At 38.2% G+C, this 72,089-nt stretch overlaps 1 pseudogene; it reads right to left on the minus strand.

The window, feature by feature from the left end:
* Positions 1-5,323: 5,323 nt before the first annotated feature.
* On the minus strand, positions 5,324-17,999 carry LOC143220194 (cytochrome c oxidase subunit 1 pseudogene; annotated as a pseudogene).
* Between the last annotated feature and the right edge of the window lie 54,090 nt (positions 18,000-72,089).

The raw sequence follows: 72,089 nt of genomic DNA on the forward strand, positions 1-72,089 counted from the left end.
AAAAAAATAATAAATATGTTAAAGTGGAATAAAAATTATTAATTTCTAATATTAAATTTATAATTAAAAATGATATAATTAATGACGACAAATCTGTTAATATTATATTTATTATTATTGTAAATTATATTGACATATGTATGTATATGTATATTATAATGTCTAATTTAATTTTCAAAGAATTGTTTATTAAAAACAATAGTTTTGAATACTATTATAATTTTATTTAAAAAATTTTTGGAATTTTATTAATATAAAAATATAATTTTACTTTAAACATTTAATTATAATTATTAATATACAAAATTAATGTTTTTATTAAACTTTAATAATTGTTGAAATTATAATTACTACTTTATTATTTAAATTTATTATATTATTTTATTTTAATTATTATTTACTAATATTTTTAATTTTAATTGAATATATTTCTTTTACTATTTTAATATATTTAATTTGTAATAATAATAGATGAATATACTTAATATATTTAACTTATTCAGTAAGAGAAGCAATTTTAGCATTATCATTAATGGTAAGATTAAATTACATATATGGTCATCAAAAAATTAAATTAATTAGATTAATTAATTAAAATTTTGAAATGAATGTATTAGCAATTTTATTATTAAGATTTTTTTTATTTAAAATTAATTTAATTTTAGATTCTATTTTATTATTTTTAATAACTTTTTTATAATGATAAAATTAAATTGATTAGATGAAAGGTATATTATTATAAATTTAAGATTAAGATTTTGTTCTTACAATTTATCAATTTGAACTTCATGAATTCTTTCTATAATTTTTTAAAATTTAAATAAAGAATATAAATTATGTTTATTAATAAATAATACAATAATGAGATTTATATACATTTTTTTTTATTTCTGTAAATTATTTATTTTTTTATTTAGTATTTGTAGCTGGATTATTAATTATTTTTTTATTATTAATAAATTGAGGTAATTCTATAAATATCATTTTAGCAAGATTTTATTTAACATTTTGTACTGTATTTTTTTCATTGCCTTTATAATTTATTCCAATATATTTATATATTTAAAATAATAATTTCAATTTCAATTTAATAGAATTGACTAGTAATTATATTTCAATATTTATATTTATTTATATATTATTATAGTTTTTAGTTAAAATTCCTATATATATGATACGTTCTTGATTATTAGAAGCTCATGTAGAAGCTCCCTTTTATGGTTCAATAATTTTAGAATCAATTATATTAAAATTAAGAAGTTATGGATTATTACGGATATTTATTTTTAAATATTATTTTTTAAAAATAAATAATTATATTTTACTAATTAAAATTTGAGGTATATTAATTTTAAGAATTATATGTTTACGTCAATTAGACGTGAAATTAATTGTTGCTATTTCATCTAATATTCATATGGGAATAATATTAATAGGAATAATAACTTTTACTAAATCAGGTATTTATGGTATATGTATAATAATAATTTCTGATGGATTAAGATCATCTGGGTTATTTTATTTAATTGGAATAATTTGTAAACAAACAAATAGACGTTTATTTATAATTAATAATGGTATAATTAATTTAATACCTTCAGTATCTTTAATGTGATTCATATTATGTTCTTCAAATAGATCTGCTCCTTTTTGAATAAATGTAATTATAGAAATCTTTTTATTATTAAGTTTAATTTATAAATATAAAGTTTTAATATTAATATTATTTTTATATTATTTATTAAGATTTATTTATTCAATTTATTTATTTTGATTAATTAGTCATGGTAATTATTCGTTTAAGTTTAACTTATTAAACGGTAGGTTAATTAATTATTTTACTATAATAATACATTGAATTCCTTCAAATATTATTGTATTTAATTAACTTTAAATTTAAATTTAAATAATTACAATATATTAATTTTAAGTATTAGTTTTATTAATAAAATATTAATTTTAAATTATAAATAAATTTTGTGACTATAGAATTTATTTATTTTTTTCAAGTTTATTTTGTTTAATTTTAAATTTTTATTATTTATTAATTAGTTATAATATTGTAGAATGAATTATTTTTAGATTGAATTCTCTATAAATTTATTTTTATAATTTATTTAGATTCAAGAAGAATAATATTTTTATTTTTAGTATCATTAATTAGATCAATAATTTTATTTTATATAATTATTTGTATAAATTTAGAAAATTTTTTAATTAAACGATTTTTTTAATAATATTATTCCTAGTCTCTTTATATCGTTTAATTATTAGTTTTAATATATTAGCTATTATAATTGGTTGAGATGCATTAGGATTAATCTCTTATTGCTTAATTATTTAGTATCAAAAAAATAAATCTTTCAATTCCGGAATATTAACAATTATTTTAAATCGTTTAGGTGATTGTTCTTCATCAATATTAATTTCTATAATAATAATATTTGGTAGATGAAATTTATTATTTTATAAATTTAATAACTTAATAATAATTTTATTTATTATAATAATTTTTACTAAAATAGCACAAATTCCTATTTGTACATGATTACCAATAGCTATAATAGCTCCAGCACCAGTTTCATCATTAGTTCATTCTTCAACATTCGTAACAACAGGTGTATATTTATTATTTCGATATTTAGAATTATTGGAAATAAATTATAAAAATTTTATTTTATTAATTTCTAGATTAGCATTATTATATTCAGGTATTTCTGCAAATTTTGAATTAGATATTAAAAAAATTGTTGCATATTCAACTTTAAGTCAATTAGGTTTTATAATACGAATTTTATCTTTAAACTTAAAGGATTTAGTTTTTTTACATATATTTACTTGTGCAATATTTAAATCTCTAATATTTATACGTGTAGGAAGTTATATTCATTATTTAAATAATAATCAAAATTTAAAATTTCATTATGGAATATTTTATATCTATCCAATAAAAAGATTAATTTTTATATTTTCATTATTTAGTTTAATAGGTTTTCCTTCTTTAGTTGGATTTTATTGTAAGGATTTAATAATTAAAAATAATATTAATTCAAAAATAAATTTATTTAGAAATTTAAACTTAATTATTAGAACAATATTAAATTTTTAATATATTCTTTTCGAATTATAATAATTTTATTAAATAGAAATTTAAATTTAAATTTAATTTACATTAAATAACATAATGTAATAAATTTTTGCATATTAATTACAATAATTTTTTGAATTTTATAAAGTAAAATTATATTTAATTTAATATTTATATTAGAAATTATAATTTAAAACTTTCTTATAAAAATATTAATTTTTAAAATATTTATATTAAGATTTTATTAAAATAGAATTCTAAATAAATTAATATTTTTAAAAAATATAATATTTTACTGTAAGTTTATAAATTTAAATTTAATTTATAAAAAATCTTACTTAAAATCATTACAATATATTTATTTATATGAAATTATATTTGGGAAAATTATTATAGAATTAGTTACAAGTAAATTTATATTATTATTAAATGAAATCAATATTTATCTTAATTTTAAAGTTTATAGTATTATTAATTTTTATATTTTTATATTTTCATTATTTTTTTTTTTAATTAAATTATTTATTTATTAATTATTATTATATATAAACATATTATATATAATATTTTTTATGTATGAAATTTTAACTTTTATATATTTAATTTGTATAATTTAATATTTAAATATCTTTACATAGAAAATATAAAATTTTATATAAACTACATAAAAATTGAAATTATTATTCATTAAATTTATTAATAATAAATTACCTCTAATTTGGTTTCAATTAAACATATATATAAATATATATAAAATGTATAAAGTATATTCTAAGATATACATATTAGAAACAATAGTATATTTGATATTAATTATAAAGTTAGAGGCTTCATTTATTTTTAATTCTTTAAACATGTAAATAGCTTAAGAAGAGAGTATAATATTCAAAATATTAAGGAAAATTTTTGATTTTTCAAATATTTTTTTCACATTTAAAATAACTCTAAATTTCAAATAATTTTTTATATCTTTAATTTCACAAATCAAAATTTTCTTTAAACTGTTTATATTTTATTGATATAATCAATTAAAATATTCATTTATTCATTCAAATAATGAAATAATGAATAATGAAAATAGAAAAAAAGAAATTAATAACTCTATATAATTATCAACTATATTATTTAAATTAAAAATAATTGGTATTAATTAAATAATTTCGGCATCAGAAATTAAAAATATTAAGGGTATTATACGAGAAGGAAAAGAAAATGGTGCAATAGCTATAGACTTTATATTGAATCCACATTCAAAAGATAACCTTTTTCAAATTTATTTTTAAATATTATAGAAAATAACAAATTAAGAAAAAATAAAATTAATGAAACTAACATTAATAATAAATATAAATAAATAAAATTTATTATAACATGTATTTTACATATATTAATTTTATAATAATTATTTAAGTGGAAATTAAATGTATTTATTTATACTATACATAATAAATTAAAACTAATAAATAAAAATTAAAATATGAAAATAATCATATTAAATCTACAAAATGTCTATATCAAATTGAAAATTCAAAAATAATATGATGAGATTTTGAAAAATGATTAAATTTTATTTGTAAAAATATGTAAAATAATATAATAAAAAGGACGCAAGCAGAATAAATTAAATTGCTTAATTCGTCTTGGTATTGCATCAATTTTAAGACCTAAAGATGGTACAGTTCAAGAATAAATTACATCAGTTGATGTAACTAATAAACGTAAAGGTAATTTTATGCGAATAACTATTCCATTATCTGTATCCAATAATCGAAATTTATTTATTGATTCATATATTAATATTATTAAAATCAGAATATTAGTAAGATCAATATCAGTGATGACCAATTGATTTAATTGTGATAAAGGATTTACTAATTCATCAATATAATATAAAATTTTTAAAGATGGAAAACAAATGAATTATAAAATAATTATTGGAACATTTGTTCAAATTACTTCAATGAAATGATTTTTTAATAAATACAAATTAATTAATTTATAATTTAAAATATCAGCAATTAAATATGAAGTAAGAACTATAATTATTAATATAAATATTATAATAGAATTCTGTAAATAAATTAAATGATGATAATAAAAAGGATTTGAATTTTGAAAAAAAAATATATTTCATGTTGCTATTTTTAATAAACGAAATTAAATTTTATATAATTGAATTTTAAATTCATTGCACATTTCTGCCATATTACAATTTTTTAATTATTAAAATTCTACACTCATTAAGTGAATGATTTAATGCAGAATAATTTATTAATCATTCTAAAGAAGATGGAAAAAATTTAAATCAGAATAAACGTTTGTAAATTAAACTTTCTAAAATTAAAAATTATAAAAAAATTATTGTATTTAATGGAATAATAGAACCAGTTGAAGATAATAGATTTCAACAATAATAAGTATCAGGGTAATCAGAATAACGTCGAGGTATTGCTGCAAACCCTAAAAAATGTTGAAGAAAAAATGATAAATTTACTCCAATAAATATTATTAAAAATTGATAAACTAATCATTTCTTATTTAATATTAAACCACTAATTAAAGGATATCAGTGAATAAATCTTGAAATAATCGAAAAAACAGCTCCTTTTGATAAAACGTAATGAAAATGAACAACAACATAATATGTATCATGTAAAATAATATCAAAATATGAATTACATAATATAATTCCTGTATAATCCTCCGATTGCAAATAGTAAAATAAAACCTAAAGATCATATAATAGAATTATTTATTTTAAATGTTGAACCATAATAAGTTGCTAATCAGCTAAAAACTTTAATTCCAGTAGGAACAGCAATAACTATAGTTGCTGAAGTAAAATAAGCACGAGCACCTACATCTAATCCAATAGTAAATATATGATGAGCTCAAACAGTAAAACCTAAAAATTCAATCCCTAATATTGCATAAATTATTCCTAAATTACCATATACTGCTTTTTTACCACATTCATTTATAATAATATGAGAAATTAATCCAAAACCAGGTAAAATAAGAACATAAACTTCTGGATGACCAAAAAATCAAAATAAATGTTGATATAATGCAGGGTCTCCTCCTCCTATAGGATCAAAGAAAGACGTATTAAAATTACGTTCTAATAATAATATTGCAATAGCTCCTGCTACTACAGGTAAAGATAATAATAATAAAATTAATGTAATAAAAACAGATCAAGGAAATAAAGGTATTTATATAAATCTAAACTAAAATTTTTTATTAATATAATTGTAGTTAATAAATTTGTAGCACGTAAAAGTGATGAAATACCAGATATATGTAAATAAAAAATTGTAAAATCTGCAGACGGGGATGAAACAAAAATATTATTAGATAAAGGTGGATATACTGTTCAATCAGTTCCATTAAAAATTCTTCTAGATAATCATAATAATAATGATGGAGGTAGTAATCACAATCTAATATTATTGATTCGAGGAAATGATATATAAGGTGATCTTAATATTAAAGGAATTAATCAATTACAAAATCCGCCAATTTAAAAAGGTATAACTATAAAAAATTATTTAAATTGCATGAATTGTAATTAAAGAATTATATAATTGCTCATTATTTAAAAATATTCCAGGCACCCTTAATCCTACACGAATTATAAATCTTAAGGAAAAATCAATTATTCCTGATCATATAGCTAATATAGAATAAAGAATGCCAATATCTTTATGATTTGTTGATATTAATCATTTAATTAAGACTTAAATTAAAATTTATTTTTAATTTTCAAAATTAATTATTTTTATTTAAATAAAAATTTTAATAACATTAAAAATTTTTAAATATTCATAGTATAAAAAAATTTTAAATTTTTGTTAATAAATTTACAATTTCTTTCTTTTATTAGACAAAATACTCCTCATATCTATTAATTTTTAATTATATCTTATAAGAAATTAAATTGCAAATTCAAAATTATATAAATAAAATATATTAATTACTTAATTTTTATAATATATAAAATATAAATATTTCTAATATTTTAAGTATTGCAAAAAGTAATATTAAAAAATTCAACTTAAAATTAAAATTAATAACAAATTAAGAAGAAATTTATATATACAAGTAAAAATATAATAATGTTCATATAGCAATAGAAATAAATATCTCTGATTAATAAAATTATAAGTCTAATAAATATATTCTATTCAATAATATATATAGAGCTTTAATTAGTAATCATTTAATAATAAAAGAAAAAAAAATTGGTAATATTGAATAAATTAATAAAATTAATATAAATAAAATAATTAAATTATTTTAATAATTTAATATAAAATTATTTAAATTACTATTTATAAATTTATATTTATGTAATATAAATAATAATATATAAATAATTACTATATAAAATAATATTAATAAATAAAAATATTTTTCATTAATATAATAAACAATAATTAATATGTAATTTAATATTATAGGTGAACATCCAATTATTTTTTTTATATTAATTAATTTTAGTATATAAATGGATAAATATATAATTCTAAAAATACCAAATAAAATTATTTTATAATCTAATTGTAAAATTAAACAATAAAAATTTAAAGTAATTATTTTTATTAAAGTTGAAGATAAAAAAATACTATTCCAATTTATTAACTCATAAGATTTAATTATTAACGAATGAAAAGGAAGTAATCCTGATTTTATTATCAATGAAATAAATAAGAAATAATTAAATAAATTTTTCAAATAAATTATTTCAACCGAATTTATAAAATTTATTATAAAAATTAGCGTTAAAATTCTAGAAATAATTGACATATAAAAAATCAATAAACTCGATAATTTATTATTAGAATTTAAATTAATCATTATAATAATATTAAATATTACAATCTCAAAAATAAATCAATTTGAAATAATATTAAACAATAATAAAAAAAATAAATGTAAAATAAAAATAAAATATATACAATTTACAGATTTATATTTTAATATTAATATATGTAATTTATTTAAAATTGAATTAAACTCTAATTTTTAAAGTTATTTTAAAATTTTTATAACTAATAATAGTAAATAAATTTACATAAATATCTTATCAAAATATTCCTTTGATCAGGAATATTATTATTATTATTATATATATATATATATATATATATATATATATATATATATATATAATTATTATATATATAATTATAATTATATAATTGTATAATTATTATACATAATTATTGTAATATATATATAAATTATTTTAAATAATTAATAAACCTATAAAATATTAAAATAAATTACCACCCGAGTTGTACAACCCGCAGTAGGGAGTGCCTCACATATTATTCACGGAAACACATTGGTAAACATTATAGCAGAAGAACACCATATATTCACGTACGAACAGAATTATCGAGAGTCAAACCGTTACGGAACGATCCCACCTTCTTTGGGAGTAGATCGGCCAAGTCAATAGCTTCACCTACACTGCGATTGCGAAAGTCAAACAAGGTGTGGGGGAAAGTCCGCAGAACAGAATGGGTAATATACACCTTCATTCACGGCTTGCATATTAAAATAAGCGTCGAACCGTTTGTGAACGTTTTAAATTGTTGTAAGGTCAAAAGTTTTACCGAAGGCTGTAGTACCATCCGCGCACCTCACTCGCTTCATCGAGAGTATAACTTCGTGTTTAGAGGATCATACTAGTATATGATTTTGTAACGCCACCTTTAATTCGTGTATGAATTAGACGATCGAGGGTCAAACCGTTCGAAAACGTTATCATATTTTTTGACCAAAACACAGCAGAGTCAACTGCTTCACCTATCCTGTGTTTTCGAGATTCTATCCAGGTATTCCAGGAGCAAATGCGCTGTGCAGTATTGGCAATAGATATCTAATTTGCGGAATGAATACTGAAGTAGAAGGTCACACCGTGTGAGAACGTACCTAATTGCTGCACAGTCAAACGCTTTACCGAAAGCGCCACCGTCCGAGAAACTAACCCGCCGAAACGAGAGTATTACTACGTGTTTAGGGAAACACATTTGTAAACATTTTAGTGACGGAGACCTGAATTTCATAGTAAGTAAGAAGATCAAGTGTAAAAACGTACGAGAAATTTACCAGGTTCTCGGAGACACGAACGGCTATGTCAATAGCTTCACCCATACTTCGATTCTGAGCTTCAAACCAGGTATTCAGGGACAAATCCGCTGGATAGTATTGGCAATGAACATCTTAATTCACGGTATGAATATTGTAGTAGAGTGTCAACCCGTCGGAGAACATTAATGATTGTTATAGACTCCTTCCCTTATACGAATACATTACATCACAGAACATAACCCGCTGTATCGAGTGTATATCTTCGTGTTCAGGGAAAGAAATTAATATTCATTTCAGTGACGGGTACCTTAACTTCATGTATGAAGACGAAGATCGATCGTCAAACTGCTCTGGAACGTTACCGCCTGCTACGAGTGTCGTACGTCTGAGACAATAGCTTCATCTACCCTGTGATTCATTAGTTAAACCTGGTATTCCGGGAGTAAATCCCCTGTATAATAAAGTCTATTTACAACCTATTTCGCGGTATACATACCAAGGTACAGATCCAAACCGTTGTAGAATGTTACTTATTCATATAGAGTCAAACTTTTTACAGATGGACTTTCCTTGGAGAAGCTATCCCGCTGTATCGGGAGTATAACATCGTGTTCATTGGAACAATTTATTATGCATTTTAATGTCGGGCACCATAATTTTATGTATGAATTATATAATCTAGCATCAAACTGTGCGAGAACGCTATCACCCACTTTGAGGATAGGAAGGATAAGTCAATACCTCCACCTATACTGTGATTCCTAGAGCCCAAGCAGGTATTCCGGGAGTAAATTGGCTAAACAGTATTGGCAATATACACCTGAGACCTCTGCTTGAATATTAATATAGAGCCTCACACCGGATGTCATCGTTACCAATTGCCATGAAGTCAAACGTTTTAGCGAAGGCGATACCTTCCGTGCACTTCACTCGCGTAATCGAGAATATAACTTCGTATCAGAGAAAGAAGTTTATATTCATTTCAGTGACGGGCACTTTATCCTCATGTATGAATTAGAAGATAGAGGGTCAAGCAGGTCTAGAACGATACCACAATCTTTGAGATTCGAATGGCAATGTCAAAAGCTGCACCCATCCTATGATTCCGAGAGTCAAACCACGTCCTCTTGGAGCAAATCCGCTTTATAGCATTTGCATTTATAGCACAACATCCCGTAATGCCGTAGGTTCCGTGAAGCTAACCTGCTGTGTCGGGTGTACGTCTTCGTGCTCACTGAAGCAAAATTGCATAAATGTTACAGACGGGCACCATAATTTCACCTATCAATCAGTAGATTGGGGGCCAAACAGATCGAGAACGTTAGCACCTCCTTTGGGAGACGAACAGCTAAGTTAACAGCTGCGCCTATCTTGTGATTCCGAGAGACAAACCAGGTATTCCGGGAGTAGGTCCGCTGCACAGTATTGACATTATACACCCAATTTCACGGTATATATACTGCAGTGCAGAGTCAAACCGTTGCTGAACGATAGTTATTGGTATAGAACGATTTGGCAATGTTCTACAGCGGCATGTCGGCCTGCCTTAATATTCAAACCGTGCATTGAGTTGTCTATTGCCAATAGTTTTCAGCGGACTTATTACCGGAATTCCAGGCATGACTCTCGGAACCACAGGATAGGTGAAACTGTTGACTTAACAGTTCGACTCTCAAGGAAGACGGTAACGTACGCGAACTGTGTGACACTCGATCTTGTAAATCATACATGAAATTAAGGTGCGCGACACTATAATGTATTAAAATATGTTTCTCTGAACACGAAATTATAATTTCGATGCAGCGGATTAGGCTTGCGTAGTGTAAGGTCTTCAATAAATCGCATAACTTTATGCCAATTGGTAACGATCTCAAACGATTTGACGCTGTACTTTAATATTCAACCTGGGAACTAAGGTGACTTTTGCCAATACTGTTCAGCTGATTCGCTCCCGGAATACCTGGTCTGACTGTCGGAATCGCACGAGACATGAAACTATTGACTTAGTAGTTCGACCATCACAGAAGGTGGCAACGTTTTCGAACGGTTTGACCCTCGACATTATAATTCATACATAAATCTAAAGTGCCGCCACTAAAACATATACTAATATGTGCCTCTAAAGATGAAGTTACACTCTCGATTCGGCGGGTATGTTTCGCGCTAGGTAAGGCTTTCCGTAAAAGAAGTGACTCCATACCAATTGTCAATGATCTCCGACTGATTGAATCTCGACTTCAATCTTCATACCGTGAGTTACGGGGTCAATTGCCTATACAATTCGGTGGAATTTCTCCCGCAATGGCTGGTTTGACTCTCGGAATAACAGGGTAGGTGAAGTTGTTAGCCTAGCCGATCGACACTCAAAGAAGTTGGTGACGTTCACAAACGGTTTGATACTGTATCTTCTAATATATACATGAAATTAAGGTGCCCGTCACTAAACGGAATATTAGTTTCCTTCCGTGAACATGAAGTTACACTGTGGATGCAGAGGGTTAATCATTCGGAGGGTTAGGTATTCGGTAGGATGTTTGACTTTATACGAATTGGTAACAATTTCAGATGAGTCGACAGACTCATTTGGAATACAAACCCTGAATCAATGTGTCTCTTGCCAAATACTGTTCAGCCTATCAATTCTCGGAATACCTGATTTGTCTATTGGAATCACAGAGTAGATGAAGCTATTGTCTTAGCCGAACGACACTCATGGAAGGCGATATCGTTCTAGAGAGGTTTGACGATCGATCTTCTGATTCATAGATGAACTTAAGGGGCCCGTCACTGAAATGAATACTAGTTACTTCTTGCGAACACGAACTCATAATGTCGATGATAAGGGTGATGTTCGCGGAAGGTAAAGCCTTCGATGAACCGTTTGCCTTTATAGAAATTGGTAACGCTCTGGAACGCTTTGACGACATACGCTTATATTCAAACCGTGAATTTCGGTGTCTAATGATAACATTGTACAACGGATTTACTCCAGGTATACGTGTTTTAACTCTCAGAATCACATGGTAGCTGGAGCTATTGACATATCCATTCGACTCTCAAGGAGGGTGCTAACGTTCTCGGACGGTTTGACCCTCGGTCTTCAAATTCATACATGAAGTTATGGTGCCCTTCACTGAAATGAAGACCAATTTCTTTCTCTGAAGACGAAGTTATTGCATCCATACTCCGGGTTAATTTTTCCGGGTGGTATGATATTCTGTAATGCCTTTGACTTTATAGCAATTGGTAACGTTCTCAAACGGTTTGACGCTCTATTTTAATATTCAAACCATGAACTAAGGTGTCTATTGCCAAATTTGTCCTGCGGTCTTACCCTCGGAATACCTGGTTTTACTATCGGAACAACAGGATAGGTGGAGTTGTTGACTTAGCTTTTCGAATTTTAAAGAAGATGGTATCGTTCTCTAAAAGTTTGACAGTCGAACTTCTAATTCATGCAGGAAATTGGGGTGCGCGTCACTAAAATGTATACTAATTCGTCCCTCTGAACTCCATGTTATACTCTCGATACAGCGGGTTAGATGTCCGGAGGGTAAGGTCTTCGGTCAAACGTTTGACTTTGTAGCAATTGGTAACGTTCTCAATTGATTTGACCCTCTTCAGTAATATTCAAACAGTGAATTATGGTGTTTATTGCCAATACTGTTCAGCCGATTTACTCCCAGAATACCTGGTTTGAATCCGGGTATCTGAGGATAGGTGAAGCTGCTCACTTAGCTGTTCATCTCTCACAGAAGGTGACAACGCTCTCGATCGGTTTGCCGATCGATATTCTAATTCATACGTGAATTTAAGATGCGGTGGCTAAAACGAATGCTGATGTGTTTCTCTAATTGCGAAGTTAAACCCCCGATACGGCGGGTTAGCTTCTCGGGATATAAGATCTTCTGTAAGTCTTATGACTTTATAGCAATTGGTAACGATCTACACCGGATTGACGGTCTGCATTAATATTCAAAACGTGCAGTAAGATGGCAATTGCCAATTTTGCTCAGGGGATTTACTCTCGGAATACATGGTTTCACTACCGAAATGACAGGATAGATCAAGCTACTAACTTATCCGTTCGTCTACCAAAGAAAAGGGGATCGTCCTCGTTCGGTTTGGCTCTCGATAGTACTGCTCATACATGGAAATAAGTTGTGCTTCTGCAATAATGCCTACTATTTTGTTTCCGTGAATGATAACTATGACAGTGGCTACAGCGAGTTAAGTTCTCTCACGGTATTGTCTCCGGTAGAACTATTGTCGTTATACAAATTGATAATGATCTCAGGCGCATTGACTTTCTACTTCAATGTTCATAACGCGAATTAAGGTATATATTGCCCATATTGCTCAGCGGATTTACTTCCGGAATACCTGATTTGCCTCTCCGAATCGCAGGATAGGTGATGCCATTGACTTAGCCCCTCGTCTCTCACAGAAGTTGGTAACGTTTCAGAGCGAACTGATTCTCGATCTTTTAATACATTCATGAAGTTAAGGTGCTCGTCACTAATTAGTATAATAATATGTTTCCCTAAACACGTAGCAATTCTCACGATATGGCGGGTTTGATTCTTGGACGTTAAGGACATAGGTAAAGTGTTTGACTTCCTACCAATTGGCAGTGCTCTCAAACGGTTAGACGCTTCAAACTTCCATTGAAACTGTAAACTAAAATGTCTATTGTCAATACTGTTCAGCGGATTTACTCCAGGAATACCTTGTTTGACGTTCCGAGTCACGGGATAGGTGAAGATATTGACTTATCCATACGACTCTCATACAGTATGGTAACGTTCACAAACGGTTTGACGCACTACTTTAATATTCAAACCGTTAATGAAGGTGTTTATTACCTTTACTACTCAACGGATTTTCTGCCGGGGTACCTGGTTTGAATCGCAGGATGGGTGAAGTGATTGACTTAGCCATTCGGCTCTCATAGAAGATGGCAAAGTTCTCGAGCGGATCCACCCAGAATCTATTAATTCATGCATGAAATTGAGGTGCCCGTTACTAAAATGTATACTAGTTCCTACCTCTGAACATGGTGTTATACTCTCGATAGAAGTGATATGTCTTTCGGAGGGTAAGGCATTCTGTAAGAAGTTTAAACCTACAATAATAGATAATGTTATGCAACGGCTTGACGGACTGCATTAATATTCAAACCGTGATTTGAGGTGTATATTGCCAAAAGTGTACAGTGAATTTACGCCCGTAATACCTGGTTTGACTGTCAGAATAACAGGATCGGCGAAGGTAATGACTTAGCTATGCGACTCTCAAAAAAGGCGATAACGTTCTCGAACTGATTGACTCGCGATCTCCTTATTCATCCATAAGATAGAGATGCCTGTCACTGAAATGAGTACAAATTTTCTTCTATGAACACGTAAATATACCTTCGATACACCGGGTTGGGTTCGCGGAAAGTAGGGTGTGCGGTAACATGTTTATCGTCATACGAATTGGTATAGATCTCCTATGATTTGCCGCCATATTTTAATTTTCATACCTCGAACTTAGGTTCTCTATTGCCAATACTCTTCAGCCGATATTCTCCCGGAATACATGGTTCATCCCTCGAATTCACTGGAAAGATGAAGCTTTTGACTTGTCTGTGCGACGCTAAAAGAAGGCTGTAACGTTCTCGAACGGTTTCACAGTCTATCTTCGAATTCATTCTTGAAATTAAAGTGTCACTAAAATTTAGAGAGATATGTTCGACTCTACACGATGTTATACTCTCGATACAGCGGATTAGATTGACCGCAGGTAAAGCTTTCGGTAAAAGGTTTGGCTCGATTCAAATTGTTAACCGCTTCAAATGGTTTGGCGTTCCACTGTAATATTCAAACCCTGAATTAAGGAGACTATAGCCAGTAATGATCAGTGGATTTACTCCCGGAACACCTGCTTTGGTCCTTGCAATCACAGGATAGGTGGATGTTATGACTTAGTCGTTCTGTTCTGACAGAAGGCGATAACGTTCTCGAGCGGTTTGACCGCAAATTTTCTAATTCAGACATGATATTAACGTACCAGTCACTAAACATGCATTTTAATTTTCTCCTCTGAATACGTAGATATAATATCGGTACAGCGGGTTAGCTTCTCGGATGGTAAGGCCTTCGCCATAAAGTTTGGCTCTATATCTGAGCGTATCGTCCTACAGTGGTTTGCCCTTGGACTTTAACCTTTTGCGGACGAGTGGCGAGTGAGAGGCGACATGCGTTGTTTGATTTCGTTACCTCCAACCGATAGGATCGCACTATTGGTTCTTGGAAAGGTTCCTTAGCGGTTGATAGTCTTTTATACGATGCGTGAAATGACCCATCATAACAGAAATACGGTAATGAAAGATTCTTCTCAGAATGTAGCTCCTGACAATGGTTCCGACATTAGTTGAAACTTGACGAGTGTGACAACAGACCTTCTACAAAAATGGATTTCACAAATGAGCTGAGCTACAGTGTGGACGAGTATTGTTTTGATACGGTTCATGCCGAAATCCGACGTATTTATAATGAAATTAATGCGATGGAAACTGACCAAAGCGATAGAAGATGAGAATGTATCTTGGGGAATGTTTAATAAAGTATCTCACGAAGTGAAACCAATGATTCTTGTAAAGATATAATTTTAACGGTGTAGATATAGATAAATAATCCAAATATAATGTTTTCGTGAGATAGAATTTATATGTAAGATCATTTTATTGTATTATGAAATTCGCAAAAGCCCCGAAGATGTTGTCGTCCGCAAAGGGTTAACATTTATACCATGAAATAGGGTGTACTATGCCAATAGAGTACAGCGTATTTAATCATGGAATTCTTGCTTTGACTTTCGGAATTCCTGGATAGGTGAAGATATTGATATAGACGTTCATCTCCCACCGAAGATGGCAACGTTCTCGAACGGTTTGACACCAGATCATCTAATTTATGCATGTCGTTAAAGTGCTCGTCATTGAAATGAATAATAATTTCTTTCTTTGAGCACGAAATTATACTGTCGATACAGCGGGTCATATATTCGGAGGGTAAGGTCGTCAGTAAAACGTGTGACTTTATACCAATTGGTAACGCCCGCATACAGTTTGGGGCTCTACTTTAACACGTTGACGCCGGTCTGTCTCGCCGGTGGCGCATGGATGTCTGTTCCCTGCGGCGGCATGAACCACCGGTTACCCATGCTAGATTGTTCCGTCGGACGACATGCATCACGGATGGGCCACGTTGGTTAATCAAAAAATACGTAGTACAGAATGTTATTTTATAGATTTATCATTGTACATTAAGATTTCTTACATATAATCAAACGTTTAACACAAAATACATAACTTTTAACTTAATTAATACATTAAATATAACAAAATATAACGACTTATGTTACCGATGCAATTTTCTAAAACGTTTTAAACAAAGTGCCGGGTTATCCGGATAACATCTACAGTAGGTCATTACTCCTTTTACTTTATTTGCGGCGGACTGTGTGCCTTTTAAGTTTGTTAAGCGTTTGTAGCACTCTTTACATCTTTTCCTTATCTTCCTCGCGGGTCCTTGGTGTATACATAAAAAATGTGTTTCATTATTCTTCCTATTAGCCCTTCACTTGGTGGATTCTCAACACTCTCCAATAGATAATCAATAATTTTCTCCCTAAGTTTTAAGATTTTGTAACGCTTGGTTCCCCACTTTTTGTTGAAGTACCATGCATTTACTAAAGAGCTCCCGTATATAAGCTCCATAACAACTTTCTATACCATTTTACCGTTTTCCGTAAACATTTATAATAGGAACACATTTGATCTGACATATCAACTCCCTTCTTCGCACTATTGTTAGAAAAAACGGTGTCTGGTTTTAATGTATGATCTTTGCCGCGAATAATGGCGCAATGGTGAGATATCGAAGTGGTTAACTTACAGAGGGGTCTTTTGTCGGTCCACTTTAAAAATTTCACGCCGATCCGATTTTCGAGAGATATAATGTAGCTCCGTTTCTGGTTCTGCTTTGCCTGTGGCGGTAGAATCTTTCTATTCATTTTGACTGTACCGCAAATGTATTATTTTTTTCGTGAGAAGATCTTCGGATAAAAGAATACATGTATAAAATCTGTCGGTAAATAAAATCCGGTCCTTGAATAATAGATCTCGTATCAATGTCGTGACTACATCATGAGAATGTGTTTTTAGATTTCTTGTTTCATTTTATCCGGAATAAATATGCACATTATATGTATATCCGTCAGGAAGGCAGAGTTGGTACAGTTTTATACCGTATTTTTGCCGTTTAGCGGGTATACAATGACGAAAGCTAAGTCGTCCTTTCCTCGGTACCATGCTATCGTCCATTACTATATTTTTACCTCGATTATCAGAAAAGTGCAAGTACTTTCATATTGCCAAGAATGGATCGCGTTTCTTTTCTTTCATTATCCGCGTATTCGCATACATCGCCTTTTTTGACCAATATAGTCGAATTTAGGGTACCTGCTCTACACCCATAACAAGCAAGATACCAATAAAGGTTTATGTTTCACACTTTGTAATGGGGTTCCATGCTTGTTGATGATGTCTCCTGCTATATGCTGCATTCACTACATACTGAACAGCGTACCTATTCGTCTCTTCTACGATGATATCCAATATCTCGTCCGTGAAGAATAATTTATATAATGCAACTGGATCGTCGCACTCCATCTCCTTGAGGAGTAGCTCTTCTTCTTCTGAATACTCCTCCTCTGATGCAAACTTTTCTTCAATTTTCCGCCATTCTGCATCATGCATCATCTTGAACCCCTACATCAGACTCCGAAACTTCTTCCTCCGTGGCACTTCTGTCGGTTGCCATGACCGATGATGATGAATGAAATTATTCTATTTCGACGTCCCTTACGCATGATTCCAGACGCAGATTCATAGGACGAATTACTAAGTTCCATATCCATTGTATCTAATATTTGGATGAGCAAAAATTAAAAATGAAAAATGTTAACCAACTTTTTAGATGGAAGGTAACTTTATGCTACCTTTACAATTACTGGAACGAATCTGTACTCGGGAACCTTTCAGAACTGTACTGACCTCGCGCCGCATAAAAACTTCGCACAACCCACAATGCTCACAACGCACACTAACTAAAGTCTACGTCACATGCCGTCAACCCCAAACTCTCCGTAAATCTCGTGTCGCTGTCTAAACTCTCAATGATCAACCCCACTTACTAGATCACACATTATATAAGAAGTGTCAGCAGGGTAGCATTCGTTCCCTCAGAAATCACTGATTTCCCTCATTACGTGTGGGCGGTCCTAAGCATCTAATTGGGCCTCGGAAGGCCCAGAGGCTGGTCAAAGTTCGCATAACTCAAGCTCACCCCTAGGCCTGCGATCGGCCAAGGGACCGGAAATATTTCTGGAAAATCGCACAATGGTCCTCGGCCATTAAGCCCGGCAATATATCTTTCTATGGCGATACTGGAAACAAAACTCTGGTTCGGAGCCCCAGAGACCCTTTGCATGTTACAAGTTGCCAGGGCGCCTGGAAATCGTTAGTCGGGGATTCGACGAAATTGCCGCTCGCACTCAACATAATTTGCGCATAAAACTTAAACTACGTGCTAGAACTATTTGCGTCGTGTACGACAATCGATCGCAGTATTTCTAGAGAATTGTTGCGTTTGAAAGGGTCCTATTACTTCTGTTCTATGCTTCTCGTGGTCCGAAACACGAGAAGTTAAGAACCTACTTGACCGAAATTGGGCTCTGGCACGGAGAACTTGGCTGACTATAGGCCGGGGGGTGGGGCATGTGCTCTACACTCGAGGACGTTCCCCCGCGCGAGGGCATAAATATCGAGTGGCCTCACAAGCGGAATGTGCTCCGGTCACCGTGCTTGGATAACATGTAATTTATATTTATTACGTGCCTGAAGTATAGGCACTTCACCTTGTAGGAGCGGGCTTTCTCCACCACCCCTCGCGGGAGAGCACTTTTCCTCCATCAAGATGTACAATACGAAGATCTAGACACCGCCCTTGGTCCCAAAACTCCAATAAGGGACGATTTCCCCTGTTTGGCCATCTCCACGGGTTCCCAAAACGCATCATGGAAAATCGTGGTGAAAATATGAAACTTCCATTAAAACGATAAAAAGAAGTCTTCGAAACGTCCAAGAGTGCAAATAAATCTTCGAAACGTCGAAGAGTCATGGTGGAAGTTTGTTTCCTCCTAACGTACTAGTGAGCATAAGGGCGCAAGCTTTGAACGGTATAGTTTAATGCCGCGCCGCCGCAAGGAGCGGACCACTAGTTGCAGCGCCGTCGCACCTAACAGACACCGAGTATCCGCGCATACGTCATCGTGTTAAGATTGAATCCGTGAATTCAATCTCCCGGATTCAGAGGATATGTGAAGCAATCGACTTCGCAGTTCGTCTCTCACAGAATGTGTCAACGTTCTCCAACGGTATGACTATCGATCTTCTACTACATGCAAGAAGCTAACGTGCACGTGATTGAAATGAATATTAATTTCCTCCTCTGAACACGAGGTTATACACTCGATACCGCGAGTTAGCTTCACGGACGGTAATGCATTCGGTAAACCGAATGACATTATACGAAGTGGTAATGCTCTCAATCAGCTTGACGTTCTACTTTGTTATTCAAACCGTGAATTAAGCTGTACATTTTAAGAAATGTTCAGCGGATTTACTCCCAGAATACCTGGCTTGACTCTCCGAATCACTGGGTAGGTCATGCTACTGACATAGCTGTTCGTATCTCACAGAATGTGGTAACGTTCACGAACTGTTTCACCAATGATCTTTCAATTCATGCTTGAAATAAAGGTGCTCGTCACCAAAATGAATACTAATGTGCTTCCCTAACGATGTAGCAATACTCTCGATATGGCGGGATAGGTCCTCGGTTGGTGAGGCATTCTGTAAGTCGTATGACATAATAGCTATCAGTTACATTCTCACTCGGGGTGACACTGTATTATAATATTCATTCCATGAACATAGGTATCTATTGCCAATAATCTGATGCGCATTTACTCTCAGATTATCTTGTCAGACTCTCGGAATCATAGGATAGGTGGTGGTATTGACTTATCCCTTCGATTCTCATAGTGGGCGGAAACGTTCTCGAACGGATTAGCGCTCAATCTTCGAATTGATACATGATGTTAAGGTGCCATTCACTGAAATGAATACTACTTTCGTTCTCTGATCGAGACGTTATACTTTCAATGCGGCAGGTTAGCTTCGCCGAATGTGTATATCGGTAAAGAGTTTGTCTCTATACCAATATGTAACGGTCTGATTTAATATTCATACCGTGCATTAAGGTGTCTATGGCCATTATTCTTCAGCGTAGTTACGCCCGGAGTACCTAGTTTGTGTCTCTGAATCCCAGGGCGTGTGCAGCTATTGATTTAGCCGTTCGACTCTCAACGAAGGTTGTCATGTTCCTGATCTGTTTGACACTAGACTTTCTAATTCATGCAGGACAATAAGGTGCCAGTCGCTGAAATGGATACTGGATGGCTCCTCTGAACGCAAAGTTATACTCTCTATACGGCGTGTTACCTTCTCGGAAGGTAAGGCCTTCGGAAAGAAGTGTGATTCTATACCAATACGTAATGTTGGTCAACGGTTTGACTCAGTAATTTGATATTCACACCCAAAATTACGGTGCCTATTGCCAATTCTGCTCGGCGGATTTACTCCCGTTATGCCTGGAATGACTCACGGAATCACAGAATGGGTGAAGCTATTGACTTAGCTGTGCGACTCTCAAGGGTGGTGGCAACCTTCTGGTATAGTTTGCCTTGCGATCTTCTGATTCTTACATGAAATTATGTTGCCCGTCACTAAAATTTATACTATGTTGCTTCTCTGGCCCGAAGTTGTACTCTCGGTACAGCGTGGTAACTTCTCGGAAGGTACGGCATTCGCTGAAAGATTAGACTCTATATCAATAGGTAACATTGCACATCTGTTTGACACAGTATTTTAACATTTACACCGGGAAGTAAGGTTTCTAATGCCGATACTGTAAAGCTGATTTACGCCCAGAATACCTAGTTTGACCTTCGGAACCACGGGATAGGTGGAGCGATTGATTTAATCGTGCGACTCTCAAAGAAGGTGGAAACGTTCTCAAACGGATTGACTCTTGATTTTGATATTATTCATTAGAATGTGGGGTCTGTCTACTAGTATGTCGACTAATTTGATTCCGTGGATAATAATCAAGGTAGACGACACAGCGGATTAGGATCTTGGAAGGTAAGGTATTCGGTAAAATGAATGGCTTAATACGAAAAGGTAATGATCGCCGACGTTTTAACTCTCTATTATACTATTCATACCGTGAAATATGGTGTCTATTGCCATTACTGTTCTGCGGACTTACTCCCGGAATTCCTCATCTGAAGCACGGAATTAGAAGATACATAAAGCTATTGACGTAGTGCTTCCAATTTCAATGGGAGTGGTAACGTTCTCGAAAGATGTGACCCAGGATCTTATAATTCGTACATGGAATTAGTTGCCCTCGCTAAAATGTATAGTAGCTACCTATTCTGATCGTAAAGGTGTACTCTCAATACAGAGAGTTAGGTTCTCGGAAGATATGGCCATCGTTAAAAAATTTGACTCTCTACCATTAAGTAACGTTCTACAACGGTTTGACACTGTACTATAATACTCATACCGTGAATTGGTCTGACTATTGACAATACAGTCCTGGATATTTACTCCTGGAATACCCGGTTTGACTTTCGGAGTCACTGGACAGGTGAAGCTATTAACTTAGCCGTTCGCGTCTGACAGACGGTGGTAACATTCGCCAAAGGTTTGACACTCGATCATCCAATTCATTCATGAAGATACGGTATATGTCACTGAAATGAAAACTGATTTGTTTCTCTGAACGCGAAGTTATACTCTCGGCACGGCAGGTTAGATTCTCCGAATGTTGGACTATCGGTAAAATGTTTCACGCAAAACTAATAGGAAACGTTCTACAACGGTCTGACGGTCTGGTTTAATATTCAAACCGTTAATTGAGGTGTCTTTTGCCAATTGTGTCCAGCCTATTTACTCCCGGAATACCTGGTTTGTCTCTCGGAACCTCAGGATGGGTGAAGCTATTGACTTAACCATTCGTCTCTCGCAGAAGGTAGCAACGTTCTCGAGCGGTTTGACCCTCTATCTTCTAATTCACGCATTACATTATTGTGCTTGACACTAAATTGTAAACTGATTCGTGTCTCTGAACGCGCTGTAATGCTCTCGATACAGAGGGTCCGATTTTGGGCGAGTAGTGCATTCTGTAGGACGCTTAACCATACGTGAATAGTTATTGTTCTACAACAGTTTGACAGTCTGCTTCAATATTCTCCACTTGATTTGAGGTGTCCATTGCCAATACTGTACAGCGCATTTACTCCTGGAATATCTGGTCTGAATTTCGGAATCGCAGGATAGGATATGATATTGACATAGCTGTGCGATTGGCAAAGATGGTGGTACCGATCCCGAACGGCTAGATTCTCGATTTTCTATTCATACACGAAAATGAGCTGTCCGTCTGGTAAAATGTCTACCAATTCAATTCCGCGTCCACTGAGCAAAACAGTCCCTAAAGTGGGATAGACTTCTCGGAATATATGGTCTTCGGTATAAAAGTTGACTCTGTACGAATACGTGTCCTTCTTCAACGGTTTGACACTCTACTTTAATATTCAAAACGTGAATTACGGTGACAAAGCCAATACTCTTCAGCGGATTTACGTCTGGAATTCCAGATTTGGCTCTCGGAGTCACTACTGACTTAGAATTTCGTCTCTCATAGAGGCTGATAACGCTCTCGAGCGGTTTGTCAATCGATCTTCTGATACATATATGAAGTTAGCGTGCCGGTCACTGAAATAAATGCCAATTTCTTTCTGTGACCACGATGTTATACTTTCGGTAGAGCAGGTTAGATTTTCGGAAGGTATGGTCTTCGATAATGTGCTTGACTCTATTGCAATTGGTATCGTTCTCAAACGGTTTGGCGCTTTCTTTTAATATTTACACCGAGCAGTAAGGTGTCCATTTCGATACCGTTCAGCTGATTTACTCTCGATTTACCTGGTATTACTGTCGTATTCAAAGGATAGGTGAAGGTACTGTCTTCTCCATTGGACACATAAAGAGGGCTGTAACGTTCTCGAACGGTTTGACCATCGATCTTCTAATTCATACACGAAGTTACTGTTCCCGACACTGAAATAAATACTAATTTCTTTCTCGGAACACGAAGTTATACTCTCAACACAGCGGGTTAGTATTTCGAAGGGTAAGGTCTCCGGTAAAACGTTTGACTTTATAGCAGTAGGTAACGTTCTCAAACGGTTTGCCGTTCTACTCTACTATTCAAGCCCTGAATTAAGGTGTACATCGGCAATATCCTTCCAGAACGTTACCACATTCTTTGAGAGTCGAACGGCTGAGTCAATAGTTTCACCCAAAATTGTGATTCCTGGAGTCAAGCCTGGTATTCCAGCAGTAAATCTGGTGAACAGTATTGGCAATAGGCACCTTAGTTCTCAGTATGAATATTAAAGTAGAGAGTCAAATCGTATGAGATTGCTACCAAATGCTATAACGGCATAGTCTTTAACGGATACCTTACATTCCGAGAATTTAGCCAGCGGTATGCTGTGTATAAATTCATCTTCAGAGAATCAAATTAGATGTCATTTCAGTGACGGGCTCGTTAACTTCATGTATGAATTAGAAGATCGAATGTCAAGCCGCCCGAGAACGTTGCTACCTACTGTGAGTGAAGAACGGCTAAGTCAATAGCTTCACCTGTCCAGTGATTCGGAGATTCAAACGAGATATTCGAGGAGTAAATGCGCTGTACAGTATCTCCAATAAATACCGAATGTGCGGAGTGAATATAAAATAGAGCGACACACCGTGATAGATCGTTACTAGCTCCTATAAAGTCGAACGTATCACAGAATGCCTTACCGTCCGAGAAACTAACCAGCCGAATCGAGAGTATACCTACGTGTTTTGGGAAGCAGATTAGTATACAAATTAGTTACGAGCACCTTTAGTTGATGCATGAATTAGAAGATCGACGGTCAAACCACTCGAGAACGTTGCCACCGTCAGTGTGAGACGAAAGGCTAATACAATACCTTCACCCATCCAGCGATTCCAAGAGTCGTACCAGGTATTCTGGGAGTAAATCCGCTGAATAGTAGTGATAATATGCACCTGATGTCACGGTTTGAATATTAAAATAAGGCGTTAAACCGTTGTAAATCATTGCCTATTGGTGTAGGGACGAACTTCTTACGGAATGCCTTTCCCTCCGAAAAACTATCCAGCTGTCTCGAGAGTATAACACCCTGCTCAGAAGGACGAATTATTGTACGTTTTAGTGTCCGGCACCTTAATTTCAATTATGAATTAGAAACTCGAGCTTCAAACCGTTCGAGAATGTAACATCATTCTTAGAGATCAGAAGGATTGATTCAATAGCTTCATGCATCCTGTGATTCGCAGATGTCAAACCAGGTATTTCGGTTGTAAATCCCCTGAACACTATTGGTAATGGGCATCAGAATGCACTGCTCGAATATTAAATTACAGCGTCAAACGCTTGTAGAGTATTACCTATTCTCAGAGATTCAATCTTTTTACCGAGGGCCTTAACTTCCAAGTAGCCTAACCCGCTGTAACGAGTGTCCTTCTTGATGTTCATGGAAACCAATTGGTAGATACTTTAGCAGACGGACACCACATTTTCATGCGTAAATATCAAAATCGATAGTCAATCCGTCAGAAATTGTTACAACCCCGTTTGAGAGTTTGACGGCTATGTCTATGGCTTCACCAATTCTGTCATACCGAAAGTCAAACGAGTTATTCGGGTAGTGAATCCGCTGTTCAGCGTTGGCAATGGACCCCATAATAAATGTTATGAATATTAAAGATGGGAGTCACAGCGTTGGAGAACACTACTAATTGGTATATAGTCCTTCTTTGTACCGAACACATATCCTTCCTAGAACATATCCCGCAGTAGCGAGTGTCATGTCAAGTGCTTGCGGAAACAAATTAGTAGACATTATTGCTGAAGCGCACCATAATTTTATATCCGAATTAGAATATCGAGTGTCAAATCGGTCGAGACCGTTTCCGCCTTCTTTGGGACAGGAACGTCTAACTCAATAGCTTCACCTATCCTGTGATTCCGTTAGTCATATCTGGTATTCTTGGAGTCTATCCGCAGTACAGTATTGGCGATAGACACCATAATTCACGGTATGAATACTAATGTACAGTGTCCATCCGTTGTGGAACGATACACATTGGTATGAAGACTTCCTTTGAAGTGAAGGACTAACTTTCGAGGGTCTTACGCGCTGTAGCAAGAGTATAACCTCGTTCTCACGGAAGCAAATTAGAATACGCTTTAGTGACAGCCACCTTGATTTCATCTATGAATTTGAAGATCGAGGAATGAACCGTTCGAGAACGTTACCACCCTCTTTGAGATTGGAATGGCTAAGTCAGTAGCTTCAACAATCCAATGATGCCGGGAGTCAAGCTTGTCATTCCGGGAGTAAATGCCCTATGCAGTGTTGGCAATAGACAATTCAAGTTTGGGTTTGAATATTGAAGTAGAGCGCCAATCCGTATGAGAACGCTAGATATTGATATAAAGTCAAATGTCTCTCTGAAGACCTTACCCTCCGTAGTAATACCGTGCTGCACAGTGAGTATAACATGGTGTTCATAGTAACAAATTAGTATACATTTCAGTAATGGTACCTTAAATTCATGTATGAATTAGAATATCGATGGTCAAATTGATCGGGATCGTTACCACCATCTTTCAGAGTCGAACGACTAGGTCAGGAGCATCACCTATACTGTGGTTCCGAGGGCCGAACCTGGTATTACGGGAGTAAACCGTTGTACAGTATTGGCAATAGACCACCATAATTTACAGTATAAATAGTAATATAGAAATTTGAACCATCGTAGAACGGTACCTACTGGAACATGGTCAAACATTTTATCGAATCACTTATGTTCCAAGAACCAACACCGAACTAGCGACTGTCATCCTTAGTGTTGAAGGAAAGAGATTAGTAGATATTTTAGAAGACGGTCAACATAATTGCATGTAAGAATAGGAAGATCCAGAGTCAATGCTTTCGAGACCGATACCACCTCCTGTGAGAGAAGAACGGCTAAGCCAATATCTGCACCTATACTTGTGATTCCGAGTGTTAACCCTGGCATTCCAGGGGTAAATCCGCTAACAGTATTTACAATAGACACCTTAATTCACGGTATGAATATTAAAGTAGTGAGTCAATCCGTTTTAGTGCATTACCAAATGATATGTAGTCAAACTTTAAACAGGATACCTTGCCTTCCAAGATCCTAACCCTCAGTAGCGAATGTCATGATTAGTACTCACGGAAACAAACTTATAGACATTATAGCAGAGGCATACCTTATTTTTATATATGAATTACTAGGTCGAGTGGCAAATGACTCGAGACCATTAACACCTTCTGCGAGGGATGAACGGCTAAGTCAATAGCTTCACTTATCCTGGGATACGGAGAAGCAAACCAGGTATTCCGGAAGCAAATCCGCTCAACAGTATGGGCAGTAGACTCATCAATTCTCGGTTTGAATATCAAAGCGGGCCGTCAAGCCGTAGTGGAACATTACCTATATGTGTATGGTCAAAGCTGTTAAAGAATGCCTTTCCCTCCGAAAAACTGTCCCGTTGTATAGGGAGTATAAAAGCGTGCTTCGAGGTACGAACTAGCATACATTTCAGTGACGTACACCATAAATTCATGCATCAATTAGATGATCGAGTGCCAAACAATTTGGGGACGTTACCACTCTCATTTAGAGTCAAGTGGCTAAGTCGAAGGTTCCACCTGTACTGTGATTCCGAGTGACAAACAAGGTATTCCGGTAGTACCTTCGCCGACAATTTTTGGCAATTGACTCCTTGTTTCACGGTATGAGTATTATAGCTGAGCGTCAAAATGTTGTAGAACGTTACTCATTGTTATGGTGTCTAATTATTTACCGAAGGCCTTATCAGCCGAGAACCTATCCCGCTATATGGGAAGAATGACTTCGTCTCCAGGTAAACAAACTAGCATACATTTTAGTGACGTCCACCTTAATTTCAGGTATGAGTTCGAAGGTCAAGTGTCAAGCCGTCCAAGAACGTTACAAATCTCTTTGAGAGTCAAACCGATATGGCTGTAGCGTAACCTATCCTGGGCTTATTGGATAGTCAAACCAGGCTTTCCCGGAGTACATGCGCTGCATCGTACTCGGAACAGACACATTAATTCACGGTTTCAATATTAAAGCACAAGTCAAAACACTTTACAACGTTACCTATTTGGACCTATCCTTCCGAGAACCTACCCGCTGTGGCGGTGTCTAGCATAATGTTCACGCACGAAGCAAGTTAGTAGACACTTTAGCAGACGCACACATTATTTTCATTCATGAATAGGAAAATCGAGCGTCAGTTCATTCGCGAACGTTACCACCTCCTATGGGAATCGAACGACTAAGTCAATAGCTTCACCTATCCTATGATTCCGAGAGACATACCTGGTGTTCCTGGAGTAAGACCGCTGAAGAGTTTCGGTAATAAACACCTTAATTCTCGGTTTGAATATTGCAGTAAAGCGTCGAACAGTTTGAGTACGTTACCAATAGGTATAAAATGAAACACTTTATCGATGGGCTTGCCCTGGGTGCAGCAAACACACCGTTTCGAGAGTATAACTTCGTGTTCAGAGAAGGAAGTTGGTCTTCATTTCAGTGGGGGGCGTCTTAATTCCATGTATGAATTAGAAGATCGCAGGTCAAGCTGTCCGAGAACCTTGTCTCCTTCTGTGAGAGACGAACGTCTATGTCAATATCTTCACCATTCGCGTGATAACTAGAGGCAACCCGGGAAATCCGAGAGTATGTCCGCTGAAGGGTATTGGCAATTAACACCGTAATTCAAGGTTTGAATGCTAAAGTAGAGTGTGAAAATGTTTAAGTATGTTGCCAATTGATATAAAGTCATGCACTTTACAGATAGCCTTTCCTTCGAAGAAGCTAACCCGCCGTTTCGGGAGTATATCCTCGAGTTCGGAAAATCAAATTAGCCGACATACCTGTGACGGGCGTCTTAATTTCATGTATGAATTAGAAGATCGCAGGTCACGCGGTTCGAGGTCCTCGTCACCTTGTGTGAGAGACGGACGGCATAGTCAACAGTTTCACGTATTCTGCGATTCCGAGAGTCAAGCCAGGCACTCAGGGAATAAATCCCCTGTACAGCATAGGCATTAAACACGCTAATTTACGGAGTAAATATTAAAGTACAGAGTCAGACCGTTGAAGAACGTTACTTATTAGTATGAAGTTACAATTTTTACCGGATACCTTACCCTCCGAGAACCTAACACCCTGTAAGTAGTGTCTTGCTTAGTGTTCACAGAAACATATTAGCAGATATTTTAGCAGAAACACACCTTGCTTTCTTGTATGAGAAGCTGAATCGAAAATCAAACTACTCGTGAACGTAACTACCTTCTTTGAGGGTCGCACCGCTGCGTCAATACCGTCAACTGTCCTGTGACACCGAAAGGCGAACCAGTTATTCCGGGAGCATATCCGCTTGTCAGTATTGGCAAAAGACACCTTAGTTCTCAGGTTGCATATTAAAGTAGAGCGTAAAACCGTTTATGAACGTTACCAGTTGGTTTAAATTCAAAGGTTTTATCAATTACCATGTCTACCGAGGACCTAACCCACAGCAACTAGTGTGTTGCTTAGTGTAAACGCAAACAAATAAGTCCACGTTGTAGGGCCTGGCACCTTAACTCCATGTAGCCATGAGAGTATCGACAGGCAAGCCGTTCGAAGACGTTACCACCTTCTTTGAAATTCGGACGGATGAGTCAATAGCTTCAGATATTTTTGTGATTCCGAGAGAAAATCAGGTACTCCGGACATGAATCTGCTGAACAGTATTGGCACTGGACACCTTAATTCGCGGTATGAATACTAAACTGGGGTGTCATACCTTTTGAGAACGTCACCAAATCCTACAAAGTCAAACATTTAACCGGAAGCATTACCGCCCGAGAAATTATCCCGCCGTATCTAGAGTATAACTTCGTGTTGAGAGAAAGAAATCCGTTCTCATTTCAGCGCCGGGCACCTTAATTTCATGCTTGAATTAGAAAATTTGCTGTTAAAGCGTTCGCGTACATTACCACTTTCCTCGAAAGTCGAACTGCTAAGTCAATAGCTTCACCTATCCTGGGATTCCGAGGGTCAAGCCTGGTATTCCGGGAATAAGTCCGCTGAAAGCTATTGCCAATAGACACCTCAATACACGGTTTGAATATTACGGCAGGCCGACAAGCCGTTGTAGGACATTACCTACTCGTTCCACACCAATAACTATCATTCAGCAGCGGTTTGACCCTGCACTGTAGTATATATACCGTGAAATTGTGTGTCTATTGCCAATATTGTTCTGCCGATTTAGTCCCGGTATACCTAGTTTGACTTTCAGAATCACACGATTGGGGAAGCTATTGAACTAGCTGTACTACTCTCAAAGAGGGAGGTAACGTTCTCGAACGATTTGACCATCTATATTCTAATACATACATGAATTTAAGGTGCCGTCACTAAAACGTATACTGATGAGTTTCTCTAATCACGAAGTTGTACTCTCGATACGGCCGGTTAGATTCTCAGGCGCTAAGGCTTTCTGTTAAATGTTTGACTGTACAGCAATTGGTAACGGTCTACAACGGTGTGATGGTCACCTTTAATATTCGAACCGCGAATTAAGGAATGTATTGGCAATACCGGTCAGCGGATTTACTCCAGGAATACCTGGCGCGACTCTCCGAATCACTGGATAGGTGAAGCTATTGTCATACATGTACCAATCTCTACGAAGTTAGTAACATTCTGGAACGGTTTGCCCCGCGATCCTCTCATTCATGCATGAAATCAATGGCCTCGACACGAATATGAAAACTTATTTGTTTCACTGATCACGAAGCAACACACTCCCTGCTGCCAGTTATTTTCTCGGAATGTAAGGGAGTCTGTAAGAGGAATGACTTTATACCTACCTACATTGTTCACCGACGGTTTGACTCTCTACTTTAGTGTTCATGCGGTGAATTAATGTTTCTAACGGCAATACTTCTCAGCAGATTTACTCCCAGAGTACCTGGTTTTCCCTTCGAAATCACTGGATAGTTGAAGCTATTGGCATATCAGCTTGAGTCTCAAAGACGGCTGTAACGTTCTCGAACGGTTAGACCAATATATCTTCGAATTCAGACGTGAAATTATGGCGCCAGTCACTAAAATGTATACTAATCCGTCCCTCAGAATACGGAGAAATACTCTTGGTACAGCGGGTTAGCTTCTCGGCAAGGAAGGTCTTCGGCAAAAAGTTGGTCTCTATACCAATATGTAACTTTCTATTGCAGTTTGACTCTGTTCTTTAATATTTATATCTGGAACTGTGGTGTTTAATGCCAATGCTGTAAGCTGGTTTGCTCCCGGAATATCTGATATGAATCGCGGAAACAAAGAGCATGTGGAGCCATTGACTTTGCCGTCCGACTATCAAACAGGGACGTAACGATCTGCAACGGTTTGTGTATGCAGTTTGAGTTTTATGCAGGAAAATGTGGTGTCCGTCTGTTAAAATATCTATCAATTTGTTTCCGTTAACATTAAGTAGCCACTCGCTACAGTGGGTTAGGCAGTTTGGAAGGCGAGGTAAAAGTATCAATCTATGAGAATAGGTTAAGTTGTACAACCGTTTGACGCTGTACTTTAATATTCTAGCAGTGAATAAAGATGTCAATTACCAATACCTTTCAGGGGATTTATACCCGTAATACCTGGCTTGACTTTCGGAATCATAGGATAGATGATGCTATTGACTTAACCGTTCGAATCTCAACAAAGGCGGTAACATTCTAGAACGGTTTTAGCCTCGATTTTTGCTATTAGTACACGAAAACAATTTGTACGCCTGCTAAAAGTATACTAATTCCAACCACTGAGATCCATATTATACTCTTGACACAGTGCGTTATGCTTTCGGTGGGTACGGTCTTCCGTAAAACGTCTTACTTAATACAAATTGGTAATGTTATCAATCGGATTGACGCTTTACATTAATATTCAAACCGTGAATTAAGGTGTCTATTGTAAATATTGCACAGCGCATTGACACCAGGAATACCTGGTCTGTCCCTCGGAATAACAGGATAAGTGCACCAATTAGCTTAACAGTTCGGCTCTCAATGAATGACGGATCGTTTTAGGACTGTTTGACACTCGATCTTTCCATTCAAACACGAAGATAAGGTGTCCGTCTGTGAAAATGTCTACTAATTTCTATCCGTGCGCACTATGCTGACACTCGCGACAAGGGGATATGTTCTCGGTACGTATCGTATTCTGTAAGAAAATGACTTTGTACAATTTGGTATTATTCTACGACAGCTTGACTCTCTATTTTAATATTGACACCGTGAATTAAGCTGTCTCTTTCCGATACTGCGTTGGGAACTTACTCTCGGTGTACCAGGTTTGTGTCTCGGAATCATAGGAAGGGTTATGTTATTTACGTAGATCTGCGTTCTCGGACGGTTCGACCCTCGATTATGCTATTCTTACACAGAAATAAGGTGTCCGTCTGCTAAAGAATGAACCAATTTGTTTCCGCGAACAGTCAGATTAACACTCCCTGCACCCATCTAGGCTTCTCGGATAGCGAGGCCTTCGGTAAAAGTTTGACTTTATACGAATACGTACTGTTCTACAAAGGGTTGACTCTGCACATTAAAATTTATACCGTGAAATATGGTGTCAAATAGCAGTACTGTGCCGCAGATAGATTCCCGTAATTCCTGGTTCCCCTAGCGGAATATCAGGATTGATGAAGCTTTTGACTTAACCGTTCGACACTCAAATATGGAGGTATCGTTCTCGAACGGTTTGACGATCGCTCATCTTATTCATATGTGAAATTAGGATGCCCGATGAAAATGAACACAAATTTGTTTCCTGAAGCACGAAGTTATATTCTCTATTCAGACGGTGAGGTTCACAGATGGTAAGGATTTCCGTAAGAATACTGATCGTATTCAAATTGGAAATGTTCACCGTCGGTTTGGCTGTCGACCTTAATATTCATACCGTGAATTATGGTGTGTTTGGCCAATAACCTTCAGCGGCTGTATACCCGGAATACGTGGTTTGACTCTCGTAAGGACAGGGACAGGTGACACTACAGACTTTGACGTTCGACTCTCAATGAAGCTATTGTGTTAGCTGTTCGTATCTCAATGAGTGTGGTCACGTGCTCGAACGGTTTGACTCTGGATCTTCGAATTCATACAGGAAGATAAGGTGCACGTCAATGCAATGTATACTAATTGGTATCTCTGAGTACGAATTAACACTCCACATACATTGGGTTAATTTCACGGTTAGAATGGTCTTCAGTAAAGCTATTGACATTATCCCAATATGTAACGGTCTACAAATGTTTGACTATGTAGTATAATATTCTAGCCGTGAACTAAGTTGTCCATTGCAAATAGTGTACTGCGGATGGACTCCCGGAATACCTGCTTTGATTCTCCGCATCACTGGATTGGTGAAGCTATCGACTCAGTTGTCCGAATATCATAGGAGGTGGTTACGGTCACGAATGTTTTACACTCGACCTTCTTATTGATACAAGAAATTTATATGCCGTCACTAAAATATATACCAATGCGTTTCCCCAAACACCTAGCTGTACTCTGGATACGACGGGTTAGCTTCTCTGGCGGTAAGTCATTCGGTAAAATGTTTGACTCAAATAGCAATCAGTATTTTTGTCACCCTGTGCGACGCTCTATTTTGATATTCACTCCGCGAATTAAGGTGTCTCCTGGCAATACTGTTCTGCGTATTTGCTCCTGGAATACCTGGTTTGACTCTTGGAATCGCAGGATCGGTGATGCTATCGATATAGCCGTTCGTCTCTCACAGACAGTGGCAACGTTCTCGAGCGGATTGTCAATCGAGCTACAAATCCATACATGAAGTTATGGTGCCCGTTACTGAAATGAAAACTAACTTCTTTCTCATAATCCGACGTTACACTGTCGATGAAGCCGGTGATATTCGCGGAAGTTAACGACTTCGTGGCAGTGTTTGACTTTATAGGAATTGGTAACGTTCTAAGACGGTTTGACGCTCTACTTAAATACTCAAACCATCAATTAAGGTGTCTATTACTAATCCTGTTCAGCGGACTTACTCCAGGGATACCTGGTTTGACTCTCCGAATGACAGGATAGGTGAAAATATTGACTTAGCCGTTCGTCTATCACAGATGGTGGTAAAATTTTCGACCGTATCGACCGTCGGTCTTCTAATAGATACATGATGTTCAGGTGCCCGTCAATCAAATGAAGATTAAATCATTTCTCTGAACACGAAGTTATACTCTCGATTGTGCCGGTGATAATCGCGGAAGTTAACGGCTTTGGTAAACGTTTGACTTTATACAAATTGGTAACGTTCTAAAAGGGTTTGACACTTTACTTTTATATTCAAACCGTGAATTAAGGTGTCTCTTTACAATACGGTTCACCTGAGCTACCCCGGAATACCTGGTTGGACGCTCGGAACCAAAGGATCGGGGAACCTCTTGATGTAGCGGTTCGTCTCTCACAGGCGGTGGTAATGCTTTCAAGCGGATTGACCCACGATCTTCTAATTCATACAAGGAGTTAAGGTGCCCGTCACTGAATTGAAGACTTATTTCATGTTCTGAGGACGATGTTATACTATAGATGAAGCAGCCGAGGTTTGCCGACGTTTGAGTTTATAACAATATGTAACGCACTCAGGCGGTATTACGCTCTACTTTAATGTTCAAACCGTGAATTGAGGTGTTTACTGCCAAAGCCGATCAGCGGACATACTCACGGAGTACCTGGTTTGACTCTGCGAATCATAGGATCGGAGGAGCCGTTGATTTATCAGTTCGACTCGCAAAGAGTGTGGTAACGTTCTCCAACGGTTCGATTATCGATCTTCCAATTCATGCATGAAGTTATGGTGCCTGTCACTGAAATATATACTAATTTGTATCTCTGAGCTCGTAGTTATGCTATCGATACAGCTGGATAGGATCGCGAAAAGTAAATGCCCTCGGTGTAAAGTTTAACCCTCTACGCATAGGTATACTTCTACTACGGTTTGACTCAGTACATTGCCAATACCATTGCCATTACTGATCAGCGGATTTACTCCTGGAATACTTGGTTTGCCTCCCCGAATCACAGGGTAGGTGTAGCTATTGACTTTTCCGTTCGTCTCTAGAAGAAGGTGGTAATGTTCTCGAAAGGCTTGATGTTCGACCTTCTAATGCACACATGTAGTTAAGGTGCTCGTCACTGAAATGGAGACTAACTTTTTTATCGGGACACGAACTGTAATATAGTGTTATGATATTTTCGATATTTTTCAAAATTTCAAGTTTTTAATTTCAGGAATTGTGTCGTACCTGAAACGTGCCTTTGGAATTAGTGCAGCATACGTTTGGGACAATATCTTATTATATTCGCTGTTATTTTATATGATTGTCTCCATCTGTACCGTCGCTGCCGGCACCACACGACTGGAGTCGTATTGCACTTGCATTCGGTAGATGGGATCGTCACTACTTGGTGGTCGTCGGAAATTACTATTGCCTCGATACTGTACCGTACGCATTTTTCCCCAGTTTTCCATTTATTCATACATACTGTAATTTAATATTATTATATTTTCGAAATACATCAAAATTCTCAATTTTATTTTGAAAAATTGTAATTCTTTGTAAAAGTTCCTTTTGAATTAACAGAGCTTACGTTTGTTACAGTATTTTGTTAAGCTTATTGGTATTTTATACGATTGTCTGTATTCGTACTTACCCAGCCGGAGCAAGACGACTGTCGTGGTCCTGTAGTCGTACACGGCAGCTCGAAGCGGCATTACTGTATGGTTTCTGTGAATTCCTTAGCCTTGATTTTGTACCATATGCATTCTATCCCAGTTTCCTATTTACTTATAGATATTGCAATTTACTGTTGTGATATTTTCGTTCTTCTTCGAAATTTTCAATTTTTATTTAAAGAAATTGTATTTCTTACTAAAAGTGCCTCCGAAATTAGTTGAATGTACGTTTACGACATTTCCTTGTTAATAATATTGTTATCTTATATGATTGTCTGCATACGTACCTACGCTTCAAGAGCGACACGGCTGGACTTATCTTGTAGTTGCGTTCACTTGATAGGAGCGACACTGCTCTATGGTCTATGTTCATTCTTTTAACCTTAATATTGTACCATTGGCATTCTTTCGCATTCACTATTTGTTTATATATACTGTAATTTACTGCTATAACACATACAAATTTTTTGATATCATTCATTGTACATTTCATGAAAAGGGTCATCAGAATTAGTTGAGAGTACGTTTATGTCATCAGTTTCCTATATTTGTTGTTATTTTAAACGATTTTGCGTGTACGTACCTACACATCCTGAGCGACACGGGTGGAGTTCTCTTGCAGTTGCGTTCGGAATATCGGAGCGATAGTACTGTATGGTCATTGATATCTTCTTTCACCTTGATATTGTACTGTGTGCATTATTTCTCTGTATTAGGTTTATGTGTACATACTGTAATTTACTGTTTTGATATCTCCAATTCATATTATAATTTCCAATTTTTGGTTTAAAAAATTGTATTTATCAGTGAAAGTGTCGTTGGAATTAGTCGAGTGTACGTTTATGACAATATTATGATGAGATTTATTTTTATTCTACATAACACTCTTTATACGTTCATACGCTTCCGCAGTGACACGCCTGTTATGGTCTTGCAGTTGCGTTCCGCATTTCGGACCGACACTACGGTATTATCTTCGTTAATTTGACTAACTTTGATATTGTGCCGAATGCATACCTTCGATAATCACTATTTATTTCTACATACCGTGATCGACTGTTATGATATTTCCGATTTGATTCAAACCCTCCGCATTTTATTTCAGAAACTGTATTTGTTAGGAGAACTGAAAATGTCGTAGCAGTATCTTACAGTTTGTCCAAATAAATGTAAAACTGGGAAAAAATTTTTACTGTACAATATAAAGGTTAAAAACATTATCGAATACCATCCAGTACTGTCGCTCCGCTCTGCCGCACGCAACTACTGCACCTCGCCAGTCGTGTAGCGCAAACAGCGTAGGTAAGGACAATCATACGTAATAACAATTAGTTGAACAAAATAATGTCATACGGGTACACTCAACTAATTCCAAAGTCACTTTTCCTAAGAAGCACAATTTCCTGAGATAAAGATAGAAAATTTTGGAGAAAAATCAAAAATATCATAACAGTAAATTACAGCATGTATAATTAAATGGAAAGCAGGGAAAAATGCATACGGTACTAAGTCAAGGTTAGAGAAATTATCAAACACTTAACGGCATTGTTGCTCCGATCTAGCGAACGCAACTGCAAAACCAATCCAGCCATGTCGCACCAGACGCGTAGGTACGCATATAGACAATCATATAACGTAGCAACACGCATGAGAGAAAATTTTCATACATGTAAACACAACTATTTCCAAAGAACACGTTTGCTAATAATTACAAAACGCTGAACAAAAATTTATAATTATGACAAATCAAAAAGACCATAACACTGAATTGCAGCAAATGAAATAGAATACATGACTATGCAAGAATTAATATTGTACAATATTAAGGTTAAGAATATATACATAGACCATACAGCAGTGACGCACGTATCTAATGAATGCTACTATAGGACCACAGCAGCCGTGTCGCTCCGGAATAGCAGATACGTATAGAGACAATCCTATGAAATACCCAAGAACTTAACAAAATATTGTCATCAACGTACACACAACTAATTCCAAAGATACTTTTAATAAGAAATACAATTTTTTAAAATCTGAATTGGAAACACCGGAGGAAATTGAGGATATCGTAAGAGTAAATTACGGTATTTCTCCATAAACAGAGAATTGCGAAAGGTGGAATACGGTACAACATTGTGGTTAAAGGAATTAACGATGACCATTCTGTTGTGCCGCTTCGATCTGCCGTACACGGCTACAGGACCACTCCATCACTGTCGTTCGGGAAGAGTAGGTACGAATATAGATAATCATATAAAATAACAATGACATTCACAAAATATTTTCACAAATGTACACGCATCGTATTCAAAAGTCTCTTATCTAACGAAATACAATTTTTTATACTAAAAATTAAAGGTTCCGGAAAAATCGGAAACATCATAACAGTAACTTACGGTATGTATAAATAAATGGAATGCTGGGAAAGAATGCATATGGTACTGTATCAAGGTCAGAACACATATCGAAGGTCATGGAGTAGTGTCACACATATATACCGAATGCAACTGCAAGACGACTGCATTCGTGACGCTCCGAAAGCATAGGTACGTATACAGGCAATCATATAAGATAATAACAAGCTTAACATTGTATTGTTATATGCGGAAACACAACCAATTCGGAAGGAACCTGTACTGAGAAGTACAACTTTTTAAATCAAAAATTGAAAACTTTGAAGCATAATCGAAAATATAACAGAAAATTAGAGTAAGTACAAGTAAATAGAATACATGAGGTGAAAGAGATACTGGTCCAAATCAAGGTTAAAGAAATTAAGGTATGATAGCCAGATGTGGCTCTCCGATCTTTCGTACATAACTATAACGTCAATCGGCTCGTATAGAACCGCAGAGCTGGTAGGCATACGGTGACGAGCAGAGTTGCGTCGAAACGATCTACAGATACTTAACTACAAGTTCACACCAATTGTGTGGTTCCCATAGCGTGAGGTCCTGTACAGACAGTCATATAATCCAACAACAAATTCAACAAAACAATGTCACAAATGTACCCTCAACAAATTCCAAAAACACTTCTACTAAGGACTACAATTTTATCAGCTAAAAATTGAATATTTTGAATAAAATTGAAAATACAACAGTTAATTATGCTATGTATATATCAATAGAAAACATGGGGAAAATTCATACTGGTCTAAATCAAGGATTAGGCAATACCATACGGTAGCGTCTCTCGGATCTACCGAACACAACTACGAGGTCACTCCAGTCGTGTCGCACTGTAGGCGTTGGTATATACAGAAACAGTCATATAAACGGAAAATAAGTTGAACAAACTATTTTTATAAACGTTGACTCATCGGAGTTAATAGACACTTTTATTAAATAATACAATTCATTTAACTAAGAATTGAGAAATATGGAAAAAATTGTAAATATCATAGCAGTAAATTATAGTATGCATAAAAAAATGGAAAACTGGGAAAAATTGCAGCAACTAATTCCAAAGACACATTTCCGAAGAAATACAATTTCTTCAACTAAAAACTGAAAATTTCGATTAAAAATCGGAACATTCATGACAGTAAATTACAGAATGTATAAATACATAGAAAAAGTGTGAAAATATGAATATGGCGCAAAATCGAGGTTAATGATGATATCGATACAATGCCGTACGCCGCTCCGATCTGTCGTACCCAACTACAAGACCACATCAGCTGTGACGACACGGAAGCGTAGGTGCTCATCCAGGCAATCATATGAAACAATATTAAGTTTAGCAAAATATCGCGATAAACGTACATTCAACTAATTCCAATGATACATTTACTAAGAAGTAAAATTTTTTAACATAAAGGTTGAAAATTTTGAAAGAAACCGAAAATATAGTAACTGAAATTAACAGTGTGTTTAAATAAATGGAAAACGGGGAAGAATGCATGCGGTACAATATAAAGGTTAGATGAATTATCGAAGACTAGGCAGTAGAGTCGCTCAGTCCAGCCGTGCGTAGCTACAAACAAAACATCGCCAGTCCTGTCGAAGGATAAAGTCGAAGGATAAAGGAATTGATGGAGACCATCCTGTAGTGTCGCCCAACCTGCCGTACGCAAATACAAGACAGCGCCAGTAATATCGCTCTGACAGCGTAGGTACGTATGCAGACTATGGTATGAAATGAAAATAATCTTAACACAATAATGTCATAACGTGCACTCATCTAATTCTGAAGCCACTTTCACTGAAAAAATACAATTCTTTAAAATATAAATTAAAAATTTAGAAGAAAATTTAAATTACATTAAATTACAGTATGTGTCAATAAATTGGAAAATTTGGAAAAAAATACACACGGCTCAAAATCATCGATTACGAAATCAACGAAGAACTTCCAGTCTACCGCTCCGATCTGCCGTGTGCAACTACAAGACCACTGCATCTGTGTCGCTACCGATGTGTAGGTACGTATATAATCAATCATATGCAATAACAAAGAATTTAGCATAATATTATCATGTATGTACATACAAATCATTCCAAAGGCACGTTTACTAGGGAATACGATATTTCAATCTAAAAATTGACCATTGTGTAGAAAACCTAAAATATCATAACAGTAAATTGCAGTGTGTATAAATAAATGGAGAACTGGGAATGAATGCATACGGTACAATATCAGGGTTGAAGAAGTTAACGTAGATCATACCCTAGTTTCGGTCGAATCTTCTGAATGCAACTACATGATCACCCCAGACTTATACAGACAATCATATAAAATAACACTATGTTTAACAAAATAATATCGTAAACGTGCCCTCAACTAATTCCAAAGGCACCCTTCCTATGAAATATAATTATTCAAAGTAAAAATGGAAATTATTGGAATAAATCGAAAATATCATAACAGAAAATTACAGCATGTATAAATAAATGGAGAACTGGTAAAAAATGTGAACGGTACAAAATCAAAGTTAAAGGAATTCAGGATGTCCATCTAGTAGTTCCGCTACTTTCAGCCGCACGCTACTACCAGTCCTCGCCAGACGTGTTGCTCAATCAGCGTAGGTCCGTATACAACAATCATATAAAATAACCATAAGTATAACAAAATAATGTCATAAACGTGTGCTGAACTAGTTCCAAAGACACTTATATTCAGAAATAAAATTTTTTCAACTAGCAGTTGACAATTTCCAAAATAATTGTAATCACCATAACTGTAAATTGCAGTATTTCTATATAAATATAAAAATGAGAAAGACTTGCATGCGGTTCAAAATTAGGTCTCAAGAAATTAACGGAGACGATACAGTAGTGTTGCTCGATCTGCCGTTCCATCATTCAATATTCGAATATTAAAGCAGGGAGTCAAGCCGTTGTAGAACTTTACGCATTCGTATATAGTCTAACGTTTTACAGTAGGCCTTTCCTTCCGAGAAGCTAGGCAGCTATATTGAGGGTATTACTTCGTGTTCCGAGAAGCAAATTAGTAGATATTTGAGTGATGGGCACCATAATTTCAAGTATGCATTAGAAGGTCGGGAGGCAGTCTGATATTGAACATTACCGCCCCCTGTGATAGTCGAACGGCCAAGTTAACAACTTCACCAATCCCGTGATTCCGAGAGTGAACCCAGGAAAACCGAGAAGTAAGTCCGCTAAACAGCATTGGGAGTAGACACCTTGGTTCGCAGTTTGAATATTAACATAGAGCGTCAAACTGCTTGATAGCGTTACCAATTGGTATAATCTCAAACGATTTACCGAAGTCCTTATCTTCCGAGAAGCGAACCCTTCTAATCGAGAGTACAACTTCGTGTTTAGAGAAACACATCAATATTCGTTTTAGTGGTGGCACCTTAAATTCATGTATGGTTTAGAATATTGGGGAACAAACCGTACGAGAACATTGCCATTTTCTGTGTGAGACAAACGGCTAAGTCAATAGCTTCACTGATCCAGTGATTCGGAGCGCCCGACCAGGTATTTCCGGGGTTAATCCGCTAAACAGCATTGTCAATAGACACCATAATTCACGGTTTGAATAAAAAATAATAGCGTCAAACCGTTTGAGAGCATTACCAATTGGTACAACGCCTTACGCCTTACCGAATACTTTGCTCTTCCGAGAATATAACCTGCCGTATCGTGTGTACAACATCGGATTCAGTGAAGCAAATTAGTAGGCACTAGAGCAGACGCACAACTTATTTCCATATATGAATAACAGAATCCGGAGTCAGACCAGTAGTGATCACTGCCACCATCCTTGAGAGTCGCACAGCTACGTTAATAGCATGACCTCTCCTGTGATTCCGAAAATTAAACCTCGTATTCCGGGAATAAATCCGCTGAACTCTATTGGCACTTGACACCTTATGTCATGGTTTGTATATTAAAGTAGAGCGCCAAACCATTTGAGATCGTTACCCATTGGTATAGAGTCAAAATTCGTACCCATGACCTTACCCTCCGAATGCCTGACGCGAAGAATCGAGAGTATAACATTGTGATTAGAGAATGAAATTAGTAATCATATCAGTGTCGGCACGTTAACTTCAAGTGAATAAGAATACCGATGGTCAAACCGTTCGAGAACGTTTCCACCACTTTGAGAGTCGAGCGGGTAAGGCATCAGCTAGACGCACCCTATGATTGCGAGAGTCTAACCAGGTAATCTGAGAGTAAATGCGCTGCAGTGCATTACCAATAGTTACCTAAATTCGAGGAATGAATATTAAAATATAGCGTCACATCGAATGGGAACGTAACTAATTGCTATAGAGTCAAACGTATTACCGAATGCCTTACCTTCCGAGAAGGTAACCCGCCGTATCTAGGGTATTGCTACGTGTTTAGTGAAACATATCGGTATACAATTTAGTGACATCACCATAATTTCATGTATGAATTAGAAGATCGAGGGTCAAACACTTCGAGGACGATGCCACCTTACGTGCCGCACGAACGGCTAAGTCAATAGATTCACTTACCCTGCAATTGCGAGAGTCAAAGCGGGAATTCCGGGAGGAAAGCCAATGGACAGTATTGGCAATAGACATCTTAATTATCGGTTTGGATATTAAAATTGAGAGTCAAACCGTTTGAGAACGTTATCAATTGATATAACGTCAAATGCTTTACACAGGGCCGTACCCTCGACGAACCTCACCCGCTTCATCCAGAATATATCTTCGTGTTTGGAGGATCATATTAGTAAACATTTTAGTGACGAGGACCTAAATTTCATAGTGAATAAGAAGATCGAAAGTCAAACAGTTCTAGAACGTTACCACCTTCTTTGAGATTCGTGCAGCTCGTTCAGTAGCTTCACCTTCCCAGTGATTCGAAGAGTCAATCCAGGTATTCCGGGAGTCAATCTGCTTTGCAGTAATGGCATTTAACGGTGTAAATATTAATGTCCCGAGTTAAATCGTTGTAGAACGTTACGAATTGGTATAGAATAAAACTTTTTGTCAAAGGCTTTATCTTTCGAGAAGATAACATGCCGTATAGTGAGTACAACTTCTGGGTCAGAGAAGAAAATTCGTATTCATTTTAGTGATGTGCACATTAACTTCATGTACGAATTAGATGGTCGAGGGTCAAACCTTTCGAGAACGATACCACCATCTTTGAGAATAGAAAGGCTATGTCAACAACTTCACCTATCCTGTGATTCCGAGAGCTAATCCAGGTACACCGGAAGTAATCCCGCTCAAAAGTAATAGCAATAGACACCTGTGTTTACGGTCGAAAATTAAAATAATCGTGAAACTGTTTAAGAACGTTACCAATTGCTATAAAATCAAACGCTACAAAGAAGGCAATACCCTATGAGAAAATTACCAGCTCGATTCTATAGAGTATAACATCGTGTTCAGAGGTTGAAATTTGCTTTCATTTCAGTCACGACACGTTCACATGATGTATGCATTAGAATATCGTGGGTCATACAGATCGAGAACGTTGCCACCTTCTCTGAGATAGAAGGGGTAAGTGAATAGCTTCATACATCCCGTGATTCCGAAAGTCTGGTCAGATATTCCGATAGAAAGCGCACTGTACATTATTGGCACTAGATTCCCTAATTCGGTGACTGATTATTAGAATAGAGCGTCACACCGTGTGAGAACGTTACAGTTGCCATCAAGTCAAATGCTTTACCGAATCCCTTACCTAACCCGCCGGATCGAGAGTATAGCTTCCTCGTTTGGAAAACACATTTGTATAGAATTTAGTGACGTCACCTTAAATTCACGTAAGATATACATCGAGACTCGAGCCGTTCGAGGACGTTGCCACCCGCATTTGTAGTCGAAGGGCTAAGTCGAAGGTTTCACCTGTTCTGTGATTCCGAGTGTCCAACCAGGTATTCCGGGCGTTAACTCACTGCGCAGTATTGGCAAGAGATGCCTTAAGACGCGGCATATATATCAAAGTAGAAGTCAAACCGTCGTAGAATGTTATCAATTCTGTATAAAGTCATTTTCTTTCCGAATACCTTACTTTCCGAGAAAAAAACGCCTTGTATCGAGTACCTTGCTTAGTGCTAACGGACACAATTTAGTAGACATTTTAGCAGGCGGCCGCCGTATTGTTCATGTATGAATAGAAAGATCGAGATTCAAGCCTTCCTACAACGGTTCCACCTTCTTTGAGCGTTGAACTGCTATGCCAACTGCTACACCTATCCTGTGATTCGGAGGCACACACTAGGAATTCCGGAAGTCAAAATGCGCTGCACACAATCTTAAATGGGCACCTTAACTCTTGGTTTGAATATTAATGTGGAACCCCAAACCGTTTGAGGACGTTACCAGTTGGTATAAGACAATCATTTGTCAAAGACCTCACCCTGCGACAACCTATCCCGCTGTATCGATAGTATACATTGGTCTATACAGAAACATATTATTATTTCGCATAGTGCCGGGCACCGTCACTTCCTGTATGAATAAGAATATCGAGAGTCAGTCCGTTGGAGAACATACCACACTTCTTGTCAGTCGCTCAGCTAAGTCAAGTGCGACACCTATACTGTGATACCGAGAGTCAATCCAGCTGTACTGGGAATTTTTCCACTGAAAAGTATTGGCAATAGGCACCGTAATTCCGAGTTTGAAAATCAAAGTACTGAGTCAAACCGTTGAAGAACGTTACGTTTTCGTATAAAGAAAAACCTTTCACCGACGGTCGTACCTTCCGTGAAACTAACCCGCTGTATGGAGTGCATAACTTTGTGTCCAGAGAAGCAAATTAGTAAAGATATTAGTGACGTTCTCGTTAACATCATACATAAATTAGAAGGTCGAGTGTCAAACGGCTCGTGAAATTTATCACCTTCGTTGAGAATCGAACGGCTATATCAGTAGCCTCACATATCCTGGAATTCCGAGAGTAAAACCAGGCATTCCAGGAGTAAATGCGCTATATTGCATCGGCGATTGACACCTTAATTTGCAGTTTGATAATTAAAATAATGCGTCACACCGTTTGAGAACGTTATCCATTGCTATTATATCAAATGTTTTACCGAAGACCTTACCATCCGAGAAACTAACCCCCTCTATCAACTGTAGAACTTTGTGTTCAGTTATGCAAAATAGTATAAATTTCAGTGACGGGCAACTGAATTTCATCCATGAATCAGAAGGTCGAGGGACAAACCGAGCGAGAGCGTTGGCAACTTCATGGAGATTCGAACGGGTAAGTCAATAGCTTAACCTATGCTTGAATTTAGAGTGTCAAACCTGTTATTCCGAGAGCAAATCCAGTGAACAGTATTGGCTTTAGATGACCTACGTCGCGGTATATATTCTACAGTGCAGAGTCAAGCCGTTCTTAATCGATCGCTATTGGTATAGCGACAATCACTTTAGAGAAGGATTTACCCTCCGCGAAGCTCAACCCGCTGTAGGGCGTGCCTTATTTAACATACACAGTAAGAAAATAGAAAATTGTTTAGCAGACGGGCACATTACATTCATGTAGGTATAGAAAAATCGAGAGTCAAACTGTTCGAGATCGTTCCCACCATCCTTGAGAGGTGAACGGCTAAGTCAATACCAACACCTATGCGGTGATTTCGAAGGTCAAACCAGATGTTCCGGCAGGAAATCCGCAGAACAGTATTGGCATTACATACCTTAATTTACGGTTTTAATATTAAAGTAGAGCGTCACTCCATATGAGAGCGTCACCAATTGGTATAGAGTCTAACTTTTCCCCGAAGGCGGAACCTACTGAGAAGGTATCCTGCTGCATAGAGAGTATTATGTCGTGTGTTGAGAAGCATGTCAGAATACATTTTTGGGCCGTGCACCTTAATTTCATGAATGAAATAGAAGATCGAGGGTTAAACAGTTCCAGATCGTTACCACTATCATTGAGGATCGGACGGCTAAGTCAATAGCTACACCTATCCTCTGATTCTGAAAGTCAAATCAGGTATTCCGCGAGAAGGTCAGCTTTTCAGTATGGACATTAGGCACCCTACTTCTGGGCATGAATATTAAAGAAAACAGTCAAACCGTTGTAGCACATTAGCTATTGGCGTAGTGTAAAAATATTAACCGAAGTCCTTACCTTCTGTGTGCCTCTCCATCTTCATCCAGAGTATTACTTCCTGTTCAGAGAAAGAAGTTGGTATCCATTTGTGGGACGGGCACCGTAACGTCATGTATAAATTAGAAGATCGTGTGCCCAAGAGTTCGAGAACTTTACCACCCTCTTTGATGTTCGAACGGCTATGTCAGTAGCTATACCTATCCTGTGATTCTGAGAGTGAAATCAGGTAGTCCGGGAGGAAATACGCTGAAGAGCATTGGCAAATCACACCATAATTCACGGCATGAATATTAATGTAGTGAGCCAAACCGTTGGAGATCATTACCAATTCGTATAAAGTAAATCACTTTACAGAATACCGTTCCCGTCGAGAAGCTTACCCGCCGAATCGAGAGAACAACTTCGTGTTCAGAGGATCAAATTAATAATCATCTTAGTTTCGGGGATCTCAATATCATGATGAAAAAGAAGGTCGAGTGTCGAACCGTTCGAGTACTTTTCCACCTTCAGAGAGACACGAACGGCTATGTCAGTAGATACACCCATCCTGTCTTTCCGAGACTCAAACACGGTATTCCGGAATTAAATCCACTAAGCAGAATTGGCAATAGACACCTTACATAACGACATGATTATTAAGGTCGAGAGTCCAAACGCCGTAGAACATTACCAGTTGGAAGAACATCATTCTTCTTAACCAATACGATACCTTCCACGATCCCAACCTGCAGCAGAGACAGTGCTCCGTAGTTTACACGTTTTCAAAATATTACACATTTTAGCAGACGGACACATTATTTTCATGCTTACATAGGAATATCGAGGTCAAATCGTGCGAGAACGTTACCAGCTTCTTAGGGAGTCGCACTTCTTAGAAAATAGCATCACCTATCCATTGATTCCGAGAGTCAAACCAGGTATTCCGGGAACAAATCCCCTGTACAGCATAGACATTAGACACCCTAATTCACAGGAATAAATTTTAATGTACAAAGTGAAACTGTTATAGAACGATACCTATTAGTATGCATTTAAAAATTATACCCAACACCATTCCCTCCGCGATCCTAATCCGCCGTAGGTAGTGTCTTGCATAGTGTTCACGGAAAGAGATTAGTGGTCACTTTAGCACACGGACACCTTGTTTTCATGTATGAATGGGTAGAACGAGTGTCAGACAGTCCGACAATGTCCCACCTTCATTGAGAGCCGAACTTCTAAGCCAATTGCTGCACTCATCCTGTTATTCCGAGGGACATGCGTTGTACACTATTTTCAATGGACACCTTAGTTCGCGCTTTGAATATTAAAACATAGCTCCAGTACGTTTGAGAACGATACCAATTGCTATAATGTCAAACGTTTTACCGAAGACCAAACCTTCCGCGAACCTCACCCCCTTCATCGAGAGTATATCTTCATATTTATAGAAAGAAATTACTTCTCCTTTTTGTGACGGGCATCATAATTTCATGTATGAGTAAGGAGATCGAAAGTCAAACCGCTCGAGAACGTGGGCACCTTCTGCGAGAGATGAAGCGCTTATCCAATATCTTCACCAATACTTTTACTCCGAGAGTCACGCCAGGTACTCCAAGAGTAAATCCTCTGAACAGTTTTGGAATATACTCATTAAATCGCGGTTGCATATTACAGTAGATCGTCGAACCGTTTATGAGCGTTACCAATTTCTATAAATTCAAACGTCTTATTGATGACCTCACACACCGAAACCCTAATCCGATGTATCGGTAGTATAACATCGTATCCACAGAAACAAATTACTATATATTTTGGTGACAGGCACCGCAATGTCAGGTATGTATTACAGCATCGAGGGTTGGACCTTTCGAGGATGGTACCACATCCCGTAAATCGAACGGGTTAGATAATAGTTTCACCGATCCTGTGATTCCGATTGTCGCAGCAGATATTCCGGCAGTAAATGCCCTGTACATTATTGCAAATAAACTCATTAATTATGAGATTGAATATTAAAGCTGGACATGAAACTGCCGTAGGACGATACATATTGGTGTAGAGTCATACTTTTTACAGAAACCTTACCTCCCGTGAACCATACCCGCCGTTTTGAGAGTATAATTGCGTGTTCGGGGAAAGGCATTACTATACATTTTAGTGACGGATACGATAATTTCATGCAGTAATTAGAAGATCGACGGTCAAACCGTCCTAGAGTGTTACCACATTCTTAGAGAGCGGCACAGCTAAATCAATACCTTCATATATCGTCTCATTGCGAAAGTCATGCAACACATTCCCGGCGTAAATGCGCTGAACAATATTGGCAACGAACACTTTAATTCACAGTTCGAATATTAAAGCACGTCGTCAAACCGTCGGCGAAAATTAGCAATTTGTGCAGAGCCATTCTCCTTCCCGCATACCGATCCTTCTGAGTAGCTAACACGCTGGATCGAGAGCATATCGCCGGGATCATAGATGTATTTTAGTATGCATATTTAGTACCGGCACCACAGTTTCATGTATCAAACCGTTCCAAAACGCTACCACCTTATTTTAGAATCGAACCGCTTATATAATACCTTCACCAATCCTATGATTCCGAGAGACACACCAGTCATTCCCGGAATAAATCCGCTGGACTGTGGATGCAATAGGCGCCACAATTCACGGTTTGATCATTAAAGTATAGAGTTAAACTGTCGGAAAACATTACCAGTTGCATTAGATTCAAACTTTGTGCCCGAGGCCTGACGTTACGAGACCTCAACCCGCTGTATTGAGAGTGTAAGATTGTGTACCGAGATGCAAACTAGTATACAATTTAATGACGTCACCTTAAATTCCTGTATGAATTGAAATATCGAAGGTCAAACCGTTTTGGAACATTACCACCCTCTTTGAGAGTCGAGCGGATAAGACAACAGCCCCACCTATCTTGTTAATCGGAGAGTCAAACGAGATATTCCGGTAGTAAATGCGCTGCACAGAATTGGCAATAGACACTTTAATTCAAGGTTTGCATATTCAAAAAGAGCGTCAAATTGTTTGAGACCACTGCCAACTGATATAAACTCAAACAGTTTACAGATGCCCATACCTACGGAGAACCAAACTCGCCGTTTCGACAGTACGACTTCGTGTTCAGAGAAAGAAATTAGTATCCATTTCTGTGACGGGCACCGTAACTTGATGTAAGAATTAGAAGATCGGCTGTCAAACCGTCAACTGCCACCTTCTGCGAGATACGAACGGCTAAATTAGTGGCTTCGCCTATCCCGCGATGCCGAGCTGGAGCCGCGGAAAGACGACAGTAAGTACGCTGAAGAGTATTGGCTATGGACACCATAATTCACAGTTCGAATATTAAAGCAGGACGTCAAGCCGTCGATGAACATTACCAATTTGAGTAAAGTCATTCTCCTTACCGAATACTTTACCTTCCGAGAAGCTGACCCTCTGGATCGAGAGCAATTCATCGTGTTCAGGTAGCAATTTAGTAAGAATTTTTGTGACAGGCACCATAATTTCATGTATGAATTGGACGATCGAAAGTCAAACCGTTAGAGAACACTGTCACCTTTTTTTCAGGGACGCACAACTGAGTCGATAGCTTCACGTATCCTGTGATTCAAAGAGTCGACCCAGGTATTCCTGGAGTTAGTCCTCTGAACAGTATTGTCAAATACACTTTAGTTCGCCGGTCGTATATTAATGTAGAGCCTAAAGCCGTAGTAGAACGTTACCTATTCGTATAGGGTCAAACATAATGCGTAAGTCCTTACCTTCCGAGAAACACAAGCCGCTGTATGGAGTGCCATGCTTATTATTCACGGAAACAAACTAGCAGACATTTCAGCAGACGGGCACTTTATTTTCATTTTTGAATTACAAGGTTGGGGGTCACACCGTTGAGGGCGGTAACCACCTTCTTTGAGAGCCGAACGTCTGAGTCAGTAGCTCCTCCTATCCTGTGATTCCGAGAGTTATGCCATGTATTCCGAGAGCAAACCCGCTAAATAGTATGGGCAATAGACACATTAGTTCAGGGTATGATTGTTAAAGCAGAGCGTCAAACCGTTGAACAACGTTACCAACGGGTATAAAGCCAAACGCATCACCGAAGACATTACCCATCGAACACCTAGCCCTCTGTATCGAGAGTATAGCATTGTGTTCATAGGAACGAAGTAGCATACATTTTAGTGACGGTCGCCTTAATTAAACGTATAAAAGAGACGATCTAATGACAAACCGTTTGAGAACGTTACCACCTTCTTCGAAGGACGAACGACTGTCAGTAGCTTCACCTATCTTATGATTCTGAGAGTCAAACCAAGTATTCCGGGAATAAATCCGCCGAAGAGTATAGGCAATGGGCACTTTAATTCACTGTATGGATATCAAAGTAGAGAGTAAACTGCTTGAAAATGCTACTTAATGGAATAACGTAATACACATCAATGTATGCCTTACCGACCTAGAATATAACCCGCTGTTTCGACGGTATAGCTTCGTGGTCATAGAGTCCAATTAGTAAACATTTTAGTGGCGGGCTCGATAGTTTAATCTATGAGTTAGAAGATCGGGAGTCATATCGTTTGAGAACGTTACCAGCTTCTTCGAGAGTCGAACGGCGGCGTCAATCAATTCACCTATATTCGCGATTCCGAGAGTCAAGCCTGGAATTCCAGGAGGATCTCCGCTGAAGAGAATTGGCAATAGATACCTTAGTTCACGGTTTGCATACCACAGTAGGAGCGTGAAACCGTTTGAGACCGTTGCCAGATGGTATAAAGTAATTCTTTTTACAGATTACCTTAACTTGCGTCAACATAACTGGCAGAAGGGAGTGTGTTTCTTCGTATTCAGTGAAACAAATTGGTATGCTTATTAGTGTCGGGACGCTTAATTTCATGTAAGCACTGAGCGGATCGCGAGGCAAACCGTTCCCGAACGTAACCAACTTCTTAGAAAATCGCACATGTATGGCAATAGATTCACACATCCTGCGATTTCGAGAGCATTACCTGCCATCGCAGAAGTATATTCGCTGAACAGTATCCGCAATGGATACCCCAATTTACAGTTTGTATATCAATGTAGAGCGTCAAGCCGTTTGAGAACGATACCAATAGCTACAAAGTCAAGCGTTCCAACGAAGGCCATAGCATCCGGAAAACCAACCCGCTGTATCGAAAGCATAACCTCGGGTACAGAGAAAGCAATTAGTCTCCATTTCAGTTGCGTGCACATTATCTTCATGACTGAATTAGAACATCGATAGTGAAACCGTATGAGAAGTTGACCGCCCACTTTGAGATTCAAACGGATAAGTCAATAGCTTCACCTATACTTCGATTCCGAGAGTCAAATCGGGTATTCAGGTAGTAACTCCGCTGCACAGAATTGGTAATAGTGACAGTCATTCACGGTTTGAGTATTAAAGCAGCCTGTCAGCAGTAGCAGAACATTACCAATAGGTGTAGGGTCAGACTACTTACAGATTACTTTTCGCTATGAAAAACAAACTTTCTTCATCGGGCGTATAGCCGCGGGTTCAGATGTACGAACTGGTATACATTTACTATCGAGGAACTTAATTTCATGCATGAATTGAAAGATCTATTGTCAACCCTTTCGCAAACGTTGCTACCATCTGTGTTAGAGTGGCGTGTAAGTCAATAGCTTCACCTATCCTGTGGTTCCGAGAGACAAATCTGTAACCCGGGGGTAAATCCGCATCAGCGTATTGGCAACAATCACCTTTATTCACTGTATGAATATTAAAGCAGACCCTCAAACCGTAGAAGTTTGGTACCCACTGGTATAGATACAAACTTCTTACAGAAAGCCTTACCTCCCGAGTAGCTAATCCGTGGTATCGATAGTTTAACATCGTGATCAGAGAATGAAATTAGTAATAATATCAGTGTCGGCACGGTAACTTCCAGTGAATCAGACGATCGATGGTCAAACCGATCGAAAACGTTTACACCACCTTTGAGATTCGATCGGATAAGTCAACAGCGCCACCTACCCGATGATTCCGCGAGCCTAATCATGTAATCCGAGGGTAAGTGCGCTGAAGAGCATTGGCAATAGCTACCCAAATTCGCGGAATGAATATTAAAATTTAGCGTCACACCGTGTAGGATCGTAATTAATTTCTATAAAGTCAAACGCTTTAACGAGTGCCTTACCCTCCGAGGAGGTACCCCACCGCATCGAAGGTATAGCTACATGTTTTGGAAAACACATTGGTATACAATATAGTGACATCACATTAATTTCATGTATGAATTAGAAGATCAAGGGTCAATCACATTGAGGACGTTCCCACCTTCTGCTAGGGACGAACGGCTAAATGAACAGCTTTACCTGTCCCGAGATTCCGTGAGTCAAACTAAGTATTCCGGGAGTAAATCGGCTAAATAGTATTGGAAATAGACACCCGAGATCACGGTTTGAATATTAAAATAAAGCGTCAAACCGTTTGAGAACGTTACCGCTTGATATAAAGGCAAAAGTTTTACCGAAGACCTAATCTTCCGAAAAGCTATACCGCTATATTAATAGTATAACGTCGTGATTCGAGAAACACATTCTTATTCATTGTAGTGCCCTCATCTTCGTTTCATGTATGAATTAGAACGTAGAGTGTAAAACAGTTCGGGACCGTAACAACCATCTATGATAATCGAACAGCGAAGTCAATGGCTTCACATATCCTGTGTTTCCGAAAGACATACCAGGTGTTTCTGGAGAGAATCGGCTCAGTACTATTGGCAACTGACACCTGAATTCAGTGCTTGAATTTTAATGGACTGACGCAAACCGTTGGAGAACATTACCAATTCGCATAAAGTCATTCATTTTACAGAATACCTTACGTTCCGTGATGCTAACCCGCCGTATCGAGAGTACAGCTACGTGTTTAAGGAAATACATTAGTATACAATTTTGTGACGACTCTTTAAATTCATGTATGAATAAGAAGATCGAGAGTCAAATGGTTAGAGGACGGTCCCACCTTCCATGAGAATCGAACCGCTAAGTCAATGGCTTCACGTAGCATGAGATTCCGAGAGGCAAACTACCTAAGCGTTACCTATTGGCAATAAACACCTGAATTCTCGGAGTGAATATTACAGAAGACCGCCATGCAGTTGTAGAGCGTTACCAAATTGTATAAGGTTATACGTTTTACAGAAGACTTAACCTTCCGAAAAGCTAACCCTCTATAGCCAGGGTATTACTTCGTATACAGTGATGCAGATTAGTGAAGCAAATTAGTGAAGCAATTAGCCAAGTGGATGGCTTCACCCATTCCAAGGTTACAAGAGTCACATTAGGTATACCGGGAGTAAATCCGCAGAACAGTTTCGCAATAGACACTTTAATTCACTGTATGGACATTAAAGTAGAGAGTCAAACCTTTTCAGAAAGTTACCTATACGTATGAAGTTATTCTTCATACCGAATGCCTTACGTTAAGAGGACAGTATCCGCTGTAGCCAGTGTAATACTTAATGTTCACGGAAACAAGTCAGTAGACATTGTAGTAGAAGCACACCATATTTTCATCCATTAACAGAATTATCGAGAGTCAAACCGTTCGAGAACGATCGTTCTCAAACGGATTGACCTCCGATCTCTTTATTCCTAATGAAGTTATGGCCACTGTCACTATAATGTTTACTAATCTGTATTCCTGAACACGTAGCTATTCTCCCGATACAGCGGGTTATCTCCTTCGACGGTAAGGCCTTGCGTAAAGCATTGGACTTTGTATCAGTTGGCAACGCTCGCAAAACGCTTGACGCTCTACGGTCATATTCACACTGTGATATACGGTGTCAATTGCCAATACTATTTAACGGACTTACTCGGGCAATACCTGGTTCGCCTTTAGAAATCACAGGATAAGTAGAGCTATTGTTCAAGCGTCCGAAGCTCAATGTTGGTGGTAACATTCGGGAACGGTTTGACAACGATTCACTAATTCATAGATGAAGTTAAAGTGTGTGTGTCAAAGTGTCTACAAATTTGATTCTCTTAGCACGATGATATATCAACGATAGAGCGGACAATGTTCTCGGAAGGCATAGTATCCGGTAAGGAGTATGACGTTACACCAGTTGGTAACGATCACAAACAGTTTGGCGCCATACCTTAATATACAAACTGCGAATTAAGGCATCCATTGCCCCTACGGCTCAGGGGAGTTACTTCGGGGTTACCTGATTTGACTCTCAATATCACAGGCTAGGTAGACCTCTTGACCTATCCGTTCGACTCTCGATGAAGGTGGTAACTTTCTAGAGCGGTTTGACATCCGATCACCTAATTCATACATGAGTTTAAGGTAGCGTCACTAAATTGTATACTTATGTGTTTCCTGAAGCACGTAGCTCTACTATCGAAACGGCGGGTTCGCTTCTCGGACGGTAAGGCATTCTGTAAAGCGTTTGACTATACAGGAATTAATAACCTTCTCACACGGTGTGACGTTCGATTTTAATATTCAATCCGCGAATTAAGGTATTTGTTGCCAATACTCCTCAGCGGGTTTACCCTCGGGGTACCTGGTTTGGGTCTTGGAAACACAGGATAGGTTGAGCTATTGACTTATTCTTTAGACTGTCAAAGAGAGTGGTATCGTTGTCGATCGGTTTGACCATCGATATTCAAATTCATACATGAATATATGGTGCCGGCACTTAAATATATACTCATGTGATTCTCTGTCCACGAAGTTATAATCTCGATACGGCGGGTTATCTTCTCGGGCGGCAATGCTTTCGGTAGAATGTTTGACTTTGCAGGAATTGCTATTGTTCTCCAACGGTTTGACGCTCTACTTTCACATTTAAACCGTGAATTAAATTGCATACTTCCAGCAGGGTTCAACGGATTTACTCCCGGAATACCTGGTTTGATTCTCGCAATAGAAGGATGGGTTGTGCTATTGACTTAGCAATTCATCTCTCACAGAATGTGGCAACGTTCTGGAGCGGTTTCACACTCGATCATGTAAATCGTACATGAAGTTAAGGTCACTGAAGGGAATACTAATTTCTTTCTCTGAACACGAATTTATACTCTCGATACAGCGGGTTATTTTTTGGAGGGTAAGTTCTTCCGTAAAGCGTCTGACTCACTGGATAGGTAAAGCTGTTGACTTAGTAGTTCGTCTCTCACAGAGAGTAAAGATATCGAACGGATTGACACTCGATATTCTTATTCACAAATAAATTATGAACCCCGTCACTAAAATGTTTACTAATTTGATCGTCTGTACACAAAGTTGCAGTCCCGATGAAGTGGGCGAGGATGGCGGGAGGTACGGTCTTCTGTAAGACGTTTGACTTTATAATAATATGTAACGTTCAAAAACGGCTTGACGCTCAATTTTAATATGCAACCCATGATTTGATATGTCTGTTGCCATCACTCCTCAGCGGATTTACTCCAGGAATACCTGGTTTGGCACGCATAATCACTCGATAGGTGAAGTTATTGACTTAGAAGATCGTCTCACACATATGGTAGCAACGTTCGCGGACGGATTCATCGCCGATCATCTAATTTATACATGGAGTTAAGGAGCCCGTCATTGAAATGAATACAAATTTCGTTCTCTGGACACGAAGTTATACTCATGGTTCTGCGGGTTACCGTTTCCGAATGTTGGAGTATCGGTAAAATGTTTGACTCTGTACCAATAGGTAACGTTCTACAACGGTAGGACTGGCTGATATTATATTCGAATCGTGAATTATGGTGTCAATGGCTAATACTGTTCGTTGTATTTGCTAAAGCAATACGTGGTTTGCCCCTCGGAAATCAAGAGAGTTGGAGCTATTGGCTTATTCTGTCGAATCTCAAAGAGGGTAGCATCCTTCTCGAAACTCCTGGCCATCGATCTTCTGATTCGTACATGAACATAAGGGGCTCGTCCGTGAAACGAATACAAATTACATCCTGTGAACACGAACATATACTCTCGAGGATGACAGTGTGGTTGGCGGAGGTTAAGACCTTCGATAAAACGTTTGACTTTATACCAATTGTCACCGCTTTCTAACGATTTGACGACATACATTAATATTCACACCCTCAATTACGGTATCTATTGCCAAATGTGGTCTGCAGATATAGTCCCGGAATACAAAGTTTGACTCTCGGAATTTCAGAGTAGGTGAAGCTGCTCACTTAACTACTCGTCTCTCACAGAAGTTTGCAACATACTCTAGCGGCTTGACGGTCGATCTTCTTATTCATATAAGAAGATGACGTGCCCGTCACTGAAATGATTACTAACCACTTCCTCTGATCACGATGTTATACTCTCGATACGGCGGCCTAGATCAACGGAGGGTAAGGTCATCGGTACAACGTTTGACTATATAGCAATTGGCAACGTTCTCACACGGTATGACGATCTATTTTAATATTCAATCCACCAATTAAGATATGTATTGCCAATACTCTTCAGGTCATTTACGCTCGGATTATCTAGTTAGACTTTCCGAATATAGGACTGGTGGAGTTATTGACTTATCCGTTCGATTCTCGAGAAGTGTGGTAGGGTTACCGAACGGCCTGATCATCGATCTTCTAATTCATACGTGAAGTTAAGGAGGTCATCACTGAAATGGAGACTAATTTCTTTCACTGAACACGAAGTTATGCTCTCCATGAAGCGGGAGAGGAGCGCGGAAGGTTCGGCCCTTGGTAAAATGTTTGACTTTATAACAATTGGAAACGTTCACAAAGGTTTGACACACAATCATCTAATTCATACATGAAATTAAGGTGAGCTTCACCAAAATGTAAATTAATTTGATCCCCTGAGCACGACGTTATACTCCCGATACAGCCGGTTTGGCTTTGGGTGGGTGAGGCCGTCAGTCAGGCGTTTGACATTGTACAAATTGGAAGCGTTCCCAAGCGGTTTGTCGCTCTACTTTAGTATACAAACCGTGAATTAACTCGTCTATTGCCAATACCTGTAAGGTGGTTTACACCCAGAATACCTGATTTGACGATCGGAATCACAGGATAGTTGCAACTATATACATAGGCGTTCGATTCCCAAAGAAGGTTGTAACGGTACCGAAGGGATTAACACACGATCTACTAATTTAAACATGTAGTTAAGCTGCCCGAAGCTGAAATGTATACGAATTTCTTTTCCCGAACACGATGATATACTCTCGATACGGAGGGTTAGTATATCGGAGGGTAAGGTTTCCGGTAAAACTTTTGACTCTTTGTCAATAGGTAACGTTCTACAATGGTTTGCCGCTATACTTTTTTATTCAAACTGTGAAATAGGATTGCTACTTGCAATACTGTACGGCGCACTTACTCCATCAATACCTGGATTGTCTCTCCGAATCACTGGACAGGTGAAACTATTGACACAGCCGTTCGTCTCTCACAGAAGGTAGTAACATTCTCGAGCGGCCTGACACTCGATCTTCTTATTCATAATGAAATTAAGTTAACCGTTACTAAAATGTTTAATAATTTGATCCTCTGAACTAGAAGTTACACCCTCGATACGGCGGCTTGGCTTCTCCGAATGATGGGCCACCCGTAAAATGATAGACGCTATACTAATAGGAAACGTTCTACATCGGTTCGGCGGTCTGCTTTAATCTTCAAACCGTGAATTAAGGTGTCCATTTCCAATAATGTTCAGCGCCAGGATCATTTTTGCACCAGCAATACGTGGTTTCACTCTCGGAATCACACATTAGGTGAAGCTATAGACTTCGCCGTTCGTCTCTCTCAGAAGATGGTAACGTTCTAGAGGGGTTTGACCATCGATTTTTAATTCATTCCTGAAGTTATAGTGCCCGTCTACTGAAATGAAGACGAATTTCTTTCTCTGAACACGATGTTATACCCTCGAAATGGCGAGTTTGCTTCTCGGATGATACGGCTGTCGGTAAAAAGTTTGACTCTATACCAATACGGTACTTTCTTCAACGGATTGACTCATAACTTTGATATTCATGCCCGGAATTACGGTGCCTATTGCCAGTACTTTTCAGCAGATATACTTCCCGAGTACCTGGTTTGACACTCGGAATCACAGGATAGGGGAAGCTATTTACTTAGCCGTTCCATTCCCAAAGATGGTGGGAACGGTCTCGAACGATTGTACCCTCCATCTTCTCATTCATACATGAAATTAAGGTGACCGCTACTACAATATATACTAATTTGAATCTCTGAACGTGAAGTTATACTCCCTATACAGCGGGTTATGTTCTCGGAAAACAAGGCCTTCGGTAAAGCGATTGACTTTATACCAATTGGTATCGCTCTCAGACGGCTTGACGCTCTACTCCAGTATTTAGACCGTGAATTAAGGTGCCAATTGCCAATACTCTTCAGCAGAATTACTCTCAGATATCCCGGGTTTCGACTCGGAATCACGGGATAGGTGAAGGTATGGTCTTTGACATTCGAGTCTGACAGAATGCGGTATCGTTCTCGTCGGTTCGAGCCTCGATCTTTTAATTCATGCATGTAATTGAGGTACTCGCCACTACATGTATACCAGTTGGTACCTCTGAGAACGGTGTTATACTCCCGATACAGCGAGTTAGTTTTTTTCTGATGGTAATGCAATCTGTAGCAAGTTTGATCCTACATATGTAGATAAAGCTTCACACCGGCTAGACGTTCTACTTTACTAATCAAGCTGTGAATTAAGTTGTCTCCCGCTAGTACTATTCTGTAGATTTAATCCCGGAATGCCTTGCTTGATTCTCGGGATCAAAGTATAGATGAAGCTATACACTTAGCCATCCATCACTCAGAAAAGGTGGTACCTTTCTCGAACAGTTTTACCCTCGATCTACTAACTAATACATGAAACTAAGGTGATCTCCTCTAAAATGTACATTGGTTTGTTCCTCTGAGAACGACGTTATACACCCGATACAATGGGTTAGGCTTTTCGGAGGGTGAGGTCATCAGTAAGACGATTGGCATTGTATCAATTGGTAACGGTCTCAAAATTATTGACCATCTTTTAAATTCAAAGCGTGAAATGAGGTGCCCCGTGCCAATACCGATCACCGGATTTGCTCCGGGAATGCTCCACTCTCGGAGTCACAGGATATGTGCAGCTGTTGGCTTGGGGGCGTTATACTCTCGATACGGCGGGATAGCTTATCCGAAGGTAAGGCTTTCGGTAATTGGCTTGTCTCTATACCAATGAGTAGTGTTCTACAACGGGTTGACGGTCAGATGCAATATTCGAACCGTGAATTAAGGTGTCTATTGCCAATACGGTTTGACTTCATATCAATTGGAGAGGCTCTCAAACAGTTTGACGCTCTACTTCACAATCCAAATCGTGAATTAAGGTGTCTATTGGCAATACTTTTGAGCGGATATACTGCATCTATACCAGGTTTGCCTCCGCGAATCGCTGAATATTTGAAGCTGTTGACTTAGCATTTTTACTTTCGAAGATAGTGGTAACGTCCTCCCACGGTTTGACCCTCGATCGTACTTTCCACACATGAAAACATGCTGTCCGCCTGCCAAATGTGTACTATTTTGTTCCGGTGAGCAATACGCAAGGCAATCGCTACAGCGGGATGATTCGTCGAAGGAAAAGCCATCGGCAAGAATTTTAACTCTATGCCAATTCGTAATGTTCTGTAACTGCCTGATTCTACACATTAATATTTATACATAGAGGCAGGTTGTATAAAGCCAATACTGTACAGCGCTTTTACTCCCAGAATAACGCGTTTGAATCTGTGATTCACAGAATGTGGTAAGCTATTGACTTAGCCATATGAATCTCAAAGAAGGTGGTAAGTTTCATGAACGGTTTGACCCTCGATCTACTAATTCTTGTATAAAATTAAGGTGTTCGTCACAAAATAAAATAAGAGTTCATACCCCTGACCGCGGAGGTATGCTCTGGATACATCGGGCCAGACTTTAGGAGGATAAGGCGTTCTGTGAAACATTTATCACTACACGAATTATTAATGTTCTACAACGGCTTGACGGCCTGCTTTAATATTCAAACCGAGAAGTGAGCTGTCTGTTCCCAATACTGTACAGCCCATTTACACCCGGAATACCTGGTTTGACTATCGGAATAACAGGATAAGTGAAATTATTGACGGAGCCTCCGCACTTCTAAAGAATTGATTAGTTATGTTGTGAAAAGGTAATGTTTTGGGTAAACGGAATGACTCTACATCATGCCGCAATGTTCTCCGAAGGATTGACCTTCTGCAATAATATTCATACCACGAATGAAGGTGTCTATTGCCAATACTGTCCAGCGGACTTACTCCAGGAATAAAAGCCATGAGTCACGGAATGACAGGATGGGTGAAGCTGTTGACTCAGCCGTTCGCCCCTCAAACAAGGTGGAAAATTTCTCGAGCGGTTTGAAACTCGGTCTTCTTTTCATACATGAAACTAAGACCGCACGGCACTCAAATGTATACTACATTGATTCTCATAACACGAAGTCATACTCTCGATACGGCGGGTTAGCGTCTCCGAAGGTTGGGCTACCGGTAAAATGTTTGACTCCATTCCAATAGGTAACGCTCTACAACGGATCGACTGTCTACTTTAATACTCAAACCGTGAATTATTGTGACTATTCCCAATACTGTCCAGCGGACTTTCTCCCGGAATACCTGCTCATACTCTCGGAATCACAGGATAGGTGAGACTATTACCTTAGCCGTTCGTCTCTCAAAGGAGGTGGTAACGATCCGTAAAGGATAGGATCATCTATTTCATACATGAAATTAAGGAGCCAGTCTCTAAAATTCCTACCGATATGTTTCTATGAACACTATACAAGGCACCTCCCACAGAGGGTTGGTCTTCTCGGAATGTAAGGGCTTCCTTAAAGAGTTTGATTCTATGGGAATAGGTAAAGTTACATTAACATTCGAATCATGAATTAAGGTGACTATTGCCAATAGTGTACAGCGGATTGACTCTCGGAATATCTGGTTTGACTATCGGAAAAACGGGATAGGAAAAGCTATTGACCTGGCCGTTCGACTCTCAAGGAAGCTATTGTGTTAGCCGTTCGAATCTCAAGGGAGGTAGTCTCGTTCTCGTAAACTATGACACTGGATCTTCGAATTCACACTTGATATTATGGCGCCAGTCACTAAAAGCTACACTAACTTGCTTCTGTGATGACAAAGTTGTACTCTCGATACAGCTGTTCAGCTTCACGGAATGTACGATCTTCGGTAAAATGTTTGTCGCTATACCAATAGGTATAGTTGCACAACGGTTTGATGCTCTGCTTTAGTATTCATACCGTGAAATACGCTCTCTGTTGCCAATACTGGTCAGCGATAGAGTCCCGGAATAGCTGGTATGACTCACGGATTCTCAAGATAGGTGAAGCTATTGACTTAGCCGGTCGTCTGGCATAGAAGTTTGTAACGCTCTCGAACGGATTGACCCCCGATATTATAATTCACACACGATGATAAGATGCCCATTACTGAAATGAATACCAATTTCATTTTCTGAACAGGAAATTATACACCCGATACATGCTTTCAGCGTGTAAGGTCTCTAGTAAATCGTCTGAGTTTATACAAATTGACAACGCACTCAATCAGTCCGACGGTCTACTTTAATATTCAAATGGTACATCGATTTGTCGATTGCCAATTCTGTTCAGCGGATTTTCTCCAGCAATGCCTCGCTTTTCTCCCGAAATCACAGGAAAGGTGAAGCTGTTGCCATAGCCATGCGACTGTCAAAAGAGGTGATAAAGTTCTCGGACTATTTGACCCACCATTTCTCAATTGATAGATACAATTAGCGTGTCAATCTGCTCAAGTGTCTGCTAATTTGGTTTCCTGAACACTACGCCAAATACTTGCTGCAGCGGGTTAGTTTATCAGAGGGTAATGTATCCGGTAAAAAGTTTAATCCTATACCAGTAAGTAAAGTTCTTCGAGGCTTCGAATCTGTATATTACCATTTATACCGCAAATTACGGGGTTCCTGCCAATACAGTACTGCGGATAGATTCACGGAATTCCTGGTTTGACTCTCGGTATCACAGGATATGTGAAGCTAATGACTTAGACTTTCGACCAACATGCAGGTTGGAAACGTTATCGAAAGGTTCATTCCTCGGTCTTCTAATTCATACACAAAATTAAGGTGCCCATCACTAACATGTGTAATAATTTGCTTCTCTGAAAACGAAGTTACCCTCTCGATAGAGCGGGTTAGCTTCTCGGATGGTTAGGTATTCTGTAAGAAGAATGACTCTGTATAAATTGGTAATGATGTCCGACGGATTGACACAATGCGTTAGTATTTATATCGAGAATTATGGTGTCCTTTGCCAATATCTTTCGGCGGATTCACTCCAGGCGTATCTGCTATGACTCTCGGATGCTCCGAGTATATGAAGGTACTGGCATAGCCGTTCGATTCTCACAGAAGGTGATACCGTCCACGAACGGCTTGACCATCGATTTTCTTATCCAATACGCAAAATTAATGCGCCCGTCACTAAAATGTATTCTAATTTGTATCTCTGAACACGATGTTATATTCCCGACGACGTGGGTGATGTTCGCGGAAGGTAGCGCCTTCTTTAGAACGCTTGACTTTATAGCAGTTAGTAAGGTTCTCAAACAGTTTGACGCTGTATTTTAATATTCAAACCGAGAATTCAGGAGTCTTTGGTCCATAATGTACAGCGCATTTACTGCCGCAATATCTGGTTAGACTTTCGGAATAGCAGGATTGGTGATGCTATTGACTTAGCCGTTCGTCTCTCCCATAATGTTGTTACATGTGTGAGCAATTTGACCCTCGATCTATTAATTCACTCATGAAATTTAGGCACTCGTCACACAAATGAAGACTGATGTATTTTTCTGAACATGATATTATACTCTTGATACTGCAGGTTATGTTCTCGGAATGTACGACCTTCGGAAGAGGATTGATTCCATTCGAATATGTGAAGTTCTATAACGGTTTGACGGTCTGCCATAATATACACACCTAGCACTACGGCGTCTATTGCCAGTACTGACAATCGGAAACACATGACAGGAGTTGCTATTGACTTAACTGTTCGACTCTTAAAGGAGGTGGTAACGATCATCGAACGGTTAGACATTCGATATTCTAATCCATACATGAACTAAGAGTGCCCGTCTCTAAAGCGTATACTAATTTGCTTCCTGGAACACGATGTTATAATCTGGATGCAGATAGTTAGGATTTCGGAGGGTTAGATGTTCGGTATGATGTTTGACTTTATACCAATTGGTAACCATAGCAGATGGATGGATGCTCCAATTTAGAACACTAACTGTGAATTAAGGTTTCTATTGCCAATACCATTCACCGGAATTACTCTCGGAATACCTGGTTTGGCTCCGAGAATCACAGGACCCGTCAAGCTATTGCCTTAGTCGTACGAATCTCATAAATGGTGGTAACGTTCTCGAGCGGATTGACGCTCTATATTTAATATAGAAACAATGAATTAAGGTGTCCATTACCATTACTCTTCAGCGTATTTACTCCCCGAATACCTGACCTGACTCTCGGAGTCGCAGGATAGCTGAAGCTATTTTGCTATATGTACGATTTCACGAGGAAGGTGGTAACGTTCCCGAACGGCTTCACCATAGATCATCTAATTCATATATGAAATTAGGATGCCATTAACATAATGTATTATAATGTGATTCTCTAAACACGAAGTTATACTCTCGTACAGTGGATTAGTTTCTCGGAGGATAAGGTCTTCGGCAAAACGACAATCTTGACTCTATACCAATTGGGATCATTCTCAAACGGTTTGACTGACTTCTTTGAGATCCATACAGTGAATTACGATGCCTACTGCCCATACTGAAAAGCTGATTTTCTCGCGGAATGCCATGTTTGACTTTCGGCATCATGGGATAAGTGTAGCTATTGGTATAACCATTCGTTGCGCATACAAGGTGGTCACCTTCTCGAGCGGATTCACAATCGACTTACAAATGCATTCAAGGAACTGAGGTGCCCGTCTCTAATATTTATAGTAATTTGTTCCACTGAATACGATGTTATTCTCTCGACACAGCGGGGTAGATTCATCGCAGGTATGGCTTTCGGTAAAAGTGTGACTCAATACGAATAGGTATCGATCTGAAACGAGTTGAGTCTATACGTTAATATTCATGCCGAAAATTGCAGAATCCATTTCTAATATTGCTCTGCGGTTTTAGGTCCGGAATACCTGTTCGACTCTCGGAATCGCAGGATAGGTGATGCTATTGTCGTTGCCGTTCGCCCCCCACAGATGGCGGCAACGTTCTTGAGCGGCTTGTCCCTCAATCTTGAAATTCATACATGAAATTTTGGTGCCCGCCGCTGAAATGATCACTAATTTCCTTCTCTGAACACGATATTATACTCTCTATGAAGCCGGTGATGTTGGCGTAAGGGAAGGCCATCGGTAATACGTTTGACACTATGCCAATTGGTAACGCCCTCAATCCGATTGACGCTCTGCACTTATGTTCATTCCGTGAATTATTGTGTCAATCTCCAATACTATTCAGCGGATTTACTCCGGTAATACCGTGTTTGACTTTCGGAATCACAGGATACGTGAAACTAGTGATTAAGTTGTGCGGCTTGCATAGAAGGTGATAACGTTCTCAAACGATTTGTGCGATTTGTACTTATTCATGCATGAAAATAAGGTACCCGTTACTACTAAGGTACTTTGTTTCAGCGAACAGAAAGCTATGCCCACGATACAGCTAGTTATGTTCTCGGAAGGTAAGCTATGCGATAAGGCGTATGACGATATACAAATTGGTAACAATCTCAAACGGCTTGACGCTCTACTTCGATATACAAACTGTGAATTATGCTATCCACTGACAATACTGTTCAGCGGAAGTACGCCTGAGATGCCAGAAATTGCACTCCGAATCGCAGGGCAGGTGAAGCTATTGTCACACAAGTGCGCTCTCTATGAAGTTGGTAATGTTCTGGATCGCATTTCCTCGCGATCCTCTCAACCATACATGAAATTAAGAATCCCGTCACTAATATGAATACTAATTTGTTTCATCGAAAACGAAGCAACACACTCCCTGCTGCTAGTTGTGTTTTCGGAAGGTAAGGTAATCTGTAAAATGAATGACTTTATTCCTACCCTTAATGTTCACCGACAGATTGACTCTCTACTTTAATATTCATGCGGTGAATTAATGTTTCTATCGCCAAGCCTGCGCAGCGGATTCGCTTCCTGAATACCGGGTTTGACGCTTAGAATCACAACTATGGGTGACGCTGTTGACGCAGCCGTTCGACTCTAAAAGAAGGTGGTAACGATCTGGAACAGATAGACAGTTGATCTTCTAATTCCTGCACGAAGCTAAGGTGCCTGCCACTCAAATGTATACGAATTTGTATCCCTGATCGCGTAGATATACTCACGAGGCAGCGGGTTATGTTCTCGTAGGTGATACAGCTACCTATGTTCTCGGAAGATAAAGTATGCGGTAGGGAGTATGACGTTATAGCAAATGGTAACGTTCTCAAACGGTTTGACGCTCCACTTCGACATACAAACTGTGAATTAAGGTATGCACTGCCAATACTGATCAGCGGATGTACGCCTGAGATACGATATTGACCTGAGAATCGCAGGATAGGTGAAGCTATTGTCATAGGTGTGCAATTTTCCAGGAAGGTGGTAACGTTCTGGAACGGTTTGCCTCGCGATCTTCTCATTCATACATGAATTTGAGTGCCCCTTCAACTAATGTGAGCACCTTTTTGTTTCACTGAAGACGAAGCAACACACGCCCTGCAGCCGTTTATGTTCTAGGAAGGCAAGGTAATCTGTAAAAAGAATGACTTTATCCCAACCTTCAGTGTTCACCGTCGGTTTGATTCTCTACCTGAATATTCATACCGTAATTTAAGGTGTTAATTGCCAATACTCCACAGCGCATTTAATCCTGCAATAACTGATTTGCCTCTCGGAACCAGCGAATAGCCGAAGCTATTGAATTAGCCGTTCGCCCTTCGAAGAAGGTGGTAACGTTCTCAAATGGTTTGACGTTCGATCTTCTCATTCATACCCGAAATTATTGTGCCCCTCACTAAAATGTATAGTCATTTATATCTCTGTACATACGGCGGGTCATGTTCCAAAAGTGTATGGTCTGCGGTAAAGAGTATGACGTTAAACCAACTGGTACCGTTCTCAAACGGATCGACGCCCTACTTTAATATTCAAACAGTGAACTAACATGTCCATCGGCTATACTTAACTGTGGATTGAGTCCCGGAATACCAGGTTTGGTACTCGGAATCACAAGATAATTGAGGCTACTGACATAGCCGTACGAATCTCAAAGACGCTGGTCACGTTCCAGAACGGTTTGACTCTCGATAATCCTTTTCATTCATGAAGTTAAGGAGGCCGTCACCAAAATGTATACTAATGGGTTTCACTGCACACGACGATATATTCTCGGTACAATGGGTTTCATTCTTAGAGTGTAAGGCACCCGGTTAATGGTTTTATTCTAAACCAATTCATAATGACGTCAAATGGAGTGACGCTCTACTTTAATATTCAAAAAGTGAATTAAAGTGTTTAATGCCAATAGTGTTATGCTGATTTACTCCCGGCATACCGTGGTTGGGCTCTCGGAATAACAGTATCATTGTAGCTATTTCGGCTCTCAAGAAAGGCGGTAACGTTCCCGACCTGTTTGACCATTGATATTCTCATCCCTACATGAAATTAATGTACCAGTCTCTAAAATGTATACTAGTTTGCTTCTCTGAAGACGAAGATATAATCTGGAAACAGTGAGTTACCTTCTCGGATAGCGTGGCATTCGGAAAAAGGTTTGACTATACTGCATATGTGAACGTTTTACAAAGGTTTGACTCTGATCTTAAATACATATACCATGAAATTGCATGTCTAATGCCAATACTGTACATCGGGTTTAGACGCGGAATACATGGTTTGACTCTTGGAATAGCAGGATAAGTGAAGCTGTTAATTTAGCTGTTCGACCCATGAAGAATGTGGTAACGTTCTCCAACGGTGTTACTCATGATTTTTGGACTCATATATGATAATAAGGTGCCCGTCAATAAGATGTATACTAATATGTTTCTCTGAACACTATGTTACCCCCACGCTGCAGCAGGTTATGTTCTCGGTATGTAAGGTGTCCGGTAAGGTGTATGAAGCTATACCAATTGGAAATGATCGTCGACGGATTGACCATCTACATTAATATTCATACCGTGAAATAAGGTGGCATTTGCCAATACTCTTCAGCGTACGTACTCTCGGATTACCTGGTTTGACTCTCGGAATCACAAGATAGGTGGAGCTATTGACTTATCTTTTCGGCTCTCAAAGAGAGTCGTAACGATCTCGACAGGATTCACCATCGCTCTCGTAATTCATACATCAGTCTAAGATGCCATTCACTGAAATGAATACGAATATCTTTCTCTGAACACGAACTTATTCTCTCAATGAAGCCGATGAGGATTGCGGAAGGTAAGGCCCTCGGTGAAACGTTTGTCTCTACACGAATGGGTAAAGCTCAACAAAGGTTTGGCACTCTACCTTAATATTCATACAGATGTCCGTTGCCAGTAGTATACACCGGCTTGACACCCGGAATACCATGGTAGACCGTCGGAATATCAGAATAGATATAGCTATTGATCCTCAAATTCGGTTCTAGAAGAAAGTGGTAACGTTGTGGAACGATTTCTCGGAAGCTGTTCTTATTGGTGCATGAAATTAAGGTGTACGTCACTAAAATGCGTAATAATTTGTCTCCTTGCACACGTAATTATTATTTCGGTTCAGCGAGATACGTTCTCGGAAGATAAGGACTCCAGTAAAAAGAGTGACTCTATACAAATTGACAATGACCTCCGACAGATTGAATCTGGACATTAAAGTTCATACTGTGAAATATGGTGCCAGTTGTCTACATAAATCAGCGGATTTACTCCTGCAGTGACTGATTTGCTTCTCGGAATAGCAGGATAGGTGAAGCTAATGAATTAGCGTTTCGACACTCACACAAGGTCGTAACGTTCTCGAACCGTTTGTAATACGACCTCCCAATTCATGCATCAAATTAAGATGCTCGTCACCAAGCTGTATAATAATTCGTACCTCTAAATTTGATGATGTACTCCCGATACTGTGACGTAGTTTTTCGGAGGGTACGTTCTTCCGTAAACCCTTTGACGATATCGGAATTGGTAACGCTCTGAAACGGTTTGACGCACTACTGTAATATTCAAATCGTGAAATAAGCTACCTATTGTCAATACTGTTCAGCGGATTATTCCTGGAAAACGTGGTATTACTATCGGATTCACAGGATAGATGAAGCTATTAACTTAGCCGATCATCTCTCACAGAAGGTGTTATCGATCTCGATCCGTTTGAATATCGATCTTCTATTTCTTTCACGAAATTAATGTGTCCGCAAAAAAAAAGAAATGGATTCTCATTTGTTCCTCTGAAAACTTTGTTTTACTCTCGATACAGCGCATCATGCCTCCGAACCGTCTGGATGTAAATAAAACGTTTGACTTTATGCCAATTGGAAACGTTCCTAAACGGTTTGTCGCTCTAAATCAATACCCTAACCGTTAATTACGGCGACTATTACCAATACCGGTCAGCAGATTTACACCCGGAATTCCTATTTTGGCTCACGGAATCACAACATAGGTCAAGCTATTGATTTGGCCGTTCGACACTTAACGAAGCTGGCTCCATTCTCGAACGGTATGTCCTTCGATTTAGATATTTGTACACAAATATGTTCTGTACGACTTCAAATAACTCTACTCATTTGGCTCCGTGAATAATAAGTGAGACACCCACTACAGCGGATTAGGTTCTCTTAAGGTCTGGTATTCGGTAAAATGAATAATTTTGTTCGAATTTTAAATGTTCTCCGACGGTTTGACTCCCTACAATAATATTCATATCGAGAATTCGGCTGTCAATTGCCAATAACTGTCAGCGGATTTATTCCGCATTACCGGGCATGACTCACAGAATCGCAGGATAGGTATAGCTATTGACATAGCCGTTCGAACATCAAAGAGGGCGGTAAATATCTCGAACTCCTTGTCACACGTTCTTCTAATTCATGCATAACGTTAAGGTGCCCGTCACTATAATAATCACAAATTTGCTTCTCGGAACACTTAGTAATACCCACAATATGGCGGGATACCTTCTCGGAAGGTAAGGCCTGCGGAAATGAGTTAGACTGTATACGAATAGGTAACGATCTAGAACGGTATGGCGCCCAACTTAAATATTCGAACAGTCAATGAGAATGTCTATTGCCAATACTTTTGAGCGGATATACCCCCGGAATAGCTGATGACTTTCGGTATCACGGGGTAGGTGATGTTATTGACTTAGCCGATCGACTGTCAAAGATGGTGGTATCGTTATCCATCGCTTTGACCCCTGATCTACTAATTTATACATGAATTTAGTGTAGCTGCCACTTGTGACTCTACTAATTAGCTTCTCAGAATAAGAGGTAATACCCTCAATGCAGCGTGTTATCTTTTCGGAAGGAAAGGCCTTCGGAAAAAAACTTGACCCTATACCAATAATTATCGTACAACAACGGTTTGACTCTGCATTATATAATATATTCCGTGAATTAGGTTGTCTAATGTCAGTACTGTACTGCGGATTTACCCGCGGAATGTCTGATTTGACTCTCGGAATCATAGAATAGGTGAAGCTATTGGCATAGTCGTTCGTTACTCAAAGTAGGTGGTAACGTTCTAGAACGGTTGGACCCTCGGTATTCTAAGCCAGCATGAAATTAGGACGCCCAACCCTAAAGTGTATACTAATGCATTTCTTTGAGCGCGAAGCTATACACTACATACAGCGGGTTAGCTTAGCGGAAGGTGCGGCCTCCAATAAAGCGGATGTGTTCATACCAATTTGTAACGTTATACAACGGTTTGACACTGCAATTTAATATTTATATAGTCAATTAAGGTGTCTTTTGCCATTACAGATCAGCGCATTTACCCCAGGGATTCCTTGACTACGATTCGGAATCTCAGGATAGGGTATGATATTGACATAGCTGTGCGACTTGCAAAGATGGTGTTACCGATCCCGATCGGCTAGACTCTCGATTTTGCTATTCATACATGAAAATGAGCTGTCCGTCTGGTAAAATATCTACTAATTCCGTTCCGCGACCACTGAGCAATACTCTCCCTACAGCGGGCTAGACTTCTCGGAATATAGGGTCTTCGGAAAAAAGGATGACTCTGTACGAATACGCAACGTTCTACAATGATTTGATACTCTACTTTAATCTTCAAAACGTTAATTAAGGCGACAAAGCCAATACTCGTCTGCGGATTTACGTCTGGAATTGCAGATTTGGCTCTCAGAGACACAAAATATGTAAAGCTATAGACTTAACTGTCCGAATCTAAAAGAAGGTGGTAACGATCTGGAAGTGTTTGGCACTCGACCTTCTAATTCATAAATGAATTTAAGGTGAGGTCAGAAAATTGCATACTAATGTGTATTCCTAAACAGGTAGCTATACTATCAGTACGGCGGGTTAGATCCGCTGGCGGTAAGACATTCGGTAAAACGTTCGACTTTATAGCAACTGGAAACGTTCTGAAACAACGGGCTCGTTAACTTCATGTATTGATTAGAACACCGATGGTCAAACCGGTCGAGAATGTTAGCGCCAACTTTCATAGTCGAACGCATATGTCAGTGGCAACACCGATCCAGTATTTCCGAAATCCAAACCAGGTAATCCCAGAGTAAATACGATGAAGAGTTTTGCCAATGGGCACCTTTCTTCACGGTTTGAATATTACAGTAGAGCGTTAAACCGTTGTATATCATTGCGTATTGGTGTAGGGACAAACTTCTTACGGAATGCCTTGCCCTCCTAGAAACTATACAGCTGTATCCAGAGTATAACACCGTGCTCAGAGGGACGAATTAGTATTCGTTTTAGTGTACGGCAACTTAATTTAAATTATGAATTGGATGCTCGAGCGTCGAGCCGTTCGAGAATGTTACATCATTCTTTGAGATAAGAACGACTAAGTCAATAGCTCCACATATCCTGTGATTCCGATGGCCTGGCCTGGTATTCCAGGAGTAAATACGTTGTACAGTATTCATAATAGACACCCTATTTCACGGTGCATATACTATAGTGCAGATCCAAACCGTTGTTGAACGATACTTGTTGATATAGAGTCACTCCTTTTACCGACGGCGTTACCTTCCGAGAATGTAATACGCTGCATCGGGATAATAATTTCGAGTCCAAGGAAACAAATTAGTATACATTTTAGTGACGTGCGCATTAATTTCAAGTTCGAAGTAGAAAAGCGTGCGTCAAACCGTTCGCAACGGTACCACCATCTTCTTGAATCGAACTACTAGATCAATAGCTACACCTTTCTAGTTACTCCGACAGCCAGTCCAGGTACTCCCAGAGGAAATCCGCTGAACAGTTTTGGCAATAGACACCATAGATCACGGTTTGAACACCAAAGAAGTGCGTCAAACCATTTGAAAGCGTTACCAATTGGTATGAAGTCAAAAGTTTATTGAAGGGCTTACCTTTATCGAACCCCACCCGCTACATCGAGAGTATACATTCGTCTTCGGAAAATGAATTCGAAAAAGAATTAGCATACATTTCAGTGACGGGCCCCTTAACGTCATGTAGGAATTAGAAGATCGAGACTACATCAGTTCGATACCGTTACCACCTTCATCGATATTGGAGCAGCTAACTCTGTTGCTTCACCCATCCTGTGTTTCGGAGAGGCAAACCTGATATTCCGGGAGTAAATCCGTTGAACATTATGGGCAATAGAGACCTTAATTCGCTGTATGAATTCTATAGTGGAGTGTCATACCGTTTGAGAACGTCACCAAATCCTACAAAGTCAAACATTGTACCGAAAGCAAAACCGCCCGTGAAGCTAACCCGCCGTATCGAGAGTATAACTTCGTGTTCTGAGAAACAAATTAGTATACATTTTAATGACGACAACCTTAGTTTCATGTATGAACTAGAATATCGTAGGTCAATCCATTCAGGATCGTTATCACCTT

This window comes from Lasioglossum baleicum, unplaced genomic scaffold (genome assembly GCF_051020765.1).
Source record: "Lasioglossum baleicum unplaced genomic scaffold, iyLasBale1 scaffold0354, whole genome shotgun sequence".
In the NCBI taxonomy this organism is placed as follows: domain Eukaryota; kingdom Metazoa; phylum Arthropoda; class Insecta; order Hymenoptera; family Halictidae; genus Lasioglossum; species Lasioglossum baleicum.